The 71,222-nt window shown below is 45.5% G+C and overlaps 3 protein-coding genes across 7 annotated transcripts in view; 2 read left to right on the top strand and 1 right to left on the bottom strand.

Moving 5' to 3' along the window:
* Positions 1-14,399, bottom strand: part of CHST10 (carbohydrate sulfotransferase 10) — a 26,276-nt gene extending 11,877 nt beyond the window's left edge. For 2 of the 5 annotated variants that reach the window (XM_060168831.1, XM_060168833.1), the window contains exons 1-3: positions 14,215-14,351; positions 12,252-12,321; positions 2,219-2,350 (exon numbers count right to left, since the gene is read on the bottom strand). In XM_060168831.1, the coding sequence (XP_060024814.1) occupies positions 2,219-2,318 (100 nt within the window). In that variant the 5' untranslated portion in view covers positions 2,319-2,350; positions 12,252-12,321; positions 14,215-14,351. Of the gene's footprint in view, positions 1-2,218; positions 2,351-12,251; positions 12,322-14,214 lie in introns of those variants that run through there. The other 3 variants (XM_060168834.1, XM_060168835.1, XM_060168832.1) reach the window with 3 other exon arrangements.
* Positions 14,400-30,518: 16,119 nt separating this feature from the next.
* NMS (neuromedin S) lies at positions 30,519-40,807 on the top strand. Its single transcript, XM_060170001.1, has 8 exons — positions 30,519-30,594; positions 33,947-34,002; positions 34,296-34,334; positions 35,945-35,968; positions 36,067-36,120; positions 37,877-37,951; positions 39,663-39,704; positions 40,769-40,807. The coding sequence occupies exons 1-8, from the start codon at positions 30,519-30,521 to the stop codon at positions 40,805-40,807; spliced, it is 405 nt and encodes a 134-aa protein (XP_060025984.1).
* Positions 40,808-55,881: 15,074 nt separating this feature from the next.
* Positions 55,882-63,961, top strand: PDCL3 (phosducin like 3). Its single transcript, XM_060169284.1, has 6 exons — positions 55,882-56,012; positions 57,335-57,464; positions 59,904-59,994; positions 60,184-60,327; positions 61,279-61,487; positions 63,588-63,961. Exons 1-6 carry the CDS (start codon positions 56,007-56,009, stop codon positions 63,728-63,730), a joined length of 723 nt encoding a protein of 240 aa, XP_060025267.1. The 5' UTR covers positions 55,882-56,006; the 3' UTR covers positions 63,731-63,961.
* The last annotated feature ends 7,261 nt before the right edge of the window (positions 63,962-71,222 follow it).

Genomic DNA, 71,222 nt, shown 5'->3' with positions numbered 1-71,222 from the left:
CCAACAACAAAGGGTTAGGGTTAGGGTTAGGGTTTAGGGTTTGGGGTTAGTGTTTAGGGGTTAGGGTCCTTACTCTCAGTCCACAGCACGACACAGGGCTGCATCCCCACTGAAGACCGGCTCCTCCGTGCTGCCCAAGGGGGAAAGGGGAGCTGGCTGGTGAGCTCTGGCTCTCACGTTCCCTCCAGGAGCAGCCCGCCACCAGGCTCCCATGCACGGAACCCCAGCAACTACACGGGACACCCAAGGGCACGAGGACCACCATGTGCCTCATGGGGCTGGAGCCACTGGTGAGACCCTGGTGGGCGCCCCTAGGGCAGCAGCAGACCTTCTCCGCAGTTTTAACATCCTAAGGCCTCTCAGCCTTCTCTGTAGGGTCACCTTCCACCCATTCACTTTCTGCTCCCCTTCCCCGAACCTTCTCAAGCTCCCACACTTTTCTGAAAACACTCAGCATAAAACCTGCCCCATCACAGCAGCGACACCTCGTTTATCAGATGCCCCTGAGATGCGAGGTGCTCTTCAGAGGCCTTGCTGCTAGATCATATTCAAACTCAGAGACACACGTCTTATTTAAATAAAATAAACCACAAACAATTCAACCTCATGGCTCGCCTTTCAAGTGTCTCCCTTACCAGGAGGTGACACTAAAGGAATCACAAGTGAAATGTGTAGACTCAGTGACACCATTTCATGTTCTCTGCAGCTTTGTTTCTTGTGCAGTTTCCCAGCCACGTTCCCACTGGCGGTCCTCACCTGGGCCCCCCGCCTAGAGATTCTGCCCCCTGGTCTCTGCTGGGCCTGGGCAGCAGGAGATATACACAGTCCCCATGCGATTTTAAAGTGCCCTGGGGACCAGAACCACTGCTCTAACTCTTAACAAGGGGTCTCCACTATCGGTGACGTTAACTGTTGGGGGGAGCAGCCCCGCAGCAAATGGCTGGGCTGAGATCTGCAGCTCAGATTCCAACCACCTTCCCAGACTTGGTCTGTGCTGTCCTGACAGTGGCCCTGGTTCCCAGTGTGACCGTGATTAGCCGTGATACCCCGTGATGCTCTTGGCCACCCCAGATGCCTGCAGCTGTGACTCCACCTTCCCCGGGCTGTGAAAGCCTCTTGGGCTCCTGGAAGATGAGGGTAGGATTGAGATGACAGCCAGTTGGGCCCCGATAACGTTACTGACCTGAAACTGCGGAGCTGAGAACCACCCTGGGGGCTTATTTCAGCACCTCCCTCTTCTGCCTGCAGATCTGCCTTCCTACCTTGCCCCTCTACAGGGAGGATGGAAGCAGGGGGTGTGGGGCATTGGGCGGCCTCAGCCTAGCCGGGGACACCCCCGGCGGCTCTCCAGGATAAGCAGGGCCCGGAGCCCACTGGCCACACAAATGGCATGGGCTGTGCACCCCCGGGCGTAAATCAGCAAAAGACTGGTGTGATCCTTTTCTACTTCCCTTCCTCAAGGGCCACCGCCTGCAGGCGGACATGCCAAGCCTCGTGCAGGATAAAGATGCTGTGCACTTCCTCCCTATCAGGATGGCGGCGCCAGGACACTCTAAGGCTGCTCACGAGCCTTTTCAGCATCTCCCGTGCGCCCTGCCTCATGCTGCCCCTGAAGGAGTGGCCTCAGGGCTCAAGATGACCGTCCCCACAGCTCCTCACTCGTGCCCAGCACCTCACAGGTCACTCACAGGGCCTCACGGTGCCCAGGTCGGGCTTGGAGCTGTCAGAGCAGGGAGCATGCCCATTCCACAGAAAAAATACTAAGGCCCCGGTAAGCAAAGGCATGGGCACGAACTAGACGCAGCTCTTCTGAGGCTGGGTTGCGTGCTCTTAATATGTCCTCATCTGAACGCCTACATCAGGTCAAGGGGAGTTAAAAAAAATCCTCGAGGACAACCCAACACACATATATTTAGACCATCTTCCTTCCGGGGCGCTGAAGGTGACCTTCAAACACATGGCCACCAGCAGGCAGCATCACGGGGCACATACGCAGCATCTCTCAACGACACCAAGCAGGGCTGGTGTCCTGCGAGGGGAAAGACCCCTTCATCCCCGTCCACCTCCTCTCCCGAACCTCTGCAACATCAAGGATTTAGACGCCATGACCTCCGAGGCCCTTCTGGGTCAGAGTCACTCATCCAAGCAGGTACCCAGGAACAGTACCACAGCAAGGTCTGAATTTGTCAAAATCCATTCCATGAGGAGGTGTACCTACCATCAGGGTCCTTAAAGGTCAGTGTGATGAACTTGCTGGCCACCATGAACATGAAAATCACCCAAAAGCATGTGGCCAACAGAAGCCACTGGTGGTGCATGTTGTCAAATGTCAGCCATTCAGTGCTTCCTCCTGGAAAACACAAGCAAAATGCTGCTTACAAGTAAATCAATTAAACAAGGTAATAAAAGAATGGGCCATTTCAGTTAATAGCCTCAATACAAATATTCCTGAAAAATTTTCTATTGATACCAAGGGTGTTTTGACTTATTATTTAACTTAACATCATATTTTTAATTAATAGCAACTTATCAAGTTGATAATTAAGTAAAATTTGAAACACTTTACCGGAAAGGAGCCATTTCTGTTTGGTCTTGGAACACGAGGTAAGACTTCACTTCTGCAGATATGCCTGTTGACTCCTTCTGGCCCAGGCTACTGCGTCCCTGGCATCTGGCACCTGCCAGGGCCCGGAAGCCGGGGCAGGAGGGGGCCTGCCGCGGGCCGGACCTTTGGGTAATCCTCAGAGGGCAGACGCCACCCTGAGGCGATTCCAAGCAGGCTGGGTTTAAAATCCTGACTCGCTGACAAGCTGCGGCCACGCCCACTGAGCTGTAGAGAATCTCTGAAACCCGAGAAACGAACCCCGGAGCGTCCCGGCTCCGCCCACTTGCCCGCCAGAGCCTGGGCGGAACCTCGGGGGTGGGCGTTTCTCGGGCTATCGCTGCCCTGGAGTGACGTGGGGCACCTGGGTCCTCAGCGGGTCACACGGTTACACTCTGCTGCAGGGGACACAGAAGAACCGGAAGTCGCCCTCGATTCTTTGCAAGAGAGACAAACAAGTGCCTCGTGTCACCTTTAACACGGGGCTTCCTGAAGCCAAACCAAGCCACTTGGAGAGAGAGACCGCGCTGGGCTGGGTTGGTGTCTGCCGGCTGTCGGGCCGTCCATCACCCCCGGGCAGCAGGGAGCTGGTCTGTTGCACGTGCGCTGACGGAGCCTGAGTGCACCCGGTGGACAGGGCTCACGAGGGCCCGGGCGTCGGCCCTCCTCCTGCCTCAACGACAGATCCTTGCCTCTGAGGCCTTCACTGCGACCTGGATTCCCTCCCGCAAGGGGTTCTCCCCCCGCAGTCCAGCCCACACCTGCACCTGCATTCTCAGGCCTCCACGCAGCAGGCGCACCATGTTTCCCGGGGTCCCCTGGTAGGGCTGCCACATTAAACACATGAAAACACGGGGTGCCCCGTGAAGTTCGAATTTCAGGTAAGCAAATCATTTTTTAGTACTTAGTATAACTATGTCCCCAGTACTGCGTGGGACACATTTATGCTTTAGAAAGCTATTTGCTGTTTCTCTGAATTCCCAATTTGCCTGGGTGTCCTGCATTCTATCTGGCAACACTACCCAATGAGGGGGACACCGCTCCCGCTCTAACTTCCTGAAGCAGCTGGCCTGTCTCCCTGTCCCCTTCTGCCACGCCTCGTCTGGGGCCACGTGGCACAAAGCAGAGCCCTGGAGTGCCCCACCGCTCGCTAGCTCTGGGACTCAGCAAGTCACTTACCCTCCCTAAGCTGTGGCTTTCAGTCCCTGAGACAAGGCCCTCCTCCCTCCAGGATGGTCACGAGGATTAAATGAGAGACTGCACCAAAAGGACCACCTGGCCTGGAGCAGACCCTCTACAAACAGAAATCGGTCGGTCCCTCGGCACCCTTGGTGACTTTCCTATTTGACTGACACATACCTAGAAATTAATCTCACAGTGTGAACTGCCCAAGAGAAGAAAAGAAAGGCCAGACCCTCAGCCCAGGCTACTGGCTTTTCTCTTCTAGAGACAAGGGAGGCACAGAGGGCACAGGGTCCCTCAGGGCTGAGTCCGCTGAGCTGGGCCCTCGGAGACGGGGATACTTGGCGGGGTCCATCCTCACCAGTCACTGAGGAAGCCCGGCTTCAGGCCTTTTCTCACAGAGGGGCGGAGGGACCAGTGTGGGCTGGAGAGTGGGTAAAGAGAAAGCAGATGAGCTCCAGGCAGGTGGTCCACAACGTGCCCAGAGGCATCTGTGTCTGTGCACCAGTTCTCGGGAAGATTGAGGCTAAGGAAGAGGCCCTGGTGCCGAGTGGCCCAGGGCTTGTGGTTCACACTGTGCCGTGGCAGAGTGAGCACAGACACAGGGGAGTCACTGGGGTCTGCCCCCCTTACACAGACACCTCACCCTGCAGGGCAGGGCACAGAAGAGCCCGGGCACTGGCACTCAGCTTTGCCCCGGCTCAACCTGCAGACCTCCGGGCTTCCTGCCCCTGGGCGCCACCCAGGCGTCAGGCCGGTGCTGGGCACTGCACTCGGGAGGTTTTGTGATTTAAGGATCTGATCTTTCCTATGCGAGCTAGTCACCTGAAGGGATCTAATTCGAGTCCACCCGCCAAGCTGGTTCACCTCCAGATAAAGGTAGGAAGACAAAGAATAAACAGCCGGACATGAAAATGCGGCTCCCACCATCTGCCCTCCGGGAAGCCGGGCAGCTCAGGGGCAGGATTTCTACCTCTGGGCTGCTTGGAAAGTGAGACCTGCACGGTCGTGAAGCTCCGCCTGCCTTCCTAACCCCGGGTTTTCATGTAAAGTCGGAAGCAACAGCTACTTTCACCCAGAAGCGGGGGTGGGGCAGGGGCAGGATTTGGTCCCTTCTTCTCCGTGTTGGTGTCTGGGGGTTAGTCACAGAATAGCTCTCTGGGCCCCCTACTGGATTAGGACAGAACAGCCGCCTGCATACCCACCAGTGCGCTGGGAGGCCCCTGTGAGACAGAGGCTGCCAGAGCGCCTCGGCTGCAACGTACAATGATTCAGCCCGCTGCTGCTTCTTCCAGGCGGCAATTTTATTTCCAGAAAGTTCCACTTCTAAAGTGACTTCTGCTAAACTCCTACTGCACTAAGACATCCAGAGAGCCCTCTCCCCTTCCAAGCCCGGCCACGGCATCGGGATCAGGGGAGGGGGGCGTCTGCAAGGCACCCACCTGCCTCTCACCCCCTTCACGGCCCGCCTGGGCCGGGCAGGGACGGTGCCCAGGACACGTGGGGATTGTGATGCGGCTGCAGATTTGGGAAGCTCCGCGTGCATAAACCCCAGCCCCCGCCAACATCTCTTGGGAAGCAGAGTGTACGGCCAGCACTTAGCATGCAGGCCAGACCCAGGCCTGCCAGTGACCCCGGTGCCCTGCTGCGGTCCCTGCCCAGGCCACACAGCCTGTGGTGGTCACTGCGGGGGCCTGCGCTCGGGTAGCAGGGGGTGGGGAGTGGGTGAAACGCTCTCCCAGCCACTGGGCCCCGGAGGGAATTCCCTGGAGGTCCAGTGGTTAGGACTCGGCGCTTTCACTGCCGGGGTCCGGGTTCAATCCCTGGTCGAGGAACTAAGATCCCGCAAGCCATGCGGTGCAGCTAAACCAACCAACCAGCCAACCAACCAACCAACCAACCACTGGGCCCCTGTAAACGCCAGGCAGGGCCTGCTCCCCCCGCTGCACAGCACAAGGCAGGCTCAGCCCTCCCTGCTGGCCACCCTGGTTTGCCCTCCATCCTCACCTAGTTTCACTTCCTTCCCGGCACCCACCACAGCCTGAATCTTCTGCTTCCCCTGGTGGCATGTGAGCTCGTGCTGGAGCACCCCGGCCAGCACAGTGCCCAGCGCACCGCAAGATGACCTTCACTATTGCTGGATGACGACATCAACCAAGAAACGACCGGGAAGACTTAGGAGAGCTGGCAGGTGCTTTAGAAGACACCTGGCTCAACCCTCCACCCCAAGGTCCAAACTCTCTAAAGTATGAGGCCCCCGTTCAACCTCAAAATACTTTTCCAGTCTCCACGTGAGTGCTTATATATTTAACATGCGATAACTGAGACTAGAAAACAACCCAAAGCTACTAGGACCTCGCTATTACTTGAAAATAAAATTCTATTTTATAAGTCACGCACTCACATGCATTTGAATAGACATACAACTACTGTTCTATGTCTACAACCTACTGACCAGGGGATAAAGAAAGAATGCTGCAGTCCAAAAAAAATTTTTTCTAAAATTTAAATAAAACAACGCTGAAAGGCGGTAAGCCAATTACATAGCTCCAAAGTATCAAGATACATCAGTAAACAAAAAAGGGCAAGTTGCAGAATTGAATTATGATCCTATTAGTTAAAAAGAATTATATATATATACATGTGAACGTATGTGATTATATATACACGCAAACAAACACACACACGTGTGTGATGCACAGAATAACATCTTGAGGATGAGTGGAGTCATTTTTTACTTCGTACAATTCTGTATTTTAAAAACATTATTGCAAAAAGCATATATCCATTTTATAATAAAAACCAATAAAATACAGAAAATACCACCTACATGTGCGGACCCGGGTGTTTTTATTTCTGCTGTTTAATTTTTTTTCCTACCTGACCACCACCAACAGCAGTTTCCTTACCACTTTGTAAAATGGGGCAAAGGATGGTAAATACTTTTCCAGCCAGGAAAGAATGTGGTGAATGGACAGGCAATATGTATCTGAGTGTTTACGAAATACATCTCTGTCTTCACTAGTTAGTTTTTAATTCAGTTTTTAAAATGATTTAATATTTGAAACATAGAATAATATAACAAATACTTGTTTTCAGATGCTCAGTTCTAATAGTTCTGCTGTACATACTTGAGTCTTTTAAAGGAAGTAAAGGGTGACAAATGAGCTGGAGCCCCTGCCTGGCCCCGCTCCCCTCCCTCCCCAGATACCCTCCATCTGGGTGATGACACTTTCACTACATCAAATACGGCTCCTCTCACAGACGCAGCAAGGTTTGGGAGGCTGGTCCTCCCAGTCCAGATGAAGGCAGGGCGGACTGGGGGAGGGGAGGCGAGCTTCCCCCGGGCTGCGAGGAAACACTGCATCACTTATTATGTTTTTCAGGGGGCACATGCGGTGGTACAGCCGGGTGGAGAGATGGACCGTTTTTAAGCACTTAACTTTTTTTTCTCGTGGTCTATAATGAGAAAATTCACAAATCACACACAGACTCAAGTGAAGAAGCTGTCAAGGTAGAAGCTGGTTAAAAATTTAGACGAACCAGGACTTGCTCTCCAAGTCCCATGCTGACCAGAACCAGTGAGACTGAAGCCCGGGCCCCCGCCACATGACCCACCCCTCAGGGCCACTATCTCTACACTTACGACATCCGACACACACACACACACACACACACACACACGAGGAGACGTGCACCTGCATACATTCACACACACACACACACACGAGACGTGCACCTGCATACATTCACACACACACACACACACACACACACACACACGAGGAGACTGCACCTGCATACATTCACACACACGCGAGGAGACGTGCACCTGCATACATTCACACACACACACACACGCGAGGAGACGTGCACCTGCATACATTCACACACACACACACACACACGAGGAGACGTGCACCTGCATACATTCACACACACACACACGCGCGAGGAGACGTGCACCTGCATACATTCACACACACACGCGAGGAGACGTGCACCTGCACACATTCACACACACACACACACACGCGCGAGGAGACGTGCACCTGCATACATTCACACACACGCGAGGAGACGTGCACCTGCACACATTCACACACACACACACGCGCGCGCGCGAGGAGACGTGCACCTGCATACATTTTGAAGGACACACTAACCGAGAAACGATCAATTACCAAGCTCATCACAAAAAGGTGTCCTCATTCATCCCACAAAACAGGCGCAGGGACACAGCACCGAGCCCCAAAGCACCCCCCAACACGCACACGCTCCTCGTCCTGTCGAGCTGGCAGGCTGCTGGGGGGACCGGCAGCCACCAAAGACTCTACCTAAGACATGAGATGAGGCAGAGGACGCGGTGCCGTGAGAGGAAAGCACAAGGGCCGTGACCTGGCAGACGGAGGGCAGGGGCGGCACAGAGACCTACAGGGTGAGGGGCGGAGACCCAGGCACCGGGCTGCAGGGCAGCACAAACGGAGGCCCAGGCGCAGGCACGAGCTTCCCGAGCTCGGCCAGAGAGGCGCCCTGGCAGACGTGGTCAGACAAGGCTGGGCCCTGGGGAGCGGTCACCTTGTGGGTGAGAGGGGATGGGGTACAGTGACCTGACTTACATCTTGGAACTATTTCTCTGGCAGCCAAGCACAGCGATCCGCTCAGCCATGCCCCAGCCCCGAGGTCACTTCCACAGGCCGCAGGTGGTGCTCCTAAATGCTCCCCATCACATCACCCTCTCGATCTCTGAAAACCCGCCAATGAACCAGTAAGAGCCACAGTACCTGAGGGGCTAGGCTTTGACGAATCCTACGGAGGGGTGTGTCCACTTGGCCAGGCAGCGTTTCTGCTCTGCGATCATCTGCTAAGGTGTCCGACCTTACGTTTAGGGCAGTGGCTCCCAGTCTGGGCTGTGTACTGGACCCACCTGGGGAGCTTCTGAAAACTACAGCAACACCCTGGGCCCCAAGAACACCTGAGCAGAGACAATGCAGACCTGTGGAGGAGGATCTAGGCAAACCTGTGAGGCTGAATCTGGGCGAGTCTGAAAAGCTCTGCTCAGGATGCCAGTGAGCGGCCAGGCTGAGCTGCTTGCTGGTCCAGCCCCCAGGCCTCCTCAGCTTCTACTGCGCCCGCTGCCCCCTGGGGAACTCATTAAAATGCAGATTCCAGGCCTTTTAGCGTAACAGCTGTCTTCCCACCACCTCTTTACAGTAATGAGAAGGAAAACCGTAGCAAAAGGGTGTGTCAACTGAGACTGTCTACTGAGGATCTGAATTACCTGTGCTCTGAATAAACAGCTTAAAGAGACCTGATTAGAATAAAGACCTCCATCACTGTTCCCATTTACTCTCCTTTCCAGCCCTCCCATCTATAGGTAACCAGCCCCTGTAGAATTTTGGGCTGACCTTGGAAAACTCAGGAAGATTTGCCCCATTTTTTTTTCAACAAAAAGAAAGTCATTCCAAATTCCTGTAGCCCCAGCTCCTCCCGGCCTGCCCGCCATCTGCCATCTGCAGTGTTTCCTTGAGCACACGAATTCCCCACGGGTCTGCCTCCTGTCCACGGGCAACAGCCTTGAGGCTCATTGTTTCCGTCTGCAGAGAGTCTGGGGCCTGACACCCACGGTCCTCCCTCCTTGGCTCTGGAAGGGCCACTGGTCTCCCTGCAGCCAGGTGACAAACAGCCTTTAAAGAGCCTGACATTTTCTGTAATTAACTCTCCCTTGTTCAAGGAGCCAAGACAACTCCCAACGTGCCTCTTGCAGCTAACAGGGATGAACCTGAGCGTGCACCCCGGCCGTTTGCAGAGCTTCCCTACTCCTGATCATTACGTGGGATTTGCACCTCTCAAGATGTCAGGCTCTGAAACTAAGCCAGAAGGTTGGCTCTTTGAAAACTCACAAGGCAGAAGCGGTGGTTAAAGAACTGACGGACATATGGGGAAAGCAGGGTCAGGTATGCAGGAAGACCACTAACCATGCACGAAATCCTAAGCTGCTTCTCTCTCTCTAAACCGTAAGGAAGACAGCACACATTTGACATGTTTGTAATGACAACAGTGACTCTGGTACTATTATCAACTTTGGTGCAAATTCGGCCTCTCTTGCACTTTCAAAATGATGCTTTTTGAAAGCATCCATTTTGCTCAGCTGCCAGTGGCTTCTCCCCCGTGTTCGAGTTGTTACCCAAAAGCACAATCCTTCTGAATTTGTGCAGAAGAGTTTGACTCCCACCTGCCTAGTTCCACTTGTTTTTCTCCTAGTTCTATTTTTTTTTTTTTTTTTTTTTTTTTTTTTTTTTTTGCAGTACACGGGCCTCTCACTGTTGTGGCCTCTCCCGTTGCGGAGCACAGGCTCCGGACGCACAGGCTCAGCGGCCATGGCTCACGGGCCCAGCCACTCCGCGGCATGTGGGATCTTCCCGGACCGGGGCACGAACCCGCGTCCCCTGCATTGGCAGGCGGACTCTCAACCACTGCGCCACCAGGGAAGCCCTCTCCTAGTTCTACTTTTACTATGCACATTCACTCCTCCTGTGGTAAATAAGCCCATTTAACTGTTCCAAACAGAGTTAAAACATTTTTGAAAGCAATTGGCCTAGACGTGCACACAAGCACACAGATAAATCTCACAACCGTGGTGCAAAGGAAATACAGCAAAAATAGAATGAGATATATGACACAGTGCCATTTACGTAAATTAAAAACGCAGGCACTGAAACCAAAAATACACGTTCTACAAAAACACAGAGAAAGAAGAGGATGACCTTTCCAGTGATTTCTTATGTGGGTGGACGAGAGGAAATGAGACTGAGGAAAGGGAATTAAAAAGGCATCCACAAGTAAACAAAACAAGGGGCCCTGCGGATATCAGGGATGGTAACCGAGGAGTTAACTTCCATTCAACTCCTTGAATGTGAAGGAGACAGAGGGACAGACAACTAGACAGAGAAAGGAGAGGAGATTTAAAAAACCAAAAAACAGCTTTTCCCCAAATGTTATTCATCCATTCAGCCATATTTACCAAGGGCTTATTCTGAGCCAGGAGCTGTTCCTGGCTCTGGGGATACAGCAACCTACCCGCTCTGCTCTCATGGTGCTTGTTTCTAATAGAGGCAGACAGGCCATAAACAGATAGAGCCATTAACGCCTAGGATCACACCAGGCAGGCGCTAAGTGACACAGTTAATAACACAGAAGGGTAAGGGAGGAAGGGGCACCTCGGTGGAGATGATGTTGAGAAGATGTTCAAACAGAGGGAGGGGACTCATAACGCAGCACCTGGCAAAGAGCTTGGTCTGGGTCCCAGAATCCCCAAAGCAGCAAGGAGGCTGGCATCTCCTGTGCAGAGTGAGCAGGACGGCAGGGGAGTGGCCCAGATGAACAGCCTTGTCAAGGGCCCTTTACTGAGTTGGAAACTCCTGGACCCCCGCCCCCTATCACCCATGTACCCCGGGGAAAGGATCACCTGCCCAGCGTTCAGTTTTTAAAACATTCATTCAAAACCTATCCAGACAGCAAAGGAAACTTCACGAAAAGAATCTGGTCATGCACAAGGACCCGGTAACCCCGGGAGGACAGACAGGGAGAAGGGAAACAAGAGACAGCTGAGGCTGGAGCAGTGGGGACCCTCCACCCCCAGCCCTTTCAATTTTGAACTAAAATGTGTTCCCTAATCAACAAAATTATTAAATCACCACTTAAGAAAATAAAATGCTGCGTATGAATTTATAAAATATATAAAGTCTAGGGCTTCCCTGGTGGCGCAGTGGTTGAGAGTCCGCCTGCCGATGCAGGGGACACGGGTTTGTGCCCGGGTCCGGGAAGATCCCACGTGCCACGGAGTGGCTGGGCCCGTGAGCCATGGCCGCTAGCCTGCGCGTCCGGAGCCTGTGCTCCGCAACGGGAGAGGCCACAACAGTGAGAGGCCCGCGTACCACACACAAAAATAATAATAATAAATAAATAAATATATATATATATGTATATAAAGTCTTATTACAATCACTGTGAGCTTTAAATTCATAGTAAGGGTTTCTCTCAATCTAAGTTCAGAAATTTCCTTTGTCTACTTGGCCATCGTCATTACAATTTACCACCTCAGAACGACTGACTGCTCATCCTTTAGGGACCAGAATGGAAACCTACTCCTCACTCTAGCCAGCTGGAGAATGAACTGGAGGTGAAGACAGATTCTCAGGAGTGATGATGACGAACAGCAAACAAGTCTTCGGGGGTCGCTGCAAGCCAGGCACTGCACTCGGCAGGTACCCAGCTCACCTAACCCCCTGCCTAAGCGGGTGCTCCTATTATGATCATGGTTAAGAAAACATTTCTAAGACTTCGTATACATACTCCTATTTACGAGTTTAAGCTTCCAGAAATCTCCATATGAGCAAGAAAGGAGAATGCTATGTGACGTGGATCTCAGATAACCAGTGAGGTGTCCACAGCCTCCCTTCCATACCTTCTTAGGCCTGGTCCACATCTCCTTGCAGTATCTGCTTTGCCTTGGAGGTTCCTGGCTCCTCCTGTCTCTGTACGGGACGATTAAAAAAACAAATAAGCACCATTAAAGGTTATGAGATCAACTTACTGAACACAACTTGCTTTATACTTAGTAAACAGTTAACCACTTTGATTTTTCAAGTATATTTCGCACGCCAGGTCTCTTACAGAGGGGGGTTATCTTTGGATGGCCTGGCAGATGAATAAATATTCTAAACGTACCAAAAGAGCTAGCTGTTTAAAACATTCTTCCCTGTCACTTAGTATGAAAAAATGAAATATTTTTTGGAGCAAAAATAATCAGATCCTATTATACCTGTTTTATATGTTTGATATTGCGTAAAGGATTCCTGTATAAGATGATCAAATCTTTCAATGCAAGATGTTCACGGGGTTTTGTATTTCTTCAAGCTATAACACCCTGGTAAATTCTAGCCAAACGTCATATCGTGAATGAATAAATGGAAACAAGCCAAACTCATGGAATTAGAGAGATTACAGATTTAATAGAGCTACCTGGCAAAATAAACATCCAACTGATTTAAAACACAATAGAGCCCGAGCTGCCTGGGATGCTTGGAGCAGTCTAGCTATGCTTCCCTTTACTCTTATAAACTCAATATTAAAAGGAAAAGCAATTTTATGTTACAAAGACGGAAAGATTAAGATGCAGATTCTTCCAGACCTGTATCAGGACAAAACACTCTCTTGGCTTCTATGATCTCTCAGGTCCTGCATTCACCTCTCTCCCCCGTTTCTATTCTACTGTATAGCCTCAAGCATTTGAAAAATGATCTGAATATAACTGCAAATTGCCCAGGATAGTAACTAATTCTTCCCTTTCTTTGTTCAGTTTTGCAAGAACTCCAGTTTCCATTCCAGGGAAGGAGAGAATTTTTCTCTTAGGTATTTCTTGGAGACTCTATCCTTGAGGGTCAAAAGCAAAGATGGAAAGATTTTTCTTTCCATCTTGAAATTCCCATTTGGACCCAAGATGGACTCTGCCCTAATTATAATGGGAAAAAAGAGAGAAGACCATTTCCCTCTTCGTGTCTCTTCCTCTTAACCCAGTCAATGAAAAGAATGAATAAGCCTGGAGCTAAAGGGAGCTCTGCCTGGTTTTAACAATACCTGAGACATTTCTCACTCTGGCAGTGAAAACTGACCAATAACCAACTCTTTATGGTCCAAGGCCCCAGACTTGGGGTGTCTGAGACAAAAAAAACCCTTTATGACAGTCCTGCCTCTCAGCTAACCAGAACCTGACTGCGCTGCTTTGCACTCAGTGCCCGGCCCTTTCCTGCCTTTTGCAGACGTGGAAAATAACAAGGCAGCTTTTGGAAGATCTGGTTCATCTTCCCAGCCAGAAGTGCAGAAATTTATGCCTCCACCTCCAACTTCTGACAGGCCTCTCTTCTGTCCAAATCTGAGCTGAGGGCACCCGGGAGCCTACCTGGTGCCATTCTTTCCCCTCCCACCCGCCAGAGACGTGCCTAATTCCGCACTTAGGGAAGCTGCACATGGCCCTTCTTCCCTGGCCCCTCTCTTCCTCTGTCTGCCTGCTCCCTGCACCCAAGTGGAACATTTTCTTCCTCTTTCCGCCTCCAATTACAAATGCAAATTCTCAGGCAAGGATGAAAGAAGTAAGAAGTAAACTATGGATCACCGAGTATCAGTGATGCCACGATCACAGCATCCCCAGCAAGGACGCCGCCTCATTGCATAATTAACGTGATGAAGGTTCTCCTCTTTAACCCCACGAACTAGGGAGGCCCTCAAGTCGCCAAAACACACTGGGATATCGCTAGCAAACAGAAGCCGGTTTTCCCCCCGTTTTCCCGTCCACCTGGCGTGTTGTGGGAGTCGGGGTCCGGGAGTATATGACGCTCATCCCCCCGCCCCCCGCCCTTCCCCGAGCTCACCCTCTGTGGAGCCGGAGCGTGTCGCGGCCCTCGGGCCCTTCCGCGGCCCCAGGGGCGAAGCTCGGCTCGGGCCTTGCGGGCCTGGGGGCAAGGCGCGCGGGGTCCCGGCGTCCGGGGAGCGCTGGAGGCCCGCCCGCCCGGAGGCCTCGGCGCCGCCGCCCGCCCGGCCCGGGATGTGGCGGCGGCGGCAGCGGCGGCGGCGGCGGCGGCGCCGGAAGAAGGAAAGCGAGCGCGCGACGCCCTCTCGGGGGGCGAGGCCGCCGCCGCCCCACGCGGCCCTAGCGCCCGTCCGCGCCGTGCGCGCCCCTGCGCGGCTGTGCGCGTCCCCGCCCCACCCCCCGCGTGTGCGTGCCGCCGGGACCGAGGTGGGAGGGGGCGGAGCCAAAGGACCCCAGGAACCCGATCACCCGGTCCTTGAGCCTCCCTTCCACCCACACCCCCCAAAAAAAACACCCACCAAATTATATCCCGGGAAGTGACAGAGAGACTTGTGGCCAAACCTAATCCCACTAGGTCTCCATCCAGGAAAGAGGTTGGGTGTTTGAGAACGAAAAAAAATCCCAAACTTGGAAAAATGAAAAATAGAAAAATCCAAGATTGGAAAAAGGCAAAATTGCTTGAGTTTGGGGCACCTCCCAGCTTTCCTAATCAGCCTACCTGGTAAAAACAGCTTTCAACAGGGCCCTTTCCGCAGACCCACCCTTGGCTGACAGATGTAACCCCCTTGTCAAGGTAGAGTGGGTGGAGTCAGTCCCAACGGTGATGGGGATTTAATGCCCTAGAAAACGTCAACTAGTTTTGTTTTGATCTAACCTACATGTCTGTTAACTACCTAAATATATATCTACTTAGCAAACACGGTAATATAGATACGTGTGTACACACACGTATGCACTCGAACACATATAATTTTTGTCAAGCTTTCAAGAAACCAGCTTTTTTTTTTCTTCTTTGGTCTACCCTGTTGGTTTCCTCTTTAATGACTTAAATGTAATACTGGTGGGGCTCATCATTTCAGAATTTCACTTTTAACGTGGTTACTGACCACCATGACTTAAAGATGGCAAGGCAGTTTAAGGGCGGTTTACTTGGTCTTTTGATCACACATTCAGATATTTATTAAGCCCTTTCTTGGGGGCACTATGGTTGACAAGAGACATTTGCTTTCTCCTTGAAGGTTTGAATGGACACACGTACATGAGAGGAGCACAACAAGTAAATTTGGAACTTAGATGTGACACTGAATAATATGCAGAGTTTAAATAAGAGTCCAAGCTCTGGGAATTAGACCTTGTTGGTTCAAATCTTTATTCCACCACAGAAGGCTCGTGACCCTGTCAAGTTCTTTTGTCTCTCTGTGCTCCCATTTCCTCATCTATAAAATAGGGATATTATATAGTATTTACCCCAGAGTTTGATACTAAAGAATAAAGGAGATATGCATTTGAAGTACATAGCACAGTTCTCCCCCAGTAGTTAAAATCACAGTAAACATAAACCACGTTCATTATTATTTATTATTTATTGCATTCCTAATATGCTGTTCAAATATTAAAAGATACAGTTCTTTCAAGAGGCTTACACATCGGTGACTACGGTAGCTGAATATTTTTGTTGGGGTTTTTCCGAATTATTCTAGTTCTCTTTGTTTCTATAAATGAACTTTTCATTCAGTCTTTATAACAGCAGAATAGTTTCTAAAATAGCAGTTCTCAAAACGTGATCTGTGGACCCCTGAAAATCTCCAAGATCCTTTTAGGGGATCTGCAATATCAAAACCACTTTCGCAATAACACGAGAACATTAGTTGTCTTCACTATTTTTTTAAACATTTTAAAAATTGAAGTATAGTTAATTTACCAGTTTGTGTTAGTTTCAGTTGTACAGCAAAGTGATTCAGTTATATATGTATACCTGAATATATATATTCTTTTTCAGATTCTTTCCCATTATAGATTATTATAAGATACTGAATATAGTTCCCTGTGCTATACAGTAGGTTCTTGTTGTTTATCTATTTTATATATAGTAGTTTGTTAATCCCAAATTCCTAATTTATGCCTCCGCTGCTATCCCCTTTGATAACCAGAAGTTTATCTTTTTTTTAACATTTTTATTTTTATTTATTTAGTTTTTTAATTATTTATTATTGGCTTTCACCTTAAGAAACTAGAAAAAGAACAGCAAACTAAACTTAAAGCAAGAATAAAAGAAGTAAATAATAAAGATTAGCATGGTAATAAATGAAAGAAAAAATAGAAAAGCAAAAGAGAAAATAACAAAACAAAAAATTGCCTCTTTGAAAAAATCAACAAAATTGATACATCTTTTTCTAGATTGACCAAGAAAAAAAGAGAGGAGTCAAATTATTAGAATTAAAAGGGGGATATTACTTACAAACTTACAAAAATAAAAAGGATTATAAATGAATACTATGAACAATTGTATGCCAACAAATTAGATAACCTGGACAAGTGGACAAATTCCTAGGAAACACAAACTACCTAAAATTGACTCAAGAAGAAACAGAAAATCTGAACAGACCTATAACAAACAAGGAAGAGATTGAATTAGTAACTTTAAAACTTCCTACAAAGAAAAGACTAGGCCCAGGTGACTTCACTGTTGAATTCTACATTTAAAGAAGAATTAATGCGAATCCTTCACAAACTCTTCCAAAATATAGAAGAGGATGGAACACATCTCAACTCATTCAATGAGTCCAATATTACCCTGATACCAAAGCTAGACATAGACATCACAAGAAAACTACAGACCCATATCTTGTATACAAAAGACACAAAATCCCTCGACAAAATACATGCAAATTGAATCCAGTAATATATATAAAGGATAATACAACATGACCAAGTGGGATGTATCCCAGGGATGAAGGTTGCTTTAACACCTGAAAATCAATTAATGTATTACACTATATCAATAGAAGACAAAGGACAAATCACATGAGTAAATAGAAGCAGAAAAAGCATTTGACAAAATTCAACTCCCCTTATTGATAAATACATGCAATAAACTAGGAATAGAAGGAAACTTCCTCAACCTGATAAATGACATCTACAAAACTCTACAAATAATATCATACTTGATGGTAAAAGACTGGAAGCTTTCCCCAGAGATCAGGACAAAGACAAGGATGTCCACTTTCATCACTTCTAACATTTTGCTGGAGGTTCTAGGTAGGACAGTTAGGCAAGAAAACAAATGAATTATCCATATTGGAAAGGAAGAAGTAAAACTATCTCTATTTTCAGATGACATGATATTGCATACAGAAAATTCCTACAGATTCTACTAAAAAGAGCTAATAAATTAGTTGAGCAGAATTACAGGATATAATACAAAAATCATTGTATTTTTATAAACTAGCAATGAACAATCCAAAAATGGAATTAAGAAAACAATTCTATTTATAATAGCATCTAAAGGAATAAAATTCTTAGAGATAAATTTAACAAAAGAGGTACAAAACTTATGCTCTGAAAAATACAAACATTTTTGAAAGAAATTAAAGAACACCTAAATAAATGTAGAGACATCCCATGTTCACGTATCTGAAGACTTAATATTAAGATGGCAGTACTCTCCAAATTGATCTACAGATTCATTGCAATCCTCATCAAAATTCCATCTGGTTTCTTTGAAGAAATTGCCAATGCGACCCTAAAATTCACAGGGAACTTCAAGAAACTCAAAACTTATTGAAAAATAAGATCAAAGAGGGAGGAATAACACTTCTCAATCTTAGAACTTACTACAAAGCTACAGTAATGAAGAGAGTGTGGTACCAGCATAAGAATAGACATATGGATCAATGGAATAGAATTGAGAGTCCAAAAACAAACCTTCACATTTATGATCAATTGATTTCCAACAAGTGTAACAGGGAAGAACAACCCTGACTCCATATCGGACATGTTTCTTTAACCTTTGTATTCTATTGCTTTTGCTACAAGTTATTCACTAAAGGGATGTTGCCTATAGCTTAAGGTATGCATAATGGCCCATCTCCAGGAAGCCTGTCTCCCATGTCTGAAGGTTAAGCTAAAATATCTTTGTTTTCCTTTGTTCACAGGAAACATCCTGACCAGGCCCACCTGTGGAAAAGAAGAAATTAACACACCCCCTCTGGAGTCTGGCCAGAGCCAGGAAATATTTGCAACAACTCATTGCCTTTTTTACTTTACCTCCTCACCTTCCCCTCTTTCTTTTATAAAAGAAACTAGCATCCAAACCTGAGCGAGATGGTTCTTTGGGACACTAGCTCACCATCCTCTTGGTCTGTTGGCTTTCCGAATAAAGTCGCCATTCCTTGCCTCAACAACTGGTCTCTCAAGCGATTGGCCTGTCATGCAGTGAGCAGTACGAGCCTGGACTCAGTAACACAAGGTTGCTAAGATAATTAAATGAAAGCAGAAGAGTCCTTTCAAAAAATGGTGTTGAGATGACTGATATCCATGTGCAAAAGAATGAATTTACACACTGTCACATCATATTGAAAAATTAACTCAAAATGGATTGTAGATCTAACTGCAAGAGCTAAAACTAAAAAACTAGCAGAAAAATAGGCATAAATCTTTGTAACCTTCAGTGAGACTATGGTTTCTTAGATATGACACCAAGAACACAAGCAACAAAAGAAAAAAATAGATAAATTGGACTTCATCAAAAACTTTAAATGTTGTGCTTCAAAGGATACTATCAAAAAAGTGAAAAGACAACCCACAATATGGGAAAAAACTTTTGCAAATCCTATATCTAATAAGGGACTAGTATCTAGAATATATACAGAACACTTACAATTCCATAACAAAAAGGCAAATAACCCAGTTTAAAAATGGGCAAAGGATCTGAATAGACATTTCTCCAAAGAAGGTATGCAAATGGACAGTAAGCACATGAAAAGATGCTTAACATCATTTAATCACTAGGGAAGTGAACATCAAAATCACAATGAAATACCACCTCACATCAACTAGAATGGCTAGAATCAAAAAGACAATAACAAGTGTTGGCAATCATGGAGAAATGCAACACTCACACGTTGCTGGTGAGGATATACAATTGTACAATCGTTTTGGAAAACTTCTTGCCAGTTCCTCAAAATGTCAACCTAGCAGGTATATATTCCAAGAGAAATAAATCATACATCTGTGCAAAAACTTGTATGTGAATGTTCACAACATCGCTGTTTATAATAGCCAAAGAGTAGAAACAACACAAATGTCCATCAAATGATGAATGAATAACCAAATATAGCATACCCATACAGTGGAATATGATTTGGCAAAAAAAAAAAAAAAAAAAAGGAATGAAGTACTGATACATGCTACAACATGGAGAGCTCCACAGTATCACTGGTAATGGCTTCATGCTATTTCATTTTATAGGCGTACCATAGTATACGAAACAGATCCCCTTCGCTGGACATTTAGGCTACCTCTAGCTCTTTATGTCATAAACAGATTCTAGGAATATGGAGGTGGTAGTGGCAGCACAGTTTTTCAGTTTCTCAAAATATCGGCATACAAACAGAGCAACTAGATAGCAAAACCCATGGACAACATTGACAACAGAACCAGATGATGAGCCATTGCCACAAACCTCAAAAATACAAGTAAGCAGGGAAAAACCACAGACCCATAGGTTAACAGCATCTGTACAGGAACAGACAGATAACCAGGCAGCATCTGAAAAACTGGAGAACAGGAGAAACCGGAAGTTGTACAGAGGACCAGTTTGAAAGCAGCCACTGAAATGGGGGAGGGTCTTGCCCAATCCAATAGCAGGTGAGAGAGGTCCCACAGTAAAAATTGAGGGGCTGTAGCAGTCTAGTCTTTAGGAACCATCAAAACTGACTCCCTGGGGCTCCCAACTCCAAGCATCTTCACTAGGTATTCCAAATTGCTTGCAAAGGGGTTGTGCTAATTTACTTGCCCACCACTTCTTGGCCACGTTATTGTCAGACTTTTAGATTTCCGACAATCCTATATGTGTGAATGGTATGTAATTGTTTTAATACATAACTTCTCTAATACTAGTCCACTGGTCACTATGAGACATGGGACCTGGGACACTCTGCTGCAGTGCTGCAGTGCTTGCACTTGGACACACCTCTCCTTGAGCAACAAAATACAAAGAAACTCTATGGGACTAAAAATAACTGCATGCATGAGCACTCTGCACAAATTTTGAACAAAAGATACAAAGAGACCAAAAAAACCCAACTGCCACTTTTGAATAGCCTGGAGCAAAAGCAGGGTATTACGCATGCCCCCCCCGCCCCCCCCCCCCCCCCCCCCCCCCGCACACAACACCACCTAAGGGGTGGGCAAAACACCTAAGCCAACCCTCTGGCACGACCCCTGGACACACCCCTACCCTCACCCCGTATGAGGAGTAATCTCACGCCCTATCAGGGAACCTGCTGTTTGTTCTCACTGCCCCCTGCTGCAGCAGGGGCCCGGATAAAGCCTTGCCTGAATTTCTTGTCTAGCCTCTGATCAATTTCTATTGATTAGGGAGGCCAAGAACCCTGGTGGGTAACAACTATATTTCTTCTTCTCTGAATTACTTGCTCATATCCTTTGCTGAGTCCTGACTCAGATCCTTACCAGCTGTGTAATATTGAGTAAGCTGTTTAAATTCTGTGGTTCCCCATCTGTAGAATGAAAAATGAATAATAGGATTACTTTATAGCTGTAGGTGATTATTAGGATAATGTGCCTATATATGTTTAGAACTGTGCCCAGCACATAGTAAACTGTCTAATTGTTAACTATTATTAATTCATAGCATATATATGCATTTATATTTGTATACAAATTCTTCATCTGCCATAAAAATGTTCTCTCTGATTGTGGCTTGTCTTTAACCTTAGTTTGTAGTATTTTTTTTTTTTTTTTTTTTTTTTTTTTTTTGCGGTACGCGGGCCCCTCACTGTTGTGGCCTCTTCCGTTGCGGAGCACAGGCTCCGGACGCGCAGGCTCAGCGGCCATGGCTCACGGGCCCAGCCGCTCCGCGGCATGTGGGATCTTCCCGGACCGGGACACGAACCCCCGTCCCCTGCATCGGCAGGCGGACTCTCAACCACTGCGCCACCAGGGAAGCCCTGTAGCATATTTTATCATATAGAAGTTTAACACTTTTATAATAATACATCAATATCTTCTCTAGTGATTTCTGCTGTCTTTATAAAGAAATCACCTTTCCCCCAATAATAAAATAGTATTGCGTACTTTCTTCCAGTTGTTCTAAAATTTCTAACTTTTAAAATTTATCTGATTTCACATTTATCTAATCTCACTCCCATCTGGAATTTATTTTTATATGGTGTGAAGAAGTATAAATCTAATTTGTTTCCATGTAGAAAGCTGAGCTAGACTACAAGTGCTGGTTATGGCCGTGAAGACTGGTGAGGATGACGACCTGCACTTAGCTTGAGTTACTTTCTCTATAGCTTACTTGTGAACCAACCAATGACCAGGGCAAAGATCACAGGAAGCTAAGGAAATATTTCTCCAAAATTTCCTCTGTTGTCATGGAAGTACATCTGAATATTTGGTGGTCTCGGCAGCCCTGTGGGAAAAGAAAAGTGCCTGAGGCTGCAGAACCAAGACAGCCTGCCTTTTATATCATCTTGGAGGTTGAAAGTGTAGGTGGAGTCACATCAACCTTTAAAGATCCCTTAAAAATGTCAGTACAATGTGTACCTTCCATTCGGCCTCCCTGAGATTTCGATGCCATGAGATAACACAGTTGTCCCAGCTCCATTTGTTGATTAGTCTTTCCCCATGATTCGTAACATCTCCCACACCGAGGACCCCCTAAAGGCCAAGGTCTCCATGAACATGATAACTAATAGCGTCCACGTAAAACATACAATGTCAAACACTGGCCGTCTTGATCTTGGTTTGTCCAAAGTCTGAAAGCTTCAGAGCTGAAGTGAAAAAAAAGATCCTTATTTTTTGTTGACACATTCCAGGTTTTAGAGATTCGTAACACAACCCAGAGCCTTTTTATACAATTGCCTAATGGGATGACACCAGCTTAGGACTTGGATGTGTGCCTTCTGATAAATATGGTGGTGTCAGATATTACAGCTGGGTAGTTATAATTGTAATAATTCTGTAGTTGTCTTCTGTAGAAAACTGAGTCACTCCATGAATTGGTCAGCAAACTTTCCAAAAAGAAAGTTACTCAAATGAGAAGAGGAGGAATAAATGTGTAGTTACAGCCCCGTTCTATTTCCTGTGCACCAATTGCTTCCTCAGTAGTGTACCTATGCCTCAGCGCTCTCATGGTGTCATGATGGGTAATAAAAACACAGAATCTGGAGGAGGAGCATTGCTACATTGAATTAAAATATGGCCTTGGGATGAAAATAAATGAGCTTGTGACGTCTGAGTAATAGGGAGATGAAACATTGTGAGAATTATTCATAGTGGGTCATAAAATGGAAAGGCCAGGTTGCCTTTCCCAGAGCAGGGCAGCCAGCAATGCTCAGGGGTTGTTTGCATTCTGTTTCTCTAAATGACAAATTCTAGTCATCAGAGCTTTCTCGAAACTTCCTATCCACCAGGGCTGCTTAGGTTAGTGCACAAATGATATTTTTACACATGCAGATAGCTGTGCATAGATCATGTGGACGCTAGCAGCTGTGATGGAGCCAGGCTGGGGCACAGATCACTCCAGACATTCCACGCAGCTTCTGGGGAGTCCTCTATTATCTATTTATTTTCTGCATAAGATTTGTCTTTGTCAGTATTTTTCCAGAACCAATATAAAAATACCTTTGTGTGTTCTGAACCCAAAATTGGCTGAGAATGAGCTATTGAGTACACAAGAGAAATCATCTATTTTTTTTAAATATTTACTTATTTATTTATTTTGTTGCACCAGGTCTTAGTCGCGGCAGGCAGGTGGGCTCCTTAGTTGCGGCAACTGGGCTCCTTAGTTGTGGCATGCGAACTCTTAGTTGTGGCATGCATGTGGGATCTAGTTCCCTGACCAGGATCAAACCTGGGCCCCCTGCATTGGGAGCGCGGAGCCTTAACCACTGTGTCACCAGGGAAGTCCCAGAAATCATCTACTTTTGTTTGAACTGAGGTTCTTAACCCAGGGCCCCTGAATCCATAGGCAGAGCTTCTCAAACTCAGAAGGCAGTGGAGCCCTCTGTGAAGTGTGTTTTCAGTGCATAGTCTTGTGTGCCACACCCAGCAATCCTGATTCTGGGAGTCTAGAAGGGGACCCATGAACCTGTATTTTTCATGCACACCCCGGGTGTTTCTCAAGCACATTGTCTGGGGGTTACATTCAGAGGAACCCTCTCCTGAGGGTGGGTGGTTGTTTGTGGTAGGGGTTCAAGAAAAAGGACTGTGGAAGACAGAGAAAACAAACTTATAATTACCAAAGGGAGAATGTGGGGAGGGATAAATTAGGAATTGGGGATTAACAGATACAAAGTACTACATATAAAATAGGTAGACAAGGACCTACTGTATAGCACAGGGAACTATAATCAATACCTTGTAATAGCCTATAATGGAAAAGAATCTGAAAAAGAATATATGTACATATATACATGTATAACTGAATCACTTTGCTGTACACCTGAAACATTGTAAATCAACTGTACTTCAATTAAAAAAATAATAAAATAGACACACACACACACACACACACACACGGTAAATGGATAAACAAACCCTGCTAGATCCACACAAAAGAATACTGTTCAGGAATAAAAAGGAATGAACCCCTGGTACATGCAACATGGATAATGCTTAACAGAAGAAGCCAGACACAATAGTACCTAATGTACGATTCCATTTATATGAAATTCTAGATTAGGCAAAACTAACTACAGTGATTGACAGATCAGTGCTTGCCTAGGGCTGGGACTCGGTGTGGGAACCAACTGCAAAGTCACATGAGGAAACTTTTGGGGGTGAAGAAAATGTTCCAGATTTTGACTTTTTTTAACTGTTTTTTTTTTTTTTGGCCATGCTGCGCAACATGTGGAATCTTAGTTCCGTGACCAGGGATCAAACCCGTGCCCCCGGCAGTGGAAATTTGGAGCCTTAACCACTGAACTGCCAGGGAAGTCCCCCAGATTTTGATTTTGACGGTGGCTATTTGGGTGTATATATTTATCAAAATTCCTTCAAGGATACACTTAATATGGGTGTATTTTATTATATGTAAATTATACCTTGACAACAATAGAAAAACAGGACTGTGGAAAGAACGATGTGCCTGAACCCCTGAAATGGTATGAAAAGTGGGCATCCAGATGTGCCTGTGAATTTTTCAGAGATGAGGATGTATAGCTTCCCTCACATACCTGGAGAGGCTCATGTGCCCTCAGAAGTTACAAACCACGATAGCTCTTAGTCCCCACGGAGCTAATGATCACATCTGTTTCCAAGGAGGGTGTTTAACTTCTCTCAACTATGGGAAAGTGACTCAAAAGGGACAACTTATCGAGGTGGATAGGCAGCTGGTCTCTGCAAACAAAGGTGGCCGCAGTGCAGTCTGTGCACCAGGCAGCCTTGCTAAAGGCTCCCAAAGACAGTCAGGGGGGCAGGAATCTCCCCTGGGGCTGGTTTCCCTCAGTTGGTTTCCAGGAAATGGCTCTTGGAGGTGGCCTGACTCTCCAGCAACGGTCTGAGGTCCTTCAGTTCCAGAGCCCCCTCATCTCCTTGAGTTTCCAGAACCTTCCTCTCCTGCCCCTTGGCCTGTGCAGAACCATAAAGAACAGCCCACAATCATGAAGACTGTCCTCAATGACCATTCGAACCTTCCCTCTGACCGTAGCCATTTTTTTTTCATTTCCTACCTGGCTTCTCAAGCGTCTATTACCATTAACTTACATGAGTTACTCTTTCAAATTCTTTGTTTACGATAACAAAAAAAATCATAGGGTTGGGTTCATTGTTATTATTTTCCCTTCACACAGATGGAAGATGAGCAAAGTGCCCCTGGCCCTCTTTTGACTTAAAGACTCACAAATATATATGCCTTTCAGAAAACAGATCTCAAATGGGGTGAAACAGAGCAACACATTTTTAAACGAGACCAATTAGGATCACCGCCTTCACGGAAGCTACAGTGATTTGCAGAAGCCGTAGTAACAATCTCTGAAGTTCCGATGTTTTGTGATGCTTGTGTTAGAAACAACATGGACGAGCATGATTACATGATGTAGAAGAACATTTCTCTGAGCTTTCATCTTGTTTAGTTTGTTTCCGTTAGAGAGGGATACATTGTCTCCTTTAGCTGAGATTTACGAGCAATTAGAAGGATCTATTACGTCAGGGCTTGGATTCCATTACTTAGCACTGTGAAGAATAAAGCAGGCCTGCCTTATGAAAATATTTAAAAATTTAAAATACAGAGCAGGAAAAAGTGGAAAGAGAATTTAACAAAGGGAATAGGGGCCGTGTGAGGTTTTGCCTCGAAATTGCCCTAACTTCCCGCTTCTTCCCACCAGCCTCCAGCTAGGTACCTTAGCCTCTTCTTTACATAACCCGGCTCAAATTCCTTCTCCAGCCCTGTGTGTGCCTTTATCTCCTTCCCTCCTGTTTCAGAGGCGAGAGACTGATCCCTCCTCCTGGCTTGTGACTCTGTCCCCTTGGATAACTCCATGACTTTGGCTTCTCAGTTTCCTTTCATCTCCCTGTCTCTACCAATTCCTCTGCTCTGCCGACCTGCGTGTCCCCATCTCCTTCACCCTTCATTTATTACAGAGCTTCCCTTGTGCGCAGCCCTCTCACCTTCTGTGCTTGGAAGGCTGGTCTGCACGTGCTCCTCTGCGGTCTCTGCGTCTGCGCATGCTCACGCCAGCCCCTGTCGACACCGCTCACCCACGGCATCCTAGATGCTAAATGCACCGTCCCTCTCTCCCTGACAGTTCCCTCTGGATCCCCTTTTGGCTTCTGTTCCGCCCCTGCGCTTGAGCCCTGATATTCCCGATGTCTCGCCGCTGCTCTCAGGTTCCTTTACTCCATTCGTTCTCCCAAAGCGACGTCTTTTCTAGTGATTGCAGCCGCTACACCTGTGCTCCCGATGATTAAATCCACACAGTTCAGTCTCTTTCTAAAGCACAAGGCACTCGTTTCCAGCTACATCCTGGAACCTCCTGTTTGTATCCTCTGCAGGCACATAACCAGCACAGCAACCCACCGCCCTCCCTCCAAGCCTGCCTCAGTCAAGGCTGCCGCTCTGCTCTGCGTTGAAGACCTCACCCCTTGGAGGCCTCTCCAGCTTCTTCTTTTCCTCCAGCCTCCAATCATCCCCAACTCCTGCCAATTCTCCGGTTCAAACGTCTGAATCCACCCCCTCTTCTCTGTTCTCGGTAAGACTCTGGGGTCTGGCCCTCACTATTTTACACCTGAGGATGCCTGCATCTTCAGATCCCACCATCCCTGCTTTCAAACCTCAGACCTCGAGGTCCTGATTCTGACACAATACATCCAACTCCTGATCGGCATAGCAGGCTCTTCAAGGGCAGCTTTCCGCGCCAGCCCAGCCGCTAACCAATGTGTTCCTCTCCCTTCTCTCCCTTCCCGCAGGAGGAGGCCAAGTTCTAACATCAGAGGATTGCCGTCTGTTGGCGGGCAGCTGCGTTTGCAGATGGGGAGAGTAAGCAGATAAAAATGACTCATTGACTACTCTCACTACAAGTCTGCAGACTGACAACCTGCTTCCATCGAGCCCTTCATTCTACTTCCCCATCATCTTTGTGGTAGTCCCAACAACCTCCCAAAAGATGCCACACCTATCTCTCCTCCCATTCCAGCTATCAGCCACACTTCTGTCCCCAATCTCTGGAAGCACCAAACTTCACTTTTCTCTGATACTTTCTCACCTTTGTACCTTTCATACTGCCCTTACCTACCTGCTCTGCTCTGCAAACTCCACTTGTCTTTTAAATCCCCGTCAAATCCAGCTCCACTGTAGAGCCTCCCCTGTTCTGGGTTTTGCTCAAGAGCAATTTCCAATCAATTATTTACTCTCTTTTTTTCCCTAATATAGCATTTTATATAAGTGTGTGTGCCTGTGCCTGTGTGTGTGTGTGTGTGTGTGTGTGTTAGATTTAATTCATTAATCCTCTGGAATTTATTTTAACGTATAGTGTGAAATAGGGAATTTTTTCCAGATGGATAGCCAATTGCCCTAACCACCATTTATCGAGTAGTTCATTATTTTTGCACTGATTTGAAATACCACCTTGACTCTGTATTAAACTGGTCTGCTTCAAGACTCTATTCCTTTCCATTGACCTATTTGCCTGTTGGTGGATCAATAACAAAATGACTGCTACAACATAATTACTATTGCTTTATAGTACATTTTTACATTAACAAAGTATCATTCTTTTTTAAAGAAATTTCTTGCATATTCTAGAATATTTTCTCTCCCAAATTAATTTCAGAATCAGTCTTAAAATTCTATGAAAAGTCATTTTGGAAGTTTAGTAAGGATTATCCTGACTTTATAGGTGAATTTGCCATTAGTTGAAACTTTAACAACAGTGAATGTTGTCTAGATTCATGATGTACCTTTTCATTTATTCACATATTCTTTTATGTCCTTCGGTAAAGTTCTGTACTTTTATTTTTTAATATAGTCCATATTTATTGTTTGGTTTAGTTCTCAATATTTCATAGTTTTTTAAGCTATTCACATTTTCTAATAAACATTTTTCAATTTGTTTTTGCTCGTGTCTAAGAAAATTATTCCTGAAAATAGTTTTCTTTAAATCCGGCTGTTTCGTAACTCTTATTCATTCTGATAATTTGTCAGTTGATTCCTTTGGATTTTCGGGGGTAGATAATTGTATCATTTTAAACAATGAGAGTTTCCACCTTTTACTTTGTATTTCTTTTTTTTTTTTTTTTTTTGTATTGAACTAGCTAAGAATCCCTGTGTTTGTGTTAGTCTGGTTGGGCTGTCATAACAAAAGACCACAGGCTGGGTGGCTTGAACAACAGAAATTTCTTTTCTCCTAGTTTGGATTCTGGAAGTCTGAGATCAAGGTCCCAGTAAGATTGTTTCTGGTGAGACCTCTCCCCTCTGTTTGCAGACAGTACCTTCTCGCTGTGTCCTCTTCTGGCCTTTTCTCTGTGCGTGCATGGGGTGGGGGAGTGGGGAAGAATTGGTGTCTCTACCTCTTCTTATAAAGACACCAGTCCTGTTGGCTTAGGGCCCCATCCTTATGCCATTTAACCTGAATTACCGGCTTAAAAGCTCTATTTCTGGGCTTCCCTGGTGGCACAGTGGTTGAGAGTCCGCCTGCCAATGCAGGGGACACGGGTTCGTGGCCCGGTCCAGGAAGATCCTGTATGCCACAGAGTGGTTGGGCCCATGAGCCATGGCCGCTGAGCCTGCGCATCTGGAGCCTGTGCTCCGCAGCGGGAGAGGCCACAACAGTGAGAGGCCTGCGTACTGCAAAAAAAAAAAAAGCTCCATTTCCAAATACAGTCACATTGGGGGTCAGGGTTTCAGCACAATTCAGTCTATACCAATGTTGTTGAATAGTATCAATGCAGATTTTTTTCTTGGTTTTTCCTTTTCCCATTTCTGAATTATTATTAAAAATAATTTATTTTTTTATCCTTAATATCTGAGAAATAATGAGCGCAAAATATGCAAAGGAAACAAAATAAATTTGATAAAGTCAGTTATCCTATAGGTTTATTTGAAAAACGTATGTTTGTGTATAGAGCACCTAGTTCACTGGTAGACACAGACCAGATGTTCAAAAAGTACTTGTTGATTGACATTTTGTAGAACTGCCACAAATCTTTGCTATTATGTGTGTGTTTTGTGTCTAGAATGTCCATTTGTGTCCACAATGTCCATTCAAAAAAACATACATAAAAAGTTTATGTTCAAAAAGCAATCATTCACTTTTTTTCTTTCATTCAGTAGAGACTTGCTGTTAGGCAGTGGGTGTATTTTAATACAAAAGACATCATCTCTCTGTGGTGTTTAAAGGCCTTGCTGATTCTCCTTGAACCAAAGTGGTAAATACTGTAATAAATAGAAGTCTCTATTTCTTGCTGGCTCAAAAAAGTAGGTTAAAATTATGGCTATAGTTTATAATTCCTGCTCTGTTATGAATTAGAAATTTTTTGGCAAAATACCACATTTTAAGTCATAAATAAATAGCCCATGCTGAGCAACTTCCACCAAAAATTATTCTCCTAATCCTTAAAGGCAAAAATTAAAGATATGCATGGTGGAAAAAATCCTAAAGCTATTTCGCATATGCTGTATATGTTACACTTTTTGCAAGACAGCTCACTTCATTCTTTTTCCTTCTGCCTTCTATCTCATATCCAATCTTAAGGAGGCTCTTTTTAGAAAAAATTAACATATCAACTAAAATCCCACACTCTTACTGATGTGACCTTGGGTCCAAATCCCTTCTCTGCATCCTTGATGGCTTGGTGGCTTTCGCAAATTCCTTAATCTCTCCCCGCCTCAATTTCTCCATTCATGGAATTAGGAAAGAAATACATTCCTTATAGGTTTTCTGCAAAATTACATGGAATAACCTAGGTGAAATGCTGAATAGGACCTCAGTAGATGGAGTAATTTTGTTATTACTATTTTAAACACTGTCATATTTTCTTGAATACTGATTGAATTTGAAATATTTAACTTGTTCATAGAAACGAATCTGGAGAAACCATAAGAAGTCTAATTCCTAACCATAATTAATTTTTTAAAAACCTTAACTGAACTTCTGAATTTCTTCTAATGTTATATCCAGGACTCCAAATTTTGTTCTCAGGTGCACCAAAGACTATAAAACATCCTTTGTTAAGGGTGGAGAATAAACAGCTTCTTATAAAACAAGACTTCATCATCCAAGAGTTTACAGATTTATATCCAGTGATTTGATTTAAAAAAGAAAAAAGCCTTTTTTTGAGTCAAAAAAAAGTTTCTCAAACTACTATAGAATAACAATTATGACTCTCCAATTTTTATTTTTATTGCTGGGTTGAAAAAGGTGACTCTACAATGCCTACACCAGGAGGATATAATTCTACAAATAAGGGCCCAGCACGACATTTATGAGAAAAGCCGAGTCCTCCTGCGCAAAGCTGATTGGTGCTCAGCCAATGGGCTTCAGGGCGTTGCAAATAAAGGCACCTTCTCCACTGGGCTGGCCAGACGCAGTGTTGTCTCTGCCTGCGGAACTTCGGGAAATGCTCAACTCCTATCCCAGCAGAACACATCCGTGGTCAGCAAAGAGAAACCGCACTTTGAAGATGAAGCATCTTCTTGCCCAATTCCCATCCATTTTGGCCATTTATTGCTTCTGCCTACTACAGATTCCCTCCTCAGGTAAGGGGGCCCCTTCAACAGACCCCAGCTGGCCTGAGCTCTAAGGAAGACTGGGACAGACCTTGACCTTTCAGGGCACTTCTGGAGGGAGTCTAGCTTGGTTCCCTCACCTACTCTCATTTCTACCCTTTGGAAATGGCTTCCATCAGAGAGGATGGACAGAGCTAGATGCCGCAGCCTTTTACCAAAGGAGGTTACTTTCCCCTGTGGAACTGCCTTTAAACAGCTCCTGTCCCAGGGCTGGTCCCAGGATGTGCCGCTGAAATTGTGAGGGATATGAGTCGGGGGACGACTCCAACGTATTAGCCATTTGTGCTCTTGGAATTCTGAAGAGATGAGAGCAGAGACGAGCTTACAGTGCCAAAGACTGAGGATTGAGGAACAGTTGGAGAAGGGCGGTGTGGGAGCGAGCACAGAGAAAGGGAATCTTCTCCTAGCTTCTCCTGTGGGCCTGGCGGGGAAGGTGAGGGGGTTGGGCGGGGGGGAGAGGCCCTGGGAGCGCAGCTGAGGCCCCATGTCTTCCAAGACTTGGGCGCTGTCCGAGGTGCTGACCGGACGCGGGTGTCTCTTCACCAAATTCTGAGAACCAGTGCTTTTGCAGGGAAAAGGGGTTCCCTGTAGGGAACAGGAGTTGGGTATGGGGTCCCTAGTCGAAATTTGTTACCCATCTCCAGGTAACTCGCTATATGATGCAGGATGTGGTGGAAGCTCCAGTTGGAAACACAGATTATTTCAAAATTTTAGAATTTTCCATTAGAATTTTGGTTTCAGAGAGTAGAAAATCTTTGAAAATATATTCAAACAGAAAATATATTTGAAATAGAATGCTTGTTTTGCCGTGTCCTGTAGTGTAATCACAAAGCCTAGGCATTGCAAGGAACCATGGAGGTCATCTAGTTTAAACTCTCAGGAGAGCAGGGATCGCCTTTATGATTTCCCTAGTTGATTACTTTCAGTGACACCCAACTCACTACAGGCCAAAGTCAGCCAGTAGCTGCCTCCCCTGGTTTCCAATAGAAACTTGTTTTGGAAATTTCTTACTACCTTTTATTTATCTGTCTATATATTTATATCCACCTCCCTCTTTTTCCGATTTAATTTTCTGTTCCCTGAGGATAAGGTCCCTATGGTATTTATCATTGTATTGTTAGCACAGAACCTCTTTATCATTCCTTATAAGATTGGTTTGAATTTCTTTTCATTTTTGAATAGCTCCAATCATCACAAACTTCTTTACACTGAGCTGAAATCTGATCACATGCAACTTCTAACCACTAGCCCTAGTTCTGCCCTTTGGGGATATACAGAATAAGACTAATATTTCTTTTTTTTTTTTTTTTCCCGGTACACGGGCCTCTCACTGTTGTGGTCTCTCCCGTTGCGGAGCAACAGGCTCCGGACGCGCAGGCTCAGCGGCCATGGCTCACGGGCCCAGCCGCTCTGCGGCATGTGGGATCTTCCCGGACCGGGACACGAACCCGCATCCCCTGCATCGGCAGGTGGACTCTCAACCGCTGCGCCACCAGGGAAGCCCAGGACTAATATTTCTTATGACAGGTTCTCAGAACAGTTGATGGCAGTTAACACACACTTCCTAATTTTTCCCTTTTTGCCAAAGAAAACTGTGCTCAGTTCCTTTAACTCACAACAAATCCTATCATTTCAAGTAGGACTATTACCTTTCAAGGTTGGGACACTATCTTTTGAATCCAGCACAAGATTGCCTCAGCTTTTTCTTGGCTTATAGTGAGACGGCAGGGAGCAATATATCACTCAGTATTTTTTTTAAAAAAATACTACTCTTGAGCCAGATATTCCCTGTCTCAGATTTTTTAAATCTAAATTCAGGGTCTTATATTTATCCCATTTAATTTCATCTTCTTAGTTTTGACATATCCCGTTGATTCTTTCAGTTGCAGTATTAGCTTTTCCTCCAAGTGTTGTGTTACATGCAAATGAGACGAAGACTTCATCTAGGTCAGATAAAAGTTGACCGGTATAGGGTTCAGCTGCGTTACTTACTCAGCTGCATTACCAGTAGCAACCTTCCCCATATCCCTATTCCTGAAGAGTCTGATGAAGCAGAGAGACAGGTATCCGTATTTCTTAAAAGTTCCAAGAGTGACTCTGATGCACATACTTACTGACACCATCTCTTGATATCCTGTCCTTATATATTCCATCAAAATATTACCAAAAGTGTGGTCCAGCTGCTCGCCACTCAAAAGCCAATAAAGAGGCAAGGTTGGTGGAAAGGAAAGCTTCCTTTATGTCAGGTGCTGGCAATAGAGTGGGGAGGGTGGACAAAGGCCTGTCCAAAGGCTGACTCCCCAGCCACGCGCCCCCACCCCCGACAATCAGTGGGCAAGAGCTTTTATAGATGGAGGGAGGAGGCTACTTGCAGAAACAGCACAGTCAGCTCTGACGGTAATCTTGAAATTGGTCATGTGATGGTCTGACCAGCATCATCTTGATTTTTTTAAGTATAGTTCATCTTCAGTTCTCGGGTTGGGTTGTTCCCATTTCCTTGAGGCCAGTTCTCAGAATTGTGGCAGCTTATGTCATGGCTACAGCCTGGTCAGCGTGTAGTTAACTTCTTCCACCTGATGGAGGTTTTAGTATCTACAAGACAGCTCACAGGATATGGCTCAGAATATTATCTATAGCCCTTGAGAAGGAACTAAAGGTCCTTGACTTTGCTTACTGACTAAACTATTTTTATTTAGTCTTTTGGGAATGTTTTCTTTTGTTTCTGCATTTTCTCACTTCTTGGATTAAACTTATCTTTTGGCTAAAGTTTTTCTACAGAAAAAAGGCAGGAGGAGGACATGAGGGGGCAAGGACCATAGGGCTCTGCTCCATTTCAAAAATACAAATTAAGTTGTTAACTAGGTAATTTTTTCCCTCTCTCCTAACTTGCTAACTCTTGTGCTGCTAACTCCTGGTAAATAAAAAACCATGCAATTTTTAATTAACTTTGGTACAAATCTCAGATTTGCTAGTGGTAGGTAGAAGTGTGTTTTCTTTAACAATCCTTTTAACAACATGGTATTAATAGAATCGCTGTGTGCTCTTCATGGTAAAGATTTAAAAGTTAATGCTGGACTTCCCTGGTGGTCCAGTGGTTAAGTAATCCATCTTGCAATGCAGGGGACGCCGTTTTGATCCCTGGTCGGGGAACTAAGATCCCACCTGCTGCAGGGCAACTAAGCCCACGCACCACAACTAGAGAGGAGCCCATGTGCTGCAACTAAGACCCGATGCAGCCAATAAATAAATAAATATTTTTTTAAAAAGTTAACGCTACAACCTCTTTTCTCCTAATAGAGATTTTTATGATTTCTCACAATAGGATTTCCTCGACCTTTAGCTGCTCCTCCAGATGGCTTGAATATCGTGAAGCTTGAGGTACTCCACTGTTCAGTAATGTGAGATTTTTATTTAGCCTTAGCCTTGAAACTATCAAGTGGATAATGTTCACTTAAAACTATTTTAAGATCAGATTCTTGGCTGCAGCAGAAACTCACTGTTTTCATTTTCGTGGCTTCATTTAAGTCATCTTGGGAGTTGTGTTGAAATGTATGGCCACTGTGTGAGAAGATAATGCAACGTTCATAAATGAGGCAACTTTAGGATTTAATTTTACTTCTATTGATTAAGGAATTTGTAATTATCTTTGATTGATTTTCCTCATTTTTTAGCGGCTGGCATATTGGGCAACTCTTTCTAGACAACCTAAGGTAAAACAATGAATATACATATGGTAATTCTTTTATTTATAACAGTGCACCTGCTTATACCATAATTGATATCTGTAAATAAGCACACTCTTTTGCTACCTATAGGAGAATTCTGCGTGTACGTGTAAGTGTGTGTGTAAGAATACAGTTTTAGGAAATAACGAGTGAATCTCCTAAATATAAATGACCATAAAATATTGGTGGTTCATCTGCATTCTTATAAGGATCATAATCACATATACATATCATATACATAATCACGTATATACATAAAATTACATGTCAGGTGGGGATACAGTAGTGATCCAAACAGACCAAATTACCTGCTCTCATGGAATTTATATTCTAGTTGGGGAAGTAGTCTCCAAGATAGATAGATAAAATTTTTTAAATATTTTTTTCTCTAAAAAGAAAAAAAAATAAAGCAAGGAAGGTGCATATGAAATCTTGAGAGTTGGTGTTCATCACCTGGAAAATCATCTTCAAATTCCTTGGTTATTTTGTGGGGGGGCTTGAAAAGTAATGGTATAAAGTTGATGAACATGATAACAAAAATATATTGCCTATTGGGCAAAAATATTTGCCCAATAGGTGTCCAGAACACACACACACACACACACACACACGCACACACACACACTTCTGTGAACAGATGCTGACAAAGAGACCGGAAGTTGTAAAAATAGTAAATTTCTGCTGATTTAGAAATGGTGATCATAAAGAAACAAAGTTAATGTCCACTGAGCCTCTGCTATGAGTAATTTTGGTTCATGATTTTGTGTGTCTGTGTGTGTGTGTGTGTGTGTGTGCCCATATTCATGTGGGTACATCTACACACATAACAAAGAGAGAAAGAGAGAATATGTAAGTATTGGTTACTGCAGAAACCCTCCACGAAGTTTGTAGGAAGTCGTACTCACAGCAACAAAATTAGACACGTTACTAACAACTTTCATTTCTGTCTTGATTGGAGTTTGAGCTGTTTCAACAATGTTTAGATGTAAATGAGATGAGATCAATAGTAACGAGATTATTTACAACATCATTCACAGTACCTCTCTGAGTAGGATATGCTACCAGTACAGCTTTTCCTGGGCTGTCATCCATGCAGACAGAACAGGGTGGTGCTCTAACAAGGATTTAGAAATTAAAAGCTGGACTTTCTGCAAGAACAGTGAAGATTCATGTAGAAAGCTTTTAGGGAAAAAATTTGGTCAATATGAACCAACCCTAAGAAAACTGAATTATAGGGTATGCCCAGCAGCAAATTAAAAGTTGCAATCGTTATTTTATCCCACCTCTTAGTTAGATGGCTATCTGGGAACTGATTAGGGTATTGCTTCAATGCATCATAGAGTATGTTTTTCCCCTGAAGATTGAAAAGGTAAAATAAGATTAAGTTTTAAAATAATGATGTCGCTGGCAACTTTCCTTTTGGCAAGATTCTGCATCAACTATAGTCTTATTAAGTTTGTATAATGGATTTCTTTTTAGAATGCCAATTTATTTCATAATATTCAGGTAAATCAGGAAGGTCCCCGGTGTAATTTCTCCTGGAAACCTGCCCCAGTAAAATTCCATGTGACTTACCCTCATCATTTTCTTTCCAGGATAATCAAGACATATACAGAAGGGTGAGTACCACCAGCCTAGTAACAAGAGCATGCAACTACCACATTTACAGCAAGTGACGCTTAGAATTAAAATCAACCTTTTTTTTCCTCTTATTTAGTTTTCATTTCATTACTCCAGAACTCAGAAGCCGACGCATCCAGTTAAAACCGGGGTCATCATTTATCGTAATCATCTCTCCGTAAAAGTCACTCTCCTCTGCACGCCTTTGTCCTTTCCCATTTAATATATGCAGATAAGTAGAAAAACAGGGGCCTTCCAGAAACTTTGGGTAATAGCTTTCTAGGTGCTTTTTCCTGGGGCTGCAGGGATTCTCTCTCTCCCTCTCTGGGGAAGGGGTTGGGGGAGGTTGACAGATCTGAAAAGCTAGAGAATAATTACAGAAAAGGAAAAATTAGTAAGAAATAACTTTTTATTATGCATTTAAACAGATGTACAAGAAGCCTGGTAAAGACTGAGCTCTATTTACATTGCTCCATGTTACCTTTTGTGTTTTAAATTCTGTAAAGCGCTTTGTGAAGTGTGAAGTACCACATTCTCAATAGGGACCTGTGGGTGTGCATCTTTCGTCACTGTCACAGTGTGTATGTGCTGTGGGAATAAAAAGCATCGCCTCTAACTCTCTTATTATAAATTGGAGTTACCCTCAGGAACAGATTGTTGAAGTGAATTTCTGCAGGGTATGATTTGGAGAATATTGGGAAGGTCATAGAATCAATCCAGTCAGAGTGATTGAAATTCTACTATTAGAAAGTCACTTGTTTATATAGTCAAGGCTTTCCAAGTCTTCAGAAAGATCCTTAAAATAAACAAGTACCAAGCAAAAAGTTTTTCCCTTTGAGGCAAAGACACAAGAGTAGTATAGATTATAGATTTAGTACTGGGGATCGGGTAAGGATGGGAATAGTATCAGGACAGGCCATGGGCACTGCAAGTTGAGAAGGGTTAAAAATGGAAGGGAAAAGAGAAAGACAAATACCATATGATATCACTTATATGTGGAGTCTAAAATATGGCACAAAGGAACCCATCTACAAAACAGAAGCTGACTCACAGACATAGAGAACAGACTTGTGGTTGCCAAGGGGTGTGGGGAGTGGGGAAGAATGGAGTGGGAGTTTGGGGTTGGTAGATGCAAACTATTACATTTAATGGAATGGATAAACAACAAGGTCCTACTGTAGAGCACAGGGAACTATTTTCAATATCCTGTGATAAACCACAGTGGAAAAGAATATGAAAAAAAGAATATATATATGTGTATAATTGTCACTTTTCTGTACAGCAGAAATTAACACAACATTGTAAATCAAATATAGTTCAATAAAAAAAGATTCTTTCTAGCCTAAAAAAGAAAAAAAAAAAAAAGAAAATGGAAGGGAAAAGATAAACTCCGTGTCTGTGACACGAATTAACGTTTACTCTGAGCTGAAATACTCAGGGAGGATTCACAGGACTAGATAAGACAGGGTATGTATGTCTGAGTGTGTGCGGGCAGTCACAGATGAGACATACAGGAGAATAAAATGAATGGGGCCGGTGGTTATGCATGCTGCCCTTCCACCTCGTCCCTTAGATAAGGAGAGCACACCTGGGGAGCCAGAGAGGATCTTCATGGAGATGCTTATCTGGGACGATGCACTCCACACTAGAAGGACAGAATGTTTGGGATTAATGCAGATACAAGTCTGTTTTACCCTAAGGGAATATTTTTGAGTGATATGTTGGAATGAAAGGTGCTAGCAAGGCAAGCGGTTCTTTATTGAAATCATAAAATTTCAGGCTTAGGCTTGGAAATGGATTTTACTCTGAAAATTAAACCCATTTGTAAGGGGGTGAGCAGACAGGAATGCACATAGCCCTGGGCCTGGGCCCAGCGCTGTCTGACCCTCACCGCCTCTTTGCCGCAGTTTCCTCCTGTGAATTCTCTAATGCGTCTGGCTGCTAAGCTGGCCAACCAAAGGATGAAAAGATTTCGGCAGCGCGTACGTACTTTTTCCTTCCACCATATTTTTATGCCACTAGAAGTTCACTTACCCGTGGTGAATGCCTGTTGTCCCCTTTGGGCTCACTGGTGTTTTCTCCTTGTACGAGCTCCACACGGTGGCTGCAGGGCAGGGAATGGGGGAGAGGGGCTGTGGTCCAGCTCCGTGACCATGGGCTCCTCCTCTGCGCTCTTCATCTTTTCTCATTTTAGTTTTCGTGTTGTTTTTTCACTTTCCCTGCCCCTTCCTCTTCCTCCCCATGACATGGACACGTGCCTTGATCATATACTCTGCTTCCCATTGCCCCACCTGCCCTTTTATTCTTATGGCAGGGCTTCGTTTCTTAAAAAAAAAAGAAGCTCTGAAACTAACACAACATTGTAAATCAACTATACTCTAATATAAAATTAAATTAAAAAAACCAAAAAAATTTTAATTAAAAAAATTTAAGTTTAGAAATGACTAGTTTCGATAATAGCTGAACCTGTTCAAAATGTCCATCAAGGTTTTGTTGCATGGTAGCAGAACAAAGAAACAAACACAAATTTTTGGACACTGTGAGTCCAAGGAGGGTGAACGACTCATTCCAGTTTGCCCAGGACATTCCCGTTCCTGGGTTTAGCTCTGAAAATGCCAAGACCCCAGAAAAATCGCTCACTTCCTGAGAAACCCATTGGTCATTCTAAGCACAGGCCACAGTTTGCTTGGATACTGGTGTCAGACTTCCAGGTTGAGTCTGCCTCCACCATTGGGCCAGACCCACACGGAAAGATGAGCTGAAGAAGCTGAAATGGCATATCCTTGAAAATCTGCCTAAACCAGGAGCCAATTTCAAGTCGAGGCTATTGGGAAGAACAAGCAAGTTTAACATTGTCCTGGACCCTAAGGGTAACCTGACCAAGAAAACACACTTGCCTTCCTGAACAGAAAATTGTGATTGGCTCCACGGTTAGCTGTTTTCTTGAAAGGCATTTTGCATCTGACTTCCGGCTACCTTAGAATGGAATCAGGGAGGGGCAGGATCACAGTACACTGCAAGCCTCGGGGATGAGTTTCCTATTAAATGAACCTGGGCCTCATTCCTTCACAGGATTCCGGAGCTGCTGCAGAGCATCTTACCAAGAAGGTATGTAAGCCCTGAGCAAGCACCACCCCCCAAAAAAGATCTACTTCTCAAAGAGAGAAGGACGGGGGAGTGCTTGAAGCCAGGCCACCTTGCAGCCCCTTTAGATCACTTCTGGAAAGAACTGGTCTCACACTCTGCCCTAAAATTCTCTGAGGCTGAGCATCTAATTTTGGGTTTCCCTGGGCTTGTCCTGGAGCAGAAAGGAATCATGGAGCGATGCCCTTGGACGGCACTATTTCATCTCCGTTCTTACAGATGCGTCACCTGGGGCCATCTGCCCCTGGAGGTTTGCTTTCTGGCTCAGGGGCCCACAGGCCAGTTGTGCAAACTTGGGGAGGGGTGCAGCATCTGTGCTTCTCCAAGTTGACCGTGCACCATAAACACTTGGGACTTGTTAAAATTCAGATGGCTGGGCCCCAACCCGAGATTCAGTGGGCGCCTGAGATTTTGCATTTCTAACAAGTTCCCAAGTGTTGTTAATGTTTTGGGTCTGGGGACCACACCTTGAAAACCACTACCATAGACATCTTTGAAAGACCTTCGGCACAGCGTGGCTGCATAATGGTTTGTGTTTTTATGTTGCAGGATCACACTGCCACCTTGGAAAGACCATTTTTCCTTTTCAGGGTAAAGCATTTTTCCTCGTCTCTGTTTTTCACCCCAATTCTCTCCTACCGCCCCAATTATGGAGTTACTGCAGAATGAGCCCAGACAGGCCCCCATGGCGAACTGGTGAATCATTAGGGGAACTTTCTCACCCTTCCTTAGGGGATGATGACTCGATGCTTGGAAAGGAAAGGGTCCAACGGACACGGGCTGCGCGCACCAGGGCTCTGGGAGGAGCTCTGGGGCGGGAGGCGGGAGTTCTGCTGATGGACAGACGCGCGGGCCAACCAAAGTCGGAGTCCGTGTTCCAGCGCCTGAAGGTCCGGGACGCACGGCCCCGATCACAGTGGAAATAGGAGTCTAGGCGTCCTTTTCCCCAGGGAACTTGGAGCTTCTTGCAAAGGTCACAGAGTCACAGATGGTCTTTTAGTTCTAGACCTACCACTCCCTAGCTGTTTCACCCCCTAGATCTTCAGTGTTTGCATCAGAAAAACGTGCGAATCCGACTACATGTGCGCTCCTCCATCTGCATTCTGTGGTCATTGGTGCTAAGAGATGCTCTGCAAAGATCAAATACGATCGAAAACACTGTACCTGACACTCTGCAAGGTTTACAGAGAATACCATGTCCTGCAGGAAGCAACCTGTTTAACTTGGCTCAGTCATACTTTTCCCAAACCCCCATGACATCCCAAGTACACATTTTAAATCTGCATGCCCTACTAGTGGTTGTTTTCTGGAAAGTACTTGCAGAAACAGTGGGTCTCCATGATGTCTTTAGGATGAGAAGTGTTGTGATGCGTTGTTTAGGGATCGTCCTGCCACATAAACAGAGGCTAAGGGGTGGAGTGGTGAGGTGAGGGACAGTGTCAGGGCCATAGGAGCAGCAAGGGTCCTGGAGCACTGCCCCAGAGGATCCACAGAGTAGCAGTGACTGGGGCTCCCCAGGTGAGCCCCCAGGGAAGCTGCTAATGCCTCAGTTAGGAGAACAGAGCCTTAGGGCGTAGAGAAAGGGTCTGGAACCAAGACAGAGATTCCAGGCAGTATGGTCTCAGTACTGTAAGCTGCTCCTTTTTTTTTTTCAGCCAAGGAATGGAAGAAACCTTGACCTTAGCACCTGGTAGGATCGTCCAAGGTCAGTCTCATTGCAGCTCTTCTCCTCCAAACAAATGTTATCTGTCTGACGTGGGGCAGTGAGAGGCAGCCAGAGGGGTGATGGTTCCAAGAAAGGGAGGCCAAGTGAAACCCCTAAGGGGCTCCTCTGCCCCCTCCCTTTCCTGCTCTCAGCATCACAGAGACCCCACTGCAGCCTGGCACTGTCCCAAACAATGCAGCCTTTGCTTCATGCCAGCTCTTTGCAGGTGTGTTGTCTCCAGCAGTGGCTGTGAGAGGACAGAAGCTCCACAGCTTTTGTGGCTTCTCACCTGGCCCTTGTGATGAGGCAAAATCCGCCCTGGCGTGCTTGGTGGGGAGAAGTTCTCTCTAGTGGGAACATTTCCGATTAGAACCAGGCCAGGCTCTTCCCTCCATTCAATGATGCTCCGAGACCTGGAGGTGAAATCTGGCGAGATTTCTTGGCTTCTGGCCTGTGGCAGTTCGAGTCCCTGCACACGAGCAGCTCTGGGCCACCACTGTCTCTCATGTTGATGTGGTCCCAGGGACATGAGGCCACTGTCTTTCAGAGGCATCCCAGCTTCCCTCCTGGAGCCCCTGGACCAAATGACAGTGACTGGGGCCCTGGCAGCCCAAGGTGCCTGAGAGAGCTGTCCAGATGCTGGGGAGCCTAGCCGCCCTGGCCAAACTGGGAAAGATGTTCCCTGAGGCCACAGCTCTCACACTGACCTAATGGCCTGATCAGTTACAGCAACAAACCTTATGAGTACCAATTATGGGCATTTATGACATGCCAAATTGAGGTATTTTAAAATATGTTATATAATAACATGACCCTGGGCCTCATCTCCATCCTGATAATGATTCAATCTGACCTGTACATTTTTCTTTTTTCTTTTCAGAATTCAGCGGCAAAGGGAGTCTGGATCAGATGAGGCAACTGAGCATTTGTTTTGAACAAACATCAAATTTCTTTCTGTGAACAGTATTTAAAGAGAATTCTCTTGCTCTCTCTTCACTAGAATATTCAGTTGTGTAAAAAATAAAGTAGCATTGACACAACATTTTCATTTCTTATTTCTTATCGGGTATATTTTTTAAGTAATAGGATACGTATGATTAAAATGTGCTGGTTTTGGTGTTGTTTTTTTTTTTTTGCGGTACACAGGCCTCTCACTGTTGTGGCCTCTCCCGTTGCGGAGCACAGGCTCCGGACGCGCAGGCTCAGCGGCCATAGCTCATGGGCCTAGCTGCTCCGCGGCATGTGGGATCCTCCCGGACCGGGGCACGAACCCGTGTCCCCTGCATCAGTAGGCGGACTCTCAACCACTGCGCCACCAGGGAAGCCCTTGGTGTTGTTTTATCGTGTTCCAACAATCTCGTTATTGTCGAGCGTTGAGAGCACAAGCCCGGGAGAGCCTGGCTGGCTTCAGATACTGACTCTGCTTTTTAGCTGGGGGACGGTGGGCTGGTCACTTCCATGAAAAAATAACAGCACCTTCACATCGTTTTAGAGATGACTGAGGAGATGGTCCACATGAGGGGCTTAGCATGATGGTACCTAGTGAGCACTCAGGGAGTGTTGGCTCTAATTACATTTCAAAGATGAGTTTTGTTACACAAATGGTACCAAAGGGACTTGCCCTATGGGAGCTGCTTCTGTATTGCCGACCAAGGGCTCGAAGTTACAGCATTAAGTTAACGTATACCAACTCCAATATGATCCAGCAATCCCACTCCTGGGCATAGATCCAGACAAAACTATAATCTGAAAAGATACACACACCCCTATGTTCATGGCAGCACTATTTACAATAGCCAAGACATGGAAACAACCTAAATGTCCACCAACAGATGAATGGATAAAGAAGATGTGGTGTATATATATATATATATATATATATATATATATATATATATATACACACACACAATGGAATATTACTCAGCCAGAAAAAGACTGAAATAATGCCATTTGCAGCAACATGGATGGACCTAGAGATTATCATACTAAGCTAAGTAAGTCAGAAAGAGAAAGACAAATACCATATGATATCACATATGTGTGGAATCTAAAATAGGACACAAATGAATATATCTATGAAACAGAAACAGGGTCACAGACATAGAGAAAAGACTTGTGGTTGCCAAGGGGGAGAGAGGGTGGGGGAGGGATAGACTGGGAGTTTGGGATTAGCAGATGCAAACTAGTATATATAGGATGCAAACTAGTATATATAGGATGGATAAACAACAAGGTCCTACTGTATAGCACAGGGAACTCTATTCAATATCCTGTGATATTCCATGATGGAAAAGAATATGAAAAAGCATGTATATATATATATGTATATATACCCACATATATGTATAACTGAATCACTTTGTTGTATGGCAGAAGTTAACATAACATTGTAAATCAACTATACTTCAATAAAATTAAAAAACTAACAAACAAAAAAAATTCCACATACCAACTCCAGACTCCTCAAGAAACTGTGAGGCTCAGGCCCTTACCTTCTCAGGTGCCTCCTCTATAAATGATATTTGAGGGGCGTGGATGTATGGAGGGGCCCCGACGATACATGCCGTGAACCTACACTGCACTCAGCCTTCTTTCTTTGAAGTCTCTCAAGCTTCTCATCCAATTTAAGAGTCCTCCTTTTAAAATGTCACTTAGACATCACACTTCTAGGATTCGGTTCTTATTTTCACCTTTATAAGCCTTTGCAATAAGTCTCAAGCCTATTTTCTGAAATAGAATATTTTAAGACCCCTCTGTAGACCCTGTCACAAAAGATGAGATGAGCCAGCCCACTTCCATGAGACACTGGGCTGCGCGCAGGTCCGGTGGGTGAGATAGAGGTGCTGGCCCGTAGGTCTTTCACTAAATGCCGGAGTCAGAATTCAAACCTAGGTTTAACTGGCTCCAGTGTCTACAGTTCTTCACCACAATGGTCTGTCTCCCAGGGACACGGAATCAGCCCTTGGCTGAGGTCAAGAGTGAGACTGTTTTCCTCACTTTATATTTTAAAGGCATTGGGTCTTCACAGTACGAGTTGCCCAACCCCACGTGAAATTGTTTACATCAGTCCTTTAGTTTGAAACTTTGGGCCTTTAGGAGAATATGGTTAAAATAAGAAGAAAGAAAACAACTTCAAGTCAATGATGAAAGACAAACAGTGAATGTACTAAATAAGTTAGACACCTAAGTAGAGTGATTTTTAGATCTATTATGAAGAGTATCATAGCTGCCTTTAAAATGTCCTGAGTAGGATTTATTTTTATAATTAAAAAGTCACACTTTAACATACATTTGAAGTGATAAAAAGCATCAGGTTATAATGCAATATCAAGGCATTATTTATACATGATTTAATTAATAAAATATTTCCCTTTAGACCTCATTACATGCCTTCCATACATTGACGGTACCATTTATGATTTGATCACACCTTCTACCCAGGGTCCCTCCATCTAGACTAGCTTGTCATCATTATGTTTTCCTCTAGTGCTGGGACAGTTAATGTTTGTGAATGTTGTTAAAGGACTGATGGTTTTAAACTAAAGTTAGACTGAACCGGAAAAAAAAAAAAAAGAGTGAGATGGGATGAGGGTACAAGGTTGAGCTGCACATGAAGTTGCAAAGCTACAACTGCTACCCTCTCAGCCCTTGACTTATTAGGTAGAGATGGTATACCTAGTGCAAGGTCAGAGTGGAGCAGGAGTTTATCATGGCCAAGGAATGCCAGAGCTATTCCTGATTTGGGGCCAAGGAGGGATCTGGATGAATTGGGGGAGGCTAAGCAGGGACCCTACCCAACCTCTGCTTGGAGTTTCAGATTCTTTTCCAATTCAACACGTTTAGGGAATTCCCTGGTGGTCCAGTGGTTAGCGTTCTGCACTTCCACTGCAGGGAACTAAGATCCTGCATGCCACGCAACATGGCCAAAAAAAAACAAAAGAAAAACAACAAAAACAACCCCAACCATGTTTAGACTCTTTGGCTTTCTTAGTCTTTATAAAGGTATTTATCTTGTCTACCTCAATACCTGAAAGAAACAAATTTTCCTGGCCCAAACAAACCCCATCCAAAGAGCTGGAAAAATACGCCTTCTGGAAAGGTTTATTTTTTTTGTTCAATTCTATGATCTCTTTGTTGACTCTTGGTATTTCAGTTTAATATTAAACCCATCAATTTGCCTCAAGAGATTAAGTCACAACCAATAGAAACCCTGAAGAAGAGGCAGTAGGACCTATTTTATTTATAGCCTTAGTCTTTGCCTTCCAGACATTGGTGAAACGGAACTTAGAGGGTTGCTGTAATAAAGCAGAGTCCAGAAGAAGAGGCTTCACTGCACAGCAGCTGCAGAGACGCTAGGGCTCTGGGCAGCCGGCTGGTAGACCATATGTCTGCAGGTTCAGAGGAGGGGTGGTTGAGGGAAGAGCTACCATTTGTCACCTTCCCAGGGAAAACTCACCTTTACCTGAAGCAGGTGAAGAAGAGTGAGGAGTGTTTGTGGGAAGGAAAGCCACAGGGGAGTAATTTGTTTTTTTTAAGATTTTTTTTTTTTTGATGTGGACCATTTTTAAAGTCTGTATTGAATTTGTTACATTATTGCTTCTGTTTTATGTTTTGTTTTTTTGGCTGTGAGGCATGCGGGATCTTAGCTCCCTGATCAAAGGTTGAACCTGCACCCCCTGCATTGGAAGGTGAAGTCTTAACCACTGGACCACCAGGGAAGTCCCCACAGGGCAGTAATTTTATGCTCAATTGGCACTTAAAGAGATGGACAACATTGTAAAATGTATCTTCTTACAGGGGGAGGGTCCTTCCCACTCAACTGCCAGACAAAAAGAGACATTTTGGTAATGAAACTTGTATTACTTACAGTAGGAGACCAAACAATACTGTGGTTTGAAGAATAAATACGTTTTTCCCTCTAGCTTACAGTTCTGACATGGATGACCCAGATCAGTGGAGCGGCTCTGTTCTTTGAGCTGTTGAGAGGCACAGGATGGTGAAAATCATTGCCCCTCCCCCAGACCCTGCATCATCAAAGCACGGTTGCCAGGAGTCTGTGCTCCAGCTTGGTGGGTGCACGTGCATTGTTTTAAGGTCCAGGCCTGGAAATGGCGAACATCGCTCCCCTCCCTTGGAGAGAAATCAGCAACAGGCCCACACTCGGGAAATGTGGCCTCGGGGGCCACATCGCTCTAAAACCCTGCTGCTTTAGATTTAGAAGAAGAGAAGAAGGATTCTTGGTGGGTAACTAGCTGACTAACACAGAACTCAACTTTGAGGAAGCGGAAAGGATTCTTCTAGCAAGGTACTAATGCTGTGATATGCCAGGGGGAGAAGGCTGTTGGCTGTGCAAAAGCCTGCCAGGGGCTGGTAGATGCGCTACCGGCAGGATCCAATATACCCCCTTCCCCATTTCATCTGAGTGGAACATGATAAACTGAATGGCTGAAACTGGAGGTTACGGAAAAGAGGCGGAATGCTGTGGACCAGATTACCCAGAAGAGGAAAGGGAGAGGGTCTAAAGAGGAGGGGTTAGGGTTGGGGACTGCAGGAAGGGGTGGATGTGTGGAGCTGCCCCGGAAAGCTGAAGTGAAGGTCCATATTGGGTGAGAAGACGAGGTAAATGGTAAAGAGACTCCATTCCTGAACATGCCTGTGAATATTCTCTGAAAGGATGAGAAGGTGTGGCTGGAACCCAAAGTAAAGCACTGCTTTGAAATTCTTCTGAATCCTGAGCATGCGATCGACTTATCTAAGGATGAGCTGGTCCACCTTCCTCCACCGTGGGGGCTGGGGGAAGCGGCCTGGGGGCTGCTGTGGGACTACCCTTCTCTAATCCCGTCTAGTGAGGAGCTTCTCCCCAGGGGCTCTGTTGACCCACACAGGCAGACTTCCCTTGACCTTCTCCCCCGGTAACCTGTACTTGACCCTCGTACCCCTCATTATTCTTTTAACTCCCGATTCGACGTCTGTCTTCTCTTGCAGACATTAAAACACCACGAGGGCATGAGGGTGTGGATCCCAACTGTCTAGGACAGTGCTATACCTACAATTCTTTTTTTTTTTTTTTTTTTTTTTTTTTTTTGCGGTACGCGGGCCTCTCACTGTTGTGGCCTCTCCCGTTGCGGAGCACAGGCTCCGGACGCGCAGGCTCAGCGGCCATGGCTCACGGGCCCAGCTGCTCCGCGGCATGTGGGATCCTCCCGGACCGGGGCACGAACCCGCGTCCCCTGCCTCGGCAGGTGGACTCTCAACCACTGCACCACCAGGGAAGCCCTACCTACAATTCTTAATGCATGCTCAACACACAGTAGGTGCTCAATTAATAACTGTAAATTGAATTCCTGGGAGGTCCTAGGCTTGTGGAGATGCTGAGTCGAGATCCCTACCAGGGCAGCCAGAACACTCCTGGGGGTTCAGAGCCACCTCTGGCCTCTGTCTGCATCAACCTCAGGACTTTACACAGGGCGCCTGATCTACCGAGGCCGTGGGTACCTCCCACCCCGGCCAATCACTCTTAGCCGCTGGACGCCGAGCAGCCTCCCTGCCCCTTCCCCCAACCCCTTCCCAGCTTCTCGGGGAACACGAGGGAAGAGGGGGTACAGCGTTCAGGGGAGAGATTGTGGATAAAGAGGGGGTTTTATCCTGATTCAAAGGTCCAGCGAGCCAAAAGGGAGGGGTGCGTCAGAGGAGAGGGGAGGCTATGGCAGGAGGCTAGACAGGTAGGGTTCCAGGGCAGGAGATGCTTGTTGCCTCTTCAGCGGAGACTGTGGCAGCTGGCGGCGTGTGCAGCGTGTTCGGAGGCCAAGTCCAGATGGTCTTTGATGGACAATCCCTTCCCAGCAGCCTCCTCCAGAGGAACACATGGTTAACCACCACCATTACCCCAGTTTGAATAACCAGAACGAATAATCATGACTTAATAGGACATGACATCCTTATATCCTTGGTCTTGCATGCACGCAGTGATCTTCCGGCTTTTTTTATTAGCTCACAGGATGTGCCTAATAAGTAACCACTTAGGTTCAATCTAAACATACCTGTAACTAAAATATGTTCTAAAATGCAGTGACGCTCACCTGCAACACAGCATATACCCTACATTGAGACGGGGGCTGTATGACACCGAACATGGCCAAGAGTGTGATCACCCCCGAATCAGAACTCCTAGGTCCGGACCTTTGATTTCTCCACCAGGTTGTGGGGAATGAGCTGGGGAAGGAGGACACCGTCCTGGTGATGGACGTGAAGGCTCACATCCTGCTGAGCTCCTTCTTGCTGCGCACAGCCCGCTGGAAGGGATTGGACTTGATCTTGGGCACTGGTCGCCCTGCTCTTCTTGGCTTGCAGAGCCCTGTTGCTGACCAGCTCCGGCATGAGGGCCGAGGGGTAGGGCAGTTTGGTGGCCACGTAGCCAGGCGCCACCACGTCCATTCTGAGTATCCTGCCCCTCTCCAGGTGGCCATGGATGCGGCCGTGGGAAATACCGACCTGCTTGGGAGGTTTTGTTCCTCTGGGCTCCTGGCTCCTTCTGGACACAAAGGGACGTGACTTGTAGAAAGTGACTAGAGGAAAGAGATCGACAAAGTCAGGCAAGAGTCCTTCAAAAACATTGAAGCTGACAGGGAACAAAATGAGAAACAATCCTGTCATCAGGGAGCTACCAGCCTAAGGAGATAGGCTCAGGGAGATACCATAACATGACATGGGCTTCACTGCTTCTCCCTGAGGGGAGTGATTCAGGTCACTGCCGATGGCAGGGCTTTCGGGAGTAGTGGCGCCAGTAGTTTGTAGAAACCAGGTCTCCTGGGACTTCCCCGGTGGTCCAGTGGTTTACACTCCGTGTTTCCAGAGTTAGGGAACTAAGGTCCCACATGCCACGCAGTGTGGCCAGAAAAAAAAAAAAATCCAGGCCTCCAGCTCAGCCGGTTTCTTCCTCTGTCTGCCAGGGAATGGATAACAGACACTGGTAGCCCTCCCCGGCAACTGGACACATCTGAATTCCCTCCCTTCTGCTGCCTCCACCAATGAAGCAAACTAGAGAGGTGCTCTGGGGCCCATCGGGACCCTCACTTGCCTCTGAGATGCTGCTTGACACAGCATTTTGCTGTCACCACTCCCCCTCCGTCAGGATCTCAACAGACTTCGGATCTCTGGTCTCCTTATTCCAGGGTGAGCCACAAGCAGGCAGCCTTGTTAGAAACATGGAGCAGACTCTGGTCTCTTCTGTCAGGAGTGTTTTCACATCCTCTGGAGCTGAGGGGTTGCAGAGCATAGAGCTGGTTCCCAGAGACAGGGCCACCCCTGTCAGTCTCGGGGGGCAGGGCCCTGGGGGGTTGGCAGGTGGGATGGCTGTACCCGCAGGCAGAGGCGAAGGTGAGGGTTTTAGAAAACACTCCCTCTTTTAAAGGAAGTGCAGTGGAGGGTGCCTGGGGCAGTATTTGCCCACTTTGATTCCAGTTCTTGGCAAAATCCAGTCACCACTCACAGCCTTGGGAGTTGACTTAGCTGAAAAAGACTTATTAATGAAACAGGGTTCTCAAGTGTGTCGCCTTGATGCTTCTAGAAGAACTGTGGGCGAACACTATGAGAATACCTTAGGGAAGATGACCTCCAGGTGCTCAGTCCACAGACGGAGACGCTCCTTGGGTTTGATGGTCCCTGACGGTCCACCAGTAATGTACCTCCTACTGGCATCTTCAACTTGTCATACGTCACTTCTCACTATGAGAACAGTATGTGTTCATTACGTGAAACTTGCAAAGTACAGAAACATAAATAGTTTCCTGTTTGCCTACCACCCAAGGAAACTGTTAATATTGTCACGCATTGCTTTGAAATCTTCTATTTTTTTTTTTTTTTTTGTGGTACGCGGGCCTCTCACTGTTGTGGCCTCTCCCGCTGCGGAGCACAGGCGCCGGACGCGCAGGCTCAGCGGCCATGGCTCACGGGCCCAGCTGCTCCGCGGCATGTGGGATCCTCCTGGACCGGGGCACGAACCCGTGTCCCCTGCATCGGCAGGCGGACTCTCAACCACTGCGCCACCAGGGAAGCCCTGAAATCTTCTATTTTTAATTTTCAAATTAATGTTTGTACCAACTAAAAGCGTATCTGTTACCAGAACTAAGGAAACCACAGACTTGGTTCCCAAAGGAAAACATTTCAACCAGGACACAATTTCATCACCTGGAGCCTCCTGCTTGAACTGCCTGAGTGAAAAGCAGACAACCTTTGTGCACTGAAACCCAGTAGGGCTGCTCCAGGCAAAGATTCTCATTTATTTATTTACTTTGGCCACGTCGAGCAGCAGGCAGGATCTTAGTTCCCTGATAGGGATCGAACCTGTGCCCCCTGCAGTGGAGGTCTTAACCACCGGGCCGCCAGGGAAGTCCCAAAGATTCTTATTTCTAACCCCTGGGATCATTGCCTCTGTTAGCACCTCTGCCGGGATGCTTCAAGAGGCTAAGGTGACACACCTGGGCATCAGTTAGCATCCTCTTGAACACACACTTCACATTCACTCATCATCTCACATGGGAGATGCCAGGATCCTGGGACCTTGGTCATGAATGGGACAGGTAAGACAGTGGGGAAGAATCCTCTCCAGACCATAATCATTGAGGGTGACACCACAAAAGGGTGTAGCACCTTCCTAGCGAGAAGAGGATTGCAACAAGATTTGAATCACAATTCAATCATTTTTCAAAGAACAGAAAAGCTGTGCATCAAGACCCTTGGCTTCAGTCACTTGCTAACTGTGTAACTGGATCAGGTTACTTAAACTCTGGGAATCTCAGTTTTTCATTTGGAAAACTGGAGCTAATAATATCTGTTCTACTGAGTTGCTATGAAGATCAAACAAGAAATGAAGTGAAAATGCCTGCTGTATAGTAACCACTCAAACGCTAGTTTTGTTTTTTCTAAGTGTTGTTACGTAGCCAGGCTGAGATCAGGAAAAGACAGCCATATACGTAGAGAGATTTTAGCAGGCAAAGAAGTGCCCCTCCCCCAATCACCTCCCCACCGTTGACTGACACGTGGAATGTCTTGGTCAGAAATTCATTCCAGTGATTTCTGCCATTGTTCTCCCTTCAAATCAGAGCTATATTTAAATCTGTGTCTCTGAAAATTTCTCAGACATCAAAACCGTGTTCAATACCCTTAAACTGGCAGGTCAAAATATTCAGTAATTTTGAAAGCACAATGAAATCAATTTTATTATGTCAAGGATGTGTACATGTTGTGGAGAATTTCTAATTCAATTTTATAAATTAAAAAAAAAAATAGAGGCCAAGTAGGGTGGAGGTTAAGCATATGGGCTGTGGAGCCAGACTGGTGGGGTTCTAATCCCAGCTAGGCTACTTAATAGCTGTGTGACCTTCAGCAAGTTACTAAATAGCTCTGTGCCTCAGTTTTCTCATCTGTAGAATGGGCTAATAGAACCTTTGCAGATTGTTGTGAGGATGAAAGAAATTAGCACACAGAAAGCACTCCTGGTGCCTCGAACTCAACAAGCATTAGCTGCTGTTATCAAAGGCAGATACTTCTGGAGGAAGCGTTGATGAATCAGTTTCCACTTGAGAGAAAGTTCATGAGATCTTTGCCTGAATGTAGGCTTGAAGGGAGTGAAAGTAGAGACTCTGAGCATATGATGTGTCTAAAGCAGTGGTTCTCACCCTGGTGTGCGTCAGAATCCCCTGGTGGGCTTGTTAAAATAATTTCTGATTCGGTGGGCGTGGAATTTGCATTTCAAACAAGTTCCCAGATGGCACTGATGCTGCTGGTTGGGGACCGCTCTTTGAAAGCCTGCAGCCATATATATCCCTACAGGATTTGGGAGCTGCTGCAGTGGACTTTACCAGCAAGGTGTGTAAGTTCTGAGGCAAACACCCCCCCCCCAACCCCCACCAAAGAAAGATCTAAAAGGGAAGGGCAGGGAAGTGCTTGGAGCCAGGCCACCCTGCAGCCCTTTAGATCACCTCTGGTCTCTTCTGGAAAGAACTGGTCTCTTCTGGAAAGAACTGGTCTCTCAGCATGACCCTGAAAAATCTTCTCTGAGGCTGAACATTCAATTTCAGTTTTCCCTGGACTTGTCCTGGGGAAGAAAAGAATCACAGGCGCTGCCTCTGGCCGTTACTATTTCATCTCCTGTCTCATAAATGAGCTTCCTGGGGCCATCTGCTGCTGAAGATTTACGTTCTGGCTCAGGGGCCTACAGGTCAGTTGTGCAAATTTGGGGAGAAGTATCATGGGTGGCACAAACCCTATATACCAGTGCTTATCCAAGTTGACCGTGTACCAAAAACACCTGGGGACCTTGTTAAAATCCAGATTACTGAGCCCCACCCCAGAAAGTTTGATTCAGCAGGTCTGGAGCAGAGGCCAAGAATTTGCATTTCTGGGCTTCCCTGGTGGTGCAGTGGTTGAGAGTCCGCCTGCCGATGCAGGGGACGCGGGTTCGTGCCCCGGTCCGGGAAGATCCCACATGCCGCGGAGCGGCTGGGCCCATGAGCCATGGCCGCTGAGCCTGCGTGTCCGGAGCCTGTGCTCCGCAACGGGAGAGGCCACAACAGTGAGAGGCCCGCGTACCGCAAAAAAAACAATTGACATACATCACTGTATAAGTTTAAGTTGTGCAGCATGGTGGTTTGATTTGCATGTATTGTGAAATGATCACCACAATAGGTCCAGCTAACATACGCCATCTTGTATAGATTCCAAAAAAGAAGAGAGAAGAAAAAAGGGAAAAAGAAAATTTCTCCCTGTGATGAGAACTCTAGGATTTACTTTCTTAAAGACTTTCCCATAGATCATACAGCAACGTCAGCTGTAGTCCTCCTTGTTGTACATTACATCCCTGCTACTTATTTATCTGATAACTAGAAGTCTGTATCTTTTGACCACCTTCATCCATTCTCTTCTCCCCCTACTCTCCGCCTCTGATACCCACAAGTCTTGTCTCTTTTTCTGTGAGTTTTATTGTTTCCTTTTTTAGATTCCACATGTAAGTGCCTTAAAGAGAGACTCCAAGATCAAATGTGTTTCAGGCCTCACAAAACTTATCTGCCCCTAAATAAAAGTTTATCAGAGGATTCTCACTCCCAACTTTCTGTTGCTACCACTTGATCTCCATACCCCCTTATCCTACAACAAGTTAACCACTTCATGAATTTCTGATTTCTTCTTTCTGTGAGTATTTTTGCAAAGTTAAGCATGTTTGAATATACATACACGTATTCTTATTTAACCTTTTATTTTACACCAAAGGTGGCATGTATGTATTCACTATTTTTATGCAAATTTTTAAAATTTAATTTTTATATTATAGTTGATTTACAATGTTGTATTAGTTTCAGGTGTACAGCACAGTGATTCAGTTATACATATATCCATTCTTTTTCAGATTCCTTTCCCATATAGGTTACTATAGATTATGGAGTAGAGTTCCCTGTGCTATGCAGTAGGTCCTTGTTAACTATCTATGTTATATATAGTAGTGTGTATATGTTAATCCCAAACTTATTTATCCCTCCCCCCACCTTTCCTCTTTGGTAATCATAAGTTTGTTTTCAAAGTCTGTGAGTCTGTTTCTGTTTTGTAAATAAGTTCATTTGTGTCATTTTCTTTATATTCCACATATAAGTGATATAATATGATATTTGTCTTTCTCTGTTTGACTTGCTTCACTTAGTATGATGATCTCTAGGTCCATCCATATTGCTGCAAATGGCATTATTTCATTCATTTTTATGGCTGAGTAGTATTCCATTGTATATATGTACCACATCTCCTTTATCCATTCCTCTGTCAATGGACATTTAGGTTGCTTCCACGTCTTGACTAATGTAAATAGTGCTGTCAAATCTGTCATTTTCTAAAATTTGATTTTCTGGATTTTGAGTAATAGTTATCAAAGCCTCTTTCCATTTTTAGGTTATAAAGAAATCATCCCATGTTTTAATCTAGTACTCTTAGCTTTTAATTTTTAATCTAATATACACTGGGAAGTACATATCCAATTTTATCTATTTTCAAGTGGCTATCCAACTGCCCCAACACCGTTTATTAAAGAGCCCATCCCTTACCCCAACAGACTGAGATGCCATCTGAAGCAAACAGTAATGTTTGTATGCACTTGGCTCTATTTTCAGACTTGTTCTGAACTTCCTGCTCCATTGATCTATTTGTCTATTCCTGCATCAATACCACATTGTTTTAATATCTAGTTGGGCTAGTTGTCCCCTCAGTCTCCCATTCTTATTGTTTATTTTATCATAAAATCTTTAGAATCAACCTGTCTACCCTCAGAAAGTAATTTGTTAGGTTTTTAAAGTGAGATTGTGTTAAATTTTACACTTTGACTTGGAGAAAATTGACATCTCTGTGATGTTGAGTCATTCCACCCAAAAATGAGGGATTTCTTTCCATTCATTCAAGTCTACTTTCGTTATCTTCAGGAATGTTTTATAATTTTCTCACGTAGGTTTTTGTGTACTTCTTGAGTTTATTCCTAGGTGCTTATTTTTCTTTTCTGGTGTTACTGTAATTAGGGTCCATTTTATCTTCTAGTTTATTATAAATACAGACTAAGGTGATTTTTGTATGTTAATTTACTATCCTGCTCCTATACCGAATTCTCAGATTGTTAGTATGAATTTAAGACTTGATACTCCCAGGGTTTTCCAAGTATGCTATCATATCATATCACCCACAGATAGATATCTTTTTTTCCAATTCTTTTCTTTTTCCATCCTTACAGTTCCAATTTTTTCTCCTGAGCCTTAATTATTTTCTTCAGAGCTAAGAGTGATGGAATGATGGACAGAAGTTTCTGGGGAGGTGGGAGGGACGGCAGTCTGGAGCACGGGAGGATAGAGTCTTTGACCAAAGTGGGAGAGGCACCTTTCTCTGAGAGACCAGAAGGCAGTAGAGTTCGAGCCTTTGGCTTGTTAATCTCCTCTGGAGAGAGGGATCACGGGGTGGGGGTGGAGGTGAGTGTCGGCCACCGGAAGTAACACGGCTTGGAAAGAGAAAAGGGTAAAACAGCGCCCCCTCTAGTGCTGTGGAGGACACTAAGCTTAGCACTGGGCCAAACCCACTCTAAACTAGCCTGGGTCCTGACTTTTCTGGTGAAACCAGGAAAATTCATTCACAGTTTGCTGCCAAATAAATGAATAACCACATGTTTTAAGTGACCTATAATTCTGTGGGAAGGAGTTAGCTAATCTTAAGAATTCTTATAAATGATTAAATCAAAGCTCCTTGCCTTCAAGGAGTCATTTGATTCACTTTATATCAATGGTTGTGTATATTAGCAACACCTGAGGATCTTTAAGAAAATAATCAGTTCCAGGTCCCATTGCTAGAGATTTAATTTGGGGATGGAGCCCCAGGGTAGCTGCAGTTTTTGGAAGGCTCCCAGGTGGTTCTAATGTAGCCAAAGTTGAGAGTCCAAGTTGAGTCCTAGCCTACCCTATAGATGTGTGGGTCTGTGTTACCTGTGTCTGCTTAAGCTGCCAGGAGTCGGCCACCTAGCTCAGATGTGCAGGGAGGAGTATTGCTTTCTTAACTCAAATTCCAAGTGCTGCATACACAGAAGCCTGGGGCCCAGCCCCTGTATCTTACAATTCAGTTTGCTGAGTTCTACTCGGTACCTCCAGTGTGCCCCGCAAAGGGCTAAGCACTTCTGCAAATATAAAACGCCTGAGGCTCAACCAGGTGAAGAGACTTTCACCTTTCTGTTTTAGGTAACCCTGCATCATTTTTAGTTGTAACACTGAATCACTGAAACGCGTTTCTAATTCTAACTTCTTGGGCAGAGACCTCAGACACCTTCGTCCCGCGGCGGAAGGCCCCCCGGTCCCGCAGCGGGCGGCACCTCGGCCTCAGGGCTCGGAGGCCGAAGACCTGCCCTAATTAGGTAGCGCCCGGGGATTGGCTCAGAGTCGCACTTGTAGGCGCGTCCTGCCTCGCGCACGCGCACAGCTTTCGCGCCAGTCTCTTGAGAAGCGGGCGCAGGCTCAGAGGAGAGAGTTCGCTTCCCGCTGGCTCCGCCCAGCTCGCTCCCGGGGGGCGGGGCGAAGGCCGGGGTGGGAGAAGAAGGGGCGGTGGCTGCGCGCGTGCGTGAAAGAGAGCTGAGGGGTGGTTAGGCCGTCGCCGGCCGGGCTCGAGGGAGTTGTGAGAAAATGCAGGTGAGCAAGCCGGCGGGCGCGACGTCTGGAGGCTGCGGCCGTTCGTTTGTCCCGCTGGGTCTGCGCCGGCGGCGGGCTGTCCTTGCCAGACCTGTGGGAAGCGCCGGGCGCCGCAGGCACGGGGAGGCCACGCGAGGCTAGGCCGGCGCAGGCGCGGTGCGGACGGGCGGGCGTGGTCCCGCGGGTCCGCGGGCTGGGCGTCCCCACGCCGTGTGTCCCACTCTGGAATCTCAGCCCTGGGGACTGCCTCTCCTTGAGCTCGTCTCCCGTGCGGCCTGTGAAGGCCTCTCCGGGTCTTAACTGAGAGTTACTTCCTACTTGTTAACTCTCTTAGCGAGCACCTGAGCAGGTGCCTTGTGGACCCCTTCGCGGATGGAAGCTGAGGCTTGCACGAGTGGAGGGTCCCGCCTGGGGGGTGGGGTGTCCCATAACATAACCCGTGTTCTGACTCCACCTAGAGCAGGGTGAGGGGTTATTACACCCTCCCCGCAACGTTGGTGTTCAGGTTGACAGGTGCGCCCCCTCTGGACTCCCTGGCTTCCAGAGCTCAGCCCGAGGGTCCCGCAGCCCAGTTACTTTCCATCTTAAAATGGATAAAACCGCATCCCCCAGTTTTGTTCTTTCATTGTATCAGGAATTTGCTAATGGAATTTGACTAAAACCCACGGAAAAGTGGGAAAAAATGACACCGTGGAAATGGATGCTTTTATGAGAAAATCTCTGACAACTCAGTTTGGTCACTGTTGAAGGACCCTTCTCCAGAGGTCATTCTGCTGCCTCCCGGATCTCGCTATGGTCAGGAATCCTGAGGGACTCATCTCTGACTCAGCGGCAAAAGGGAGATGGAGTTAGTATGGGTTTGATTAGGGGCTGGAGAGGACGATCATCTCCAAATCCAGCGCGTCTGGTGAAGAGGAAACTCAGGGCTGCCCTGGCCTCCTTTGCATCCTCTGTCCTTCAGGTCTCAGCTTAAAAACATCGCCTCCTTCCTGACCACCCTGTGGAAAGGATTCTGTTAGTATTTCTTTTTTTTTGCTTTTTTTTTGCTTTACGCGGGCCTCTCACTGTTGTGGCCTCTCCCGTTGCGGAGCACAGGCTCTGGACGCGCAGGCTCAGCGGCCATGGCTCACGGGCCCAGCCGCTCCGCGGCATGTGGGATCTTCCCGGACCGGGGCACGAACCCGTGTCCCCTGCATCGGCAGGCGGACTCTCAACCACTGCGCCACCAGGGAAGCCCCACTTTCCCATTTGACCCCTCCTTACCCATGGCGCCCTCCACAGTGGACTTGGCACTCATGGTATCCTTGGTCCACCTGCTCTAGGACCCCAATGCAGACACCGAGTGGAATGACATCTTACGCAAAAAGGGCATCTTGCCCTCAAAGGAGAGTTTGAAAGATCTGGAGAAGCAGGCAGAAGAGGAGGAGCAGCGGGTCCTTCAGCAGTCCATTGGTGAGCGTGCCGCTACTCGTTATTGCGCGTCTGTCTGCTTAGGAGACAACTCGCCAGGCCTCTCACTGCTTTGGTAGAAGGATCCTCTGAGCAAGAGCTGGGAGCCAGGGATTGGAGTGCTGAGCTGGATGCTGCCTCTGGGATCTCAGGCGGGTCACAGGGCGTCTCTGGCTTCAGCTTGCTGGGCCACAGAATTAGGACTTCAGAGGCCCCCTCCGTTTGCACAGTTCCTCGTCTGTTTCGGATGAGCACGTGATAACCCCGAGGAAAGTATTTCCAAGTCTTGACTTTCCTGGTCTGTGATTCACTTTGGATAATGTCAATGGAAATCTGCTCAAAAGTTTTTAGTGTTTGTATTCTCGTGAGGGTATACTTTATCATTGTGGTTTGATTACGAATATTAAAATAGCTTGATTTGGGGAAGCATAAGATGTTTGCAGTGTACAGGGTCTAGGAGAGGGGCTTTCTCACATGTAGCTGTATCACCTGAATCGGAATCCCTTGGGGTGCTTGTCCCCCCCCAAAAAAACACACACGCACAACAACACACAGAACCTACTGAAACAGAATCTCTGGGGGTAAGGCCCAGGACTCTGCATATTAAACCAGTGCTTCAAAGAGTTTCTGATTTACGCCAAAGTTTGAGAACCATTGACCACAGGGGCTAGGCCTTTTGTCCCCTGTTGACTTGTTAGAGCTAATTTAGAGAAGGATTTATTACAAAGCGTTTATCCTGCAAATGTTTACTGAAGGATTGCCGTGTGCTGGGTGTTGTTCCTAGGCAGTGGGGCTTTAGCTGTGCATGGGTCGGACAAAAACCCCTGTCCTCTTGGAGCTTACATTCTAGCGGGAGAGACAGACAGTACATGATATGTGAGTGAAATGTAGGAAGATAAGGCAGGAAGGGGCCGGAGGAGGGGTGGGTATAATCGCAGAAAGGGTCCGAGAGGGCCCCCTGGCAGTTGAGTAGACCTGAGGGAGGTGAGTGAGAAGTGGAAAGCGTGTTGGAGAATCCGCCAGGAAGCCAGCAGGACTGGGAGACAGTAGTAGGAGCTTCAAAGAGGCAACTAGGGTTCGGACCATTTAGGACCTTGTAGCTTCTAGTACGGACCTTGGCTTTGCTGCCAAATGAGGTGGATGTCACTGGAGGTTTGAACAAAGGAGTGACGTGTCCTCTGTGTTGACAGCACCGTCCTGTTGTTGCCTTACTGAGTGCAGACTGTGGGGAGGCGAGGCAGGAAGTGGGGAGACCAGTCTGGAAAAGGCTGCAGTGGTACCTTCGGCAAATGGTACCATTGGCTTGGAGCAGTGCGGTGGGTGGGAGTGGCCAGATCTGGGTGTGTTGTGAAGGTAGGACTGACAGGAGTTGCTTATGGATCCTATGATGGTGTGAGGGAAGGTAAGTCAAGGATGACTGCAGGGCTCTGGGCTCGAGCGGCCAGAAGGATGGAGTTACTACCAGCTGAGATGCGGAAGGCTTGGGGAGGAGCAGGTTTGGAGGTAAGATCAGGAACTCTGTTTGGGACATGGTCACTTTGAGATTTTTGTTAGACGAATAGAGATGGTAAGGGAGCAGCTGGGGATGCTGTCCCAAGCCAGAGAAATACGGGCTGGAGGCATAACTTCGGGAGTTGTCAGCACGTTGCTAGTATTTAAAGCTGTGAGATGCGATCAACCAAGGGAGTGAGTATCAATAAGGAAGAAAACGAGTCCAGTCAGCAAAGGGCCTGAGGAAGGGGCAGCCATAGAGGGAGGGGGGAGGGGGGGCCAGAGGAAGATGGGCTTTTGGGGAGGAGGTGGTGATGGGTTGGGTCAGATGTGCTCATCTGTTGAGAAGACAGAGGTCATTATTGACCTTGATAAGAGCAGTTTCAGGTAGTGATGGGGTGGGGGTCTGGGGACAAAGGCCTGAAGTGATGTCAAGAAGCAAGGGTGTTTATGGCAATAAAACAAAATACAGATTTTATAGCAGTTGATTAAAAGAAAAGGTAGAGCTGCCTAGCACTCACAAGAGAAGACCAGGGGATAGCCCTTTCACTCTAGGAAGGGTGTGCTGGGGAGGACCTCAGTGGGTATCCTCCATCTCCCCAGAGGCATGAGAACTGTTATGCACCTGTCCGTGAATGTCTGTGCTTGAAGATCCGGCCAGGTTAGCTCAGGCAAATACAACTCTCCTCTTTTATAAACTTGGGAAACTTCCCGTTTGTATCCTTATTGTGTGGAGGTAAGAGAGCCAGGCTGGCAGCTGTCTTTTAAATACACCCTCCCCTTCTTATTTACTAGTGTAACACCTTAAGTACTCTTTATTTGGGTTTTGGTGGGCTGGGGATCTTTTGGTGTTGCATGCACTTCTTTAGGAAAAGAGTGAAGGGAAGAAAACCAAAATGTGTTTGTTCATCTTTCACATTTCTGGTTTCTTGCCAACTCAATGACATTCAGTGAAAACTTATGAAGACATGACTTTGGAAGAACTGGAGGATAATGAAGACGAATTTAATGAGGAAGACGAACGTGCAGTTGCAATGTACAGGTTAGTGCCACCCAGAGGGACTGCTTGGCTTTTTGTGTGGCACTAAAATGTGTGTCCTTTGAAACATTAATAAATCTGGCAAATCGATAAATAAACCTGGACCTTTACAAAGGTTGCTGTGTGAAAAGGGTGGTGTGTGTGTGTGTGTTTGTGTTTGTAAGATGTCTCTCTCTTCCTTCTGTTGTGCAGGCAGCAAAGACTGGCGGAGTGGAAAGCAACCCAACTGAAGAATAAATTTGGAGAAGTTTTGGAAATCTCAGGAAAGGATTATGTTCAAGAAGTTACCAAAGCCGGTGAGGGCTTGTGGGTCATCTTGCACCTTTACAGACAAGGGTGAGCTGATCTCATGACTGTATTTAAATGTTAATTTGAATTTATATCTTGAACATCTCAGGCTTAATCCACCCAGGAGGTTTTTTTGTTTTTTGTTTTTTGTTTTTGCGGTACGCGGGCCTCTCACTGTTGTGGCCTCTCCCGTTGCGGAGCACAGGCTCCAGATGCGCAGGCTCAGCAGCCATGGCTCACGGGCCCAGCCGCTCTGCGGCATGTGGGATCTTCCCGGACTGGGGCACGAACCTGTGTCCCCTGCATTGGCAGGCGGATTCTCAACCACTGAGCCACCAGGGAAGCCCTGTTTTTTGTTTTTTTAACTAGTGTTTTTGTTGCTGATTTGCCCAAACCTTATAGCCTAATTTTTGTCTTAAGACTTTCAAATTAATATGTGACTAATAGGAATGCTTTTGTTACAGTGTAGCAGAGGAGACTTTTTTTTTTTTTTTTAAATTGTAAATGAATTCCTCAGTCACTTGTCCCTCTGGAGAAGCTCAGGCATTTCACAATTCCATGTAATGAATCACTCTTCGTCGATGGTGAGGGCAACCTTTGTGAATTGTCCATGGCGAGTGAGGCAGTGGACCCCCAGCGCTTCTCTCCTCCAATTTTATTACCATCCTGTGGAGTCTAATGCTTGTGTAGGGAGTTTCTTTGAAGCAGGAAATGCTTTCTGAATCACACATTGTAAGCCTTGAATGCTCTCGCCTATAGAAGAGCAAGACAGTTACCTTTTACGTTGGAGCTGTGTTTCTAACTTATTCTTCAGTCAAATTAAGTTGGGCTTTGGATTTTGAGTTCCTCCCTTTGCCTAAACATGTTAGAAAGTTTTGTCTAAATGTTAGTTCATCTTGGCTGGAGTCATTATGAGGTTTTATGTAGGGCAGAAGGGTAGTTGAGATTTATTATGTACAAATGCAGAATCACAGTTGGCTTCTGTTTCTCTTTTTATAGGATTCCCCTGTGTGCCCTGATAAATCAGCACTTTATTGGACTTGCCAGGAAGTTTCCTGATGTCAAATTTATCAAAGCCATATCAACCACCTGCATACCCAACTATCCTGATAGGAATCTGCCCACAATATTTGTGTACCTTGAAGGTGATATCAAGGCTCAGTTTATTGGACCTCTGGTGTTCGGTGGCATGAACCTGACAATGGATGGTAAGGGCCTCTTTGAGGTGTGCGTGGGAGATGGGGAGGAGGTGCTTCTGTTGACGAGCGTGCCTGTTTCCTAGACACACATTAGGATGACTTGTCAGATTCACCTTTGCCCCCATGCGAGTGATTGTAAAAAGGGAAGAAGCACGTTGAATCTGTCATCTTAGACAAGTCATTGGGGGCAGTTACAACTGGGCTCTAGTAATTCTCAGTTAAAAGAGGGCACAATGGACTTTAAAATATTTAATATTAATGTCTGATGTGTTTTATTTGTCCCTACAGTTGAATATGTTCGTTTTTACTGGTAGCTCAAGATCACATTGTTCATTTCTTGTTTAATTCACATGAACGTTATTAGTGACACATGCTTATACGTATCTGCATATGTACAAATGTACATATATATAAATCTATAGAAATTTTTTCTCAGTTGAATAGTAGCTTTTAAATTAAAAGTTTAGGGCTTCCCTGGTGGTGCAGTGGTTGAGAGTCTGCCTGCCGATGCAGGGGACACGGGTTCGTGCCCCGGTCCAGGAGGATCCCACATGCCGCGGAGCAGCTGGGCCCGTGAGCCATGGCCGCTGAGCCTGCGCGTCCGGAGCCTGTGCTCCGCAACGGGAGAGGCCACAACAGTGAGAAGCCTGCGTACCGCAAAAAAAAAAAAAAAGTTTATTCTCCCTCTTAACTCCTGAAGGATACGTTTTTTTTTTCTGCCTGTTACACAGGAGGTGTTAAAATACATATGCACACATAACAGGAGAGAGAGAAGCTGAGGCCTGCAGGTTTCTTGATAAGTCGAATTCTTTATCTGTTTAGTGAAATAGTATGTCCAACTGTGCTTTAGTTAGTAGTCTTCAGAAATGTGTGTTAAAATATGACTTTATATTCTACTTTATGTAACTCTTTATGTAAGATATTCAACTGGGAAAAGTATAAACATATACATACATACATAGACACACATATGTTACATCAGTTATGCATTATTCCAGTGTTCAGAGGCATATGGAGTTTCAAACTAAATATGGGTTTGCTTCTTATTTTGGTCTTTTTGCACGTACCATGAGGGAAGAGAGATAAGTATACAATAATAATTATAGTTTTTATTTCTAGGAAAAGTTTCATTTGAGGATTAGTGAACATGTAAAATAATGATTACTGCATATAAATGAACAGTAACATTAAATACATTCATTTATACATATGTGTGAATTTAAATATATTCTTAAGAATCAGAAATCTTAAAAAAAATCATTTTTAAGAAATTTGTTGAATTTTTATCACACTGAACCAAGGTACCTGGAGCTGAAAATACTGGTGGAGCACTTTGAATTAACACGGCTCAGTAAAATTGGTGTTCAGATTTTAACAAGTTTCTAATTGGTAGAGCATCACTTTAACCAGGCTATTTGCAGTAGAATCTCTCAGCTGTCCCTCAGTCCTGCCTGGGGTCTTTTCTGCAGTGGAAAAATACATCACTTGATTGTGCTTCACAAGGTCTCACACCCATGTGGAGTTCCACTGATTACAAGAGCATAAAATACAGGAGCTGAGCCTTTAGTCACTGATTCTTTATTTTCTGGTACTTTTAAAAATTATTATTACTTGGAACAAATGTATCAGACCTAGGATGTCATCATACATTGAGCCTTTGACTCTAATAGGTTGGGATATTGGGCATGAGGTTTAAGAATCTCCTTTTGTTAACTAAATTTAGATTTAATGATTAGAGTACCAGCAGGACTGTGAAAAGCATTTCCTTTGCATGTTTCGTGCTGGTTTCTTTCCTGGGAAATTGTGCAAGCCGAGAAACTAGCTGTTAGAAGATAGATTTAGGCTCTGTTTTTTATTTTAGTTATCATAGAGGTTCAAATGTATGTAATATCCCATTTGACCTCATCTTCTGGAAAAGTGTTTGCAGGTATTTTTTTCCTTCTTAAGGTTCTGATTTTTCCCTTTCTTCCAGGCACCTTATAAATATGGCCCTCAAATTAAATTGTCATCAAATGTTGATGATCGTAGCTTCTGCTTAGAAAAACACTGTGGCTTGAGGGCCCCATGCAGACTGTGTCTTAGGCAACTTGCTTTTTCTTTATCATGTAGAGTTGGAGTGGAAATTGTCTGAGTCTGGAGCAGTCAAGACAAGCCTGGAGGAAAACCCTAAGAAACCCATAGAAGATGTGCTGCTTTCGTCTGTGCTGTGCTCCGTCCCCGCCAGGAGGGCCAGTGATTCCGAGGATGACTAAGGCTGCGGCCCTGGTAACCTGATGAGCTTGCTTGATGTGACACATCATCTGAATTTTTTTTAAAAGGAACAAGTAGGAACGTATGGTTTGGTTTTAGCCTTTTATAACTATGTTTCAAATCTCATAGATCTCAGAAGCAATCATTGCTGGGAATCCTTTTAAATTTCTTGGAACTCTCTTTTTAAATTAATAGTATTTCCTTAAGGAAAAAATAAAAGCCAGATATTAGTATGGCAGGTGTCTATGTTTTCCTCACTTGTATTTTAGGTAAGCTGTAAAGCTGTTCACTATTTGTTCACATAAAACTATAAAAGAAGAAATATGGAGGGTTTTTTTTTTTCAGTAATGTGAGTAAATTATACAGTGGAAAATGGCAAGGTAAGCTTTGCATTTATATTATTATTTGTTTTTATTCTTTTATAGAGGTAGCAACAGGATTATTAACTCAAATAAAATACAGGTGTAATTGGTAGGAAGAAGTCTTAGTATTTATCCTATTTAGAAGAAATAGACAATAATTTGGGGGAAACAAATACTGCCTTATCAAAGCAGTAACTAAAAGATTCCAATTTACCGCCATTTGGGGTAAAATATTTTTTCTGGTTAAAGTAATTTTTTGTCTCAGGCTGTTGAGATGTCAGTCTCAGTTACTGTAAAAGGTCACCTTAAATTCTTTTTTGGAAATAGATATAAGCACACACATTAATAGATAATGTGTATCTCAATCAGTCAGTAAAATATATAGCAAGATGTTTTCTGAACCAGAATCCTCTTAGCATTTACCACTTCTTGCCAAATTGACATTGACAGAATAATTAGGGGAACCGTTATTCCCTAATGCTTGTGTTGAGTGATGTAGTACTCAGTGCTGGTTTGACTCTTAAAAGTATGAATCAGAGAGGGCACAAAGTTCCTTCAGATTATTGTCCTTTATTTTTGCCGTAATTTGGAAAATAACAAGCAGCTGTGACCCACTTGATCTGTCCGAACGATCTGTGTTAGTGACTTTGTTTCTCTACACGTGAGAGCCAGCACTGCTGATGAAAACATACTCTGTGTCATAGTCTTCCTTGAAGAGTTTCTCATGAAATTTTAGTTGCAGGGTCGAAATAAGCTTGGTCAGTTCTGTCACTCGTCTACTGGTCCCATGGGTTAGTTTTTCTGTTGTCAGCTGCCATCAGAGTGAAGTGCGGTGGTGCAAGCATGGCTGCTGCATTGGCCTGAGAGCTGCGGTGCACATAACTCCCGGGGGAGAGAGCTATGCCCGAGTGTGGTCGGGGGCTGCGTCCACCGTGACAGGGCAGCAGAATTCATTCCACTGCGGAGCCCGTACAGGGTGTGATTCTCAACGTATGCTGTGCCACTTTGATCTGTGTTCCTGTGAAATCTTGCCTCCATGCAGACTCGGGCACTTGGTTTGCACTCAGAAGCTCAGGTGTCCATGGACTTGGTTGATGAGCTCTGTCTGACCACACTGCTCCCAGGCCCCAAGAAGCTGTTCAGTCGTTCTGACTGAACTTGATTTAAAAAGGGGGAGAGAGCAACATGTCTGTCCTAGAATTAGTATTGTGATTTCGAACCTGTCGTGCAGACTTCTGCAGGTTAGTTAATTCTGGGAGACTTCGCTGTGTTACTACCATTAACTTCTTTCTGTTTCATTTGGAGCATTTGTGATGTGCTAGAGGTGATACAGCTTGGCTCTTAAGCATTGAGTTTGTCTCATTCCACAGCAGAAACACACAGCGACCAGGGAACACCGGCAAGAAAGATCCTGAGATTCTGTCTCCTGGTGTTGGCAGGAAAGGTGTATGGGGAAGGCTGTGGAACAGGTGCTAGGAAACCCTTTCTAGTATTGGTGAGAAGTGGTTCCAGGAAGTTGTGATAGTAAGTAATTGGGAGAAGTGAGATGGAATAAGACCCTTGCCCCTCAGCATCAGTGGGTGTTGGTTCCAGGAGCCCCATGGGGTATCCTTGGATGTTCAGGCCCCTCGCAGCTCACTCTCCAGTCCTCAGAGCGTTTTCAGTCCGTGGTTGGTTGAATCCGCAGATGCGGAACCTGCAGATACAGAGGGCTGATTATAATCAAATACAGTTGATTCTTCTTTATTTTCCTTATTTTGTAGAGGAGAAAAAGGATACGGTTAGGTTGTATACACCCACCTCATTGCAGACCTGAATTTACACGCCCTTGTGCTGAGGTTGCAGACAGAACGGCTTCCTGGGGCATCTTCTTCCCGAAGTGCCTCAGAGAAGTCGTCCTGGATGCAAAAGACACTTTATGAGAGATGCGAAAGGGCTGCTTAGAAGGGGGTCCTCTGTCACTAATGCCTCAGTTTTTCATCATTTATTACTTCCAGCTTTAAATTCTGTTTTCTTATATAACAAGCCCAGATTTTGCCAAAGTGCTTTTCAAGTGTGACAGGCCAAATGTGTTTTGACTGTGTCGCCTACTTTTTTTTGTTCAACTTTTCGTTGCGGTGCGTGGGCTTCCCATTGTGGTGGCTTGTCTTGTTGCGGAGCAGGGGCTCTAGGCGCACGGGCTTCAGTAGTGCGGCGCGTGGGCTCTAGAGCGCAGGCTCAGTAGTTGTGGCACATGGGCTTAGTTGCTCCGTGGCATGTGGGATCTTCCAGGACCAGGGCTCGAACCCATGTCCCTTGTGTTGGCAGGCGGATTCTTAACCACTGCACCACCAGGGAAGTCCCCTGTGTCGCCTACTTTAGAAGCGTGTTCCTATGGAAGTGGTTTTGTCCTGTTTATGGAAACCAGTTGTTCCTCATAAATAAACGCAGCCTTTTTGACAGGTGTTCATGATGTTTACGTTCACACAGCCAATGGTCCGGGCTTTCCACACTCTGCAGACTGCCCCTGCTCGGTGACTCCACAGGGGAACTGTCACTCATGTGCTACCAGGAGTTCCCTGGGGCCAGTCTCACCACCCATCCCTGCAGTAGCCTCGTCTTCTCTGTGTTCAGCGTCCAGTCAAGATGGGTCTGCTCTCCACGGCTAAGCCAAACCTTTATACTTTTGACCCCATTCTCCTCCACATTCTTTAGGACTTTGTTCTAGTAAGTCATCGTCTATCTCAGCCTCTCCCTTGATGTGGGGCCTCAGGCAGTAAGTGTTTGGGTCCAGTGTCAGGGACTGCTAGTTGCCTAACAAGGGCCAGGATTCCCCAGCTCTGCTCGAGCAGCAGTGGGATCAGCTAAGGATTAAACTCCCAGCCTCCCTTGGTTGCCAGAGGTTGGTTGCCAGAGGGAGGTGGGCAGAAGTTGGCTGGGAGTTCTGGGCAAGCTTCTTAAGAAGGACAGACATTGTAGATGTGATTGCAGCTTCCTTGGGTGGTGGGGTGTGCTTACAGAGCCAGAGCAGAGAGGGTGGTATTTTTGATGCCACTGTGACCCAGCTCTTGACTGCCCTCTCTGGACTTCTCTTATTGGGAAAGAAGTAACGTCCATCTCGGCTCTCTTAGAGCAGCTTATGCATCTCCCGTTAAAGGCTCCTGCCCTTCAACAGTCAAAACCACAACCGATCTAAGCTTTCTACTCCCCGCTTTCAAACTACTCGGCGAAGCAGAGCAGGGTCTGTTCCCTACCTCTGCTTCCTCATCATTGCCCTTCAGTAACTATGAACCAGACCAGGACTTCCATTTCCATCTGTGAAAGACCAGATACTCTGAACAGCCCACCTGATGGTAACTCAAAATGTTGGATGGAACTTTTTAAAAATGTTCTTAAATGTGCCACTGAGCTGTCAAGAAAGGAATTCATCCTCTGAGGCCAGAAACAAAGTGAAAGCAGAACTGTGGAAAGATGGGCGAGCCTGTTTACCCCCCAGGGGCACGTACTCTTGGTGACACCGAGCTCCTGTGAGGATGGATTGTGGGGGACAGGTGGCAGGAGATGAGCCTTCAGGGAGATTCCCTTGCAAACAGCTGGACTCCCAAAGGACTGCCTTCAGTCTTGGGGGGAGCCAGCACTGGTTGTAAAGGAGAGCACAAGCATCCCTAAGAATTCAGTTACAAGCCTTCCCTCATGTGGGTGTAAATTCTCATGGTACATGTGATCTAAACATTTTCCCTGTGAGGTTCTTAAGGAGGTCTTAAGTTGTAACGCCCCTGGGCTCTGGACCAAAGCAACTGCATATCCACACGAGAAGAGCTCAGCTTTAATTTAGCCTTCAAACACTTTCCACAGGGACATGAGCTCAGAGTCATAAATCACAGACCCCCAAATCACAGGATGCCTTGACTTCTGAATGAAAGCCAGCAGAAAAAGAGTGCATATAGATTGCAAAGATCGAGAGTGGTGGAATTTTCAAGACCAAAAATAAGAGCACATTTAACATGTTTAAATAAATAAAAGAGTAAAGAACAAGAGTTGCTTATGTAAGTCCCTTATAAAAATAAGCATTGGGGGACTTCCCTGGTGGTCCATTGGTTAAGACTTTGCCTTGCAATGCACGGGGTGTGGGTTCCATCCCTGGTCCGGGAGCTAAGGTCCCACATGACTCGGGGCCAGAAACCAAAACAAAACAGAAGCAGTATTGTAACAGATTCAATAAGGACTTAAAAAATGGTCCATATAAAAAAAATCTTTAAAAAAATTAAATCTTAAAAATAAAAGTAAGCATTGGAAGAATGAATTGGTAAACTGGAGAGTAGAGGCAAATAATTACCCCGTAGGTAGCACACAGAGACAAGTAGGTGGAAGTATAAGAGTTAGGTGAAGAGATGTGGAGGAGAGGCTGAGAAGGTCTCACGTGTATCTCTTAATATCTTAAAAGGAGAGTATTGGAAATAGGTAATATTTGGAAAGATGAAGGTAGATTTTCCAGAACTGATGAAAGACATCAATCCTCAGAAAGGTATACAAATTTCAAGTGAGTTAAATGAAGTAAATCCACACCTTCATGTATACAGTGAAACTGCAGAATATCAGAGAAATTCGTAAGTGCAGTCAGGAAAGTCAGATTACCTACAACACGGTAACGGTACGGCGCACTGCCTTCTCAGCAGTGGCAGTGAAAGCCAGGAGACTGTCATAGTATCTATGGGCTAAGAAGATGCATCAACAAAACAGAAGCTATCAACCAGGACTTAACACCCAGTGAAGCTCTGTTTTAGGAATGGGGGTGAACTGGACATTTCAGACGTAGAATAAGTACGTTTATCATCAAAAGACTCTCCCTAAGGAAATTTAGAGGATTTACTTTGTGCGGAAGGACAAGGATGAAAGCTCTGAGATTCAAGAAAGCATAGCGGCCAAAAAATTTATGGGTAAATCTGAACATTGACTTTACAAAACAATACAAATAATGTCTTATTTATGACACTAAGATGAAATAGAACTGTGAAAAATAGGACAAAGTAGCACACAAATTGAAGGGGACTTAATTGGAGTTTAAATGTTCTTAGACCCTTAAAAAGTATTCAAGAGGTTGGCAAAAATATGGTTTAAAAAATTCAAGTAACAGTAAAATAAAAGCATATAACTTTTAAAATAGTGTGTGTGAGGGTGCTCAGTTAATTCAATAAAAGACTACATTGAAGAATAAAAAGAAACAGAAGAAGCAGAACCATAGAAAATAAGATGCTAGAAATAAATCTAAACAGCGAGCACAATAAATGGATAATACTCTTAATACTCTGCACCGTATGACTCTGCAGTCATGCTCCTAGGTACTGGAAACCAACGTCCGCACAAAAACCTGCACACAAATGTTTATAGCAGCTTTGTTCATAATGACCAAAACCCAAACAACCAAAATGTCTGTCAGTAGATAAATGTATAAACAAATTGTAATTTCATACAACGGAATGTAATTCAGCGATCAAAAGAAATGAGCTACCAAGCCACAAAAAGCATGAGTGCCGAGTAAAATAAGCCAGTCTGAAAAGACGGTCTACTATATATATGATTCAAATTACAGGACATCCTGGAGAAGGCCAAACTGTGGAGATGTTCAAAAGATCAGTGGTTTCCAGGGGTTCAAGGGGGAGGGTGGGAGGGTTGAAGAGGTAAAGCACAGAGGATTTTTAGAACAATGAAACTATTCGGAATGATACAATGAAAGTGGAGGTATGACAATATGCATTTGTCAAAACCCATAGAACTTTACAGCACAAAAATGGAATCTTAATGTATGCACATTAAAAAAAATCACTTAGAGAATCGGGATACATGGATGGAACACAGACCGACACAACAATTAACTGTATTATAAATGTATGAAACAACCTCGCGGAAGGGGTTGGGGGGGATGGTGCTGACCTAAGTAACCTTGGAAATGAGTGGAGTCTGTAAGATGAAGCACCAAAGAAACTGCCTAAGAACCGTACCGCAGCTCATAAAGTAATTTCTCACATTGGTAGCGTTAGCAATTCTGATACTGCCGTGATATTCTAGATTTAAACAAGTAAATGGCTGGCGGATGGTGGGAGCCAGGGTTCTCACCGTTAGAGTGTAAGGTTACATACAGGTAAGCTGGGGGAAGAGCCTGGAGTGATCCACGAGTCATGGATTAGAGTTGGAGCCATCAGTATGAACTCATGCAGACCCCGGTGGTTACAAATTTAGATAGTGTAATATACACAGGTTAGTAAACACATTTCCTTGCTCCGTCAGTCGAAGGGGCTTAAAAGCAGCGACACCCCCGTTGCAAAGACCGCACCTACCATTCAGATATTGGTTTCTAATAACCATTCCCTAAAAAAGGAACCAGAGCTCTTTAGAAAAGTAGCTGATTATAAAACCGGAGCAGGAAATAGACGAGGTTCGCCTGGATCATCTTGTGGTGCCAGAAAGTAAAGACGTGCTCAAAACAAACCCCAAAATCACAATGATAGCAATGAGTCACAGGGACGCAGGAGTTTTCTAATGGCTGGACGGTTTGAGCAACAAAGTAAATACTGGATAACAACCCGAAGTGCAAAGTAAATATCCAGGAGTCCATACAGACAAGTGATGAGATTAGATAACCAAGTGGGGAGAAGAGACCATCTCTGGCACAGAATTCAGAATAATTTATGTGGATGCTCCACACTTAAGATGCATGGGCTGCACATGGTGACCTTCCAAAGTGACCAGTGTGGAAAGAGAGGAGTAGCTTTACAGTGCAGAAAGCTGGCAGGCTCTGTCAGCCAGGTGGCCAAGGTCAAAGTCACCGGCATAAGGCATGTTGCTAGTTTGGCCCCTGGATGTGATGGGATGAAAATGATACAAGGTAAACCCTTTGGTCTTCCTCCCCCAAGCCCATAATCGTGCACAAACATCTGACAAATCCCAGTTGAGGAACATTCTACAAAACAACTGATCACAACTCCTCAAAACTGTCAAGTTTACCAAAAACAAGGGAAATCTGAGAAAACTGAACCCCCCCCCCGCCAAGAGGTGCCTAAGGAGACGTGACTACCTCATGTAATGAGGTGTCCTGATGGGATTCTGAAAGAGAAGAATGAAAGAATTATGAAGTATGGACGTTATTAGCCAATAG

This window comes from Lagenorhynchus albirostris, chromosome 13, assembly GCF_949774975.1.
Source record: "Lagenorhynchus albirostris chromosome 13, mLagAlb1.1, whole genome shotgun sequence".
NCBI lineage: Eukaryota > Metazoa > Chordata > Mammalia > Artiodactyla > Delphinidae > Lagenorhynchus > Lagenorhynchus albirostris.
This window is presented reverse-complemented; position numbering and strand designations above follow the sequence as displayed.

What these genes read in the sequence shown, in the direction of transcription:
- NMS (XM_060170001.1), top strand. Translation starts at nt 30,519, where the DNA reads ATGAAGCATCTTCTTGCCCAATTCCCATCCATTTTGGCCATTTATTGC. An exon ending in ATCAAGACATATACAGAAGG is followed by an intron (nt 35,969 to 36,066) that starts GTGAGTACCACC and finishes CCTCTTATTTAG; the next exon opens with TTTTCATTTCATTACTCCAG. An exon ending in TGAAAAGATTTCGGCAGCGC is followed by an intron (nt 37,952 to 39,662) that starts GTACGTACTTTT and finishes TTTATGTTGCAG; the next exon opens with GATCACACTGCCACCTTGGA.
- PDCL3 (XM_060169284.1), top strand. An exon ending in CGTGCAGTTGCAATGTACAG is followed by an intron (nt 59,995 to 60,183) that starts GTTAGTGCCACC and finishes TCTGTTGTGCAG; the next exon opens with GCAGCAAAGACTGGCGGAGT. An exon ending in CATGAACCTGACAATGGATG is followed by an intron (nt 61,488 to 63,587) that starts GTAAGGGCCTCT and finishes TTTATCATGTAG; the next exon opens with AGTTGGAGTGGAAATTGTCT.